At 37.6% G+C, this 72,089-nt stretch overlaps 2 protein-coding genes across 2 annotated transcripts; both read left to right on the top strand.

The window, feature by feature from the left end:
• Window positions 1-3,198: 3,198 nt before the first annotated feature.
• On the top strand, window positions 3,199-11,958 carry LOC150098303 (clotting factor B-like). The gene is made up of 4 exons (XM_090405132.1): window positions 3,199-3,274; window positions 8,863-9,321; window positions 11,307-11,470; window positions 11,788-11,958. The coding sequence occupies exons 1-4, from the start codon at window positions 3,199-3,201 to the stop codon at window positions 11,956-11,958; spliced, it is 870 nt and encodes a 289-aa protein (XP_090261258.1).
• Window positions 11,959-54,789: 42,831 nt separating this feature from the next.
• Window positions 54,790-68,928, top strand: LOC150098302 (clotting factor B-like). Its single transcript, XM_090405127.1, has 5 exons — window positions 54,790-54,890; window positions 55,022-55,261; window positions 65,123-65,379; window positions 67,430-67,593; window positions 68,764-68,928. The coding sequence occupies exons 1-5, from the start codon at window positions 54,790-54,792 to the stop codon at window positions 68,926-68,928; spliced, it is 927 nt and encodes a 308-aa protein (XP_090261253.1).
• The last annotated feature ends 3,161 nt before the right edge of the window (window positions 68,929-72,089 follow it).

Genomic DNA, 72,089 nt, shown 5'->3' with positions numbered 1-72,089 from the left:
TTTCAGTTGACCCGAATAAGCGAATAAAACACCTCTCCTGTCCGCTTCTGGCCAGGCTTTCAACCACACAACTGTTGTACAGTACACTCCAGGCACCACACAAGCAGGCTTTTACGAACAGGATTTTCCACTGCTTCTCTAGTGCAGCCTTCCTGGAAACGAGTAGTATACGATTTACCAGACTTGCTTCTTCAGTTAAGTCTTCTTTACTTAACTGAAGAAGCAAGTCTCTACCAGGAAAAAGTAAGACGAATGGGCCACGTCAAGTGAGTATGATGCCCGCAAGCCATGCATAAATAATGAATACATTGCTACGTGCAATCAGAAGTATTGTACTGTGGCGGTAATTTGTGTGTTGGAGGAGGAAAAATATTTTTTCTGAAGAGATGTATAGTTCGCCCACCATTTCTAGATCCCTTCTTGGCTTTGTGCCAAGAATAGTCGATTCATGCTGAAGGGGAGAAAGAAATGAAGAACGTACGAATTGGTCGCCAACATGCGAAATCACGTGCTTTCTTGTCTGTCGCTGTACTAGTACTAGCTTGATTTTTGTTGTTCTCTTTTTGCATTATTTTTTTATTATTAATTTGTATGATGGATCCAGTACAGTCAACAAGTTCTATTGTTACACGTTTCAGTAGCTCTTGCAAAAGAATATTGAATAATGTGCTGACATTCTGCGAAAAAGAATCGTCAGAAGGCCGTCTTCTTGTTCCCCTTTCTCAAGTCATAAAACGTGCAAGTGCAATTGCGGGCGTATCGGGGTCGACTGTTAAAAGAATTCGTAGGGAATCAAAAGGTGAAGGTAAGCCAAAATTTAAATCTCCTAAAAAAAAAAAAAAAAACCACAGAGTAAAGAAAACCATCGAAACCGTAGCTTTGAATGATTTTGATGTAGACGTTATAAGAAGAGCTATTCACGAATTTTACGTATTCGAGAAAAGAGTGCCAACTATTCTGAACTTGATTCCTGTGCTTAAAGAAAAAATTAATTTTCCTTGGAAAAGAGAAACTTTAAGGAAAATACTTCATGAAATCGGATTTTGTTTTAAAAAGTCCCAGAATAAAAGGAAACTTATCATGGAGCGAAGTGACACTGTTTTATGTAGAACGCAGTATTTGCAGGTATTAACACTCTACGTACATTTTTCCAACTGTTATACAAGCAAAATAGTTACACTTTAAAAACAGCAATGTTCGTAAAAGAAAAGCTAAATTTTCCGACCTGTAATAATAAACAAACTCAGTTTGTTTATTATTACATCCCAGAAGACAGACTGATTACCCTATTATCGGAATGGATTCTCCTTTTTCTGACATGCGCAGTAGTTTCGAGGGACCTCAAATAGGTGGGCGAACTATATTGCGAAGAGTTTTGCTAGGTGCCAAGTAGAAACACTTTTGTGTGCAAAGGCAGACGGAGGATTAAGACGTTTCTGCAACTCCGAATTCCCGATTTAATGCGCATCACTTCAGACACATTTTCAAGGTCGATCCGTTGCTTCATCTTTCAAGAAATGGTCCTCAATTTTAAGGTGCAATTCTGAGAATTATTCCGAAGTGAAAATACATTCAATTCACTTCTTACTTCAAAACGACGTTTCTACAGCAACTCCTGAATGCAGCTTATTTGCACGCGCCTAAACATTGCTCGTGTGTGGCAAAAATGCCTTCAAATAAGTCGATGCTTCACTTACCGAATGTGAAAGGCTGCGTGAAGAAATCTTGGAGGAAACGGATGACCTTATAGCAGCCAATCGCGAGTGTCGCTACTTAAAACTGAAAGTAAAAGTAATCAGTAAAAATAGTGATATAATCACTATTTTTACTGATTGCTTTCCACTCTTTGCCTTTCTCAGTGATGTCTTCGTTAATAGTTCCTCATGCGCCGTAAAATTTCGTTGCAAACTAATTCGGAACTTCGGCTGAAGGCGCACAACTTTCAAAATAATTTCGAATTTTTTTAAAAATAAATGTCTGGCAGACGATTGGTCAAACACTCTTTCCTGCACGATTTCTGGAAAACCAGAAATGTTTTGATTCCGTTGCAATAAGTGTCCTCATTCTCGGGTGTTTTCCGAATTCCCTCCTTTCGTAACCCCCGCTGGGGGTGAAAGGAACTTTCATTAACGTTTACGTCACGTCCAATAGTAATTTCATCAGTTAAGGGGAAATCTGTTCCTCGAGGTTTAGTACTTAAATCGGCTTGAATTCAAACCTGAGTCTCATTTGGAGGAACGACAGGTAGGTCCACTCTATTTTTCTTTTCATTCGTTTCTCAATGTACTTTCATTAATTATCATTATTATTATGATGTGACGCATCCACAGAGGAGGGGCGATTCATTGCAGGAGGGTCTTTGGGATTTGCGGAGGTTCTCTATCCTGCAATAGCACTGCATTGTCCAAAGTGCTACAGACAAACTCCGACAATTCTGAGTGTTCTCTGGTCAGTTTCTCGTAAATGGGAATTTACTAATTGCCTATCCTGCGATGGAAGTTGGACTGATGCTGTTTAAATTATTTTCTATTTAAAGATACCCTTTGAAATTTCCAAGGGAAGTATATTATTTGCATTCAAAAAAAAAAACTTTTCGGGATGAACTGAGTTTTTTAAAATCTTACAAATGACGTTGGGACAACAGCAACTATAATCCCAAAGACCCTCACTAAAAGAATGGCAAGTTGTTTTTCGCCCCTTTTGTTTGTCCCTGACCCTTTCCTGTCTCAAATAACGAACTTTGGGACAGGAAAGCATTCTTAAGTACTCTTGATATTTGAGCAATTTTAAAACAATTTAAGATCATCACATTAACTCATATTTACACGTTTTGTTCCCGCTAATGCTTTTTTCAAACTTTTAATGTATTCAATGTTTTAAACAAGCTTAAAACAACACATATTTTGATACCGCTTAAGGGAGATTCACCTCTTTTAGGAAGGGGATACTTCCCTATCGAAAGCATATCACTACGTAAGACGAAGTCAACTTCACATAATTGATTTAAAAAAGTAACATTTTCAGAATGTACGTGATTCAAGTCATGTTACAGCGCAGTTTGATTTAATAATACAATTGGGAGCGGAGGGGAACTCTTTCTGTGAGGGGTAACCATAAGTTTACCGAATACGTGTAATCAGAATGAATGAAATGGTCTGAGCGTCCATTAACATCCCGATTTCTTTCAGCCGACAGACAATGAAAATCACGTGGAATATTGCCGTGATCGCAGCCCTTGCGACTACCTGCGTGGCTGTACTCGCCCCCGTACCTGGTAAGTCAGTCCTTTAAGAGTCTTCATATGCATAAGACTTAATTAACGCTATTTCGGGTATCTGCAGTCAAATATTAATTCAAGATTTGAGAACTAAATTTGATTTTGTCAAATTTAGTTCTCAAACTGACTGCGAAAAGCACGAAATTTGTTAAAACCAGCGTCACATTCAAATAACAACGAAGATGCTGGCAAATTTCTCCTTAAAGAAACAAAGCAAGGAATGTTATCTACTTCTTCCAATCCCTTCATCGATGATATATTCGCAGTTTTTGCGCTACCAAAACGAAGACAATTTGGTGAAGTCCATTCTTCTTCGCTTCTTAAGTATTCTGCAGTTGAGCAGGTTCTTCTCTTAGTAACAAAAACTTTCCTTCCACTCTCTTCTGTTCTGAGCCTTCTCTTTCAAGGTTGTGTCTCCATTCAGCATGTCATCTAGCATTGTTTTCCTTACTCTGGGTCTTTTTCCGTCTCTTTTTCCTTTGATGGCATCTCCGATGATTCCATTCCCTCTCAGAATATGTCCGATCCAGTTTCCCTTTCTTCTTTTTGTCCTCCTTAACAGACTTCTTTCTTCTTTTACTCTTTTAAGACTTCTTTATTAGTTATTTTATCTCTCCATTTGATTTTTTCCATCCTTCTCCAAATCCACATCTCAGAGATTTCCAAAATCTTAATTTCTTCTTTCTTCAATGTCCACGTTTCAGCTGCATAGAGGGCAACACTCCACACATAACATTTTATTAGTCTTTTCTTTAGGTTTCTATTCATTCTACTTCTGAATAAATTCCATTTTCTATTCAACGCCTCTCTTCCCATCGCTATTCTTGCTTTTATGTCACTTTTACGTCTTCCATCACTGCTAGTAACACTTCCTAGATATTTAAATGTCTTTACTTGATTAAATTTTTCCCCATTTATTCTGATATCCATATTTGCCTCTTTCCTTGCTATTTTCATTACCTTTGTTTTTCTGATATTAATTTTCATTCCATAATCGATACAGGATTCCAGTAATCTGTTCAACAGATGTTATAGTCTTCTTTCAGTGTTTGATAGTAATGCCTTGTCATGTGCGTATCTTATTGCAAATATCTGTCTACCTCCAATCTTTAATCCTTCTTCCGAATTCTCCAGTGCTTCTTTTAACATTGCTTCGGAACACATGTTAAACAAAATTGGTGACAGAGAACAGCCTTGTCTTACTCCTCATCCAATGATATCTGATTCTGTTGTACCATATATGTCTCTCACCATGGCAGTTTATCCCATATATAGTGAAATATATTTAGCCTTCTGTCTTTCCAATCTATGCCAACCTTTTCCATTACTTCCAACATCTTATCCCATTTTACAAAGTCAAAAGCTTTTTCAAAATCTATATAACAGATATTAACTTCTTTATTCACTTCCAGACTTCTTTCGCTTACTATTCTTAACAGCCCAATCGCATCTCTTGTTCCCCTACCCTTCCTGAAACCAAACCGATCTTCTCCAAGAAATTCTTCCACCTTAGATGCAATTCTCCGTGTTAGAATTCTCCTAAGTATTTTTGACGTATGGGATGTATGATGCATTCTTTCCATCTCATTAGGATTTTATCTTCTTCAGTTATGATTTTCCCATTTTTATTTTCTATGCCTCGAATTCCTTTTCTTCTGGGATTCATGCTTCTTGCTTTTTCGTACAAAAGACCATATCTTCCCACTCTCTCATAATTTTCAATTTCTTCGCATTGTTTTTTAAGCAAATCTTCTCTACTTCTTTCTGCATCCCTTCTCAGTTTGTCATTTAGGGTTCTCTATTGTTTCTATACTGAAGTCCATTATTCAACGCAATCTATCTTCATTCCTAAAAGCCGTTGGTCTCGATAAAACGCTTTTGTTTCACGTTTTTACTAATGGATTGAGCTTAAACATCAGTCGACACCGAACGTCTCTCAAATAATTGAACCCGTACATTGTAGTGAAACCATACACAGAAAACGATTTTTAAAAAATACGAATCTAATTTTGATTAGGCCAAATGCAAAAACCCTCTTCCTATTCGGGCATGATGTTGACGGCATAATCGTAACGTTACCCTAAAATAAAGTGGATTTCCTGGCAGCATTCAAGTTCTACATTGACGAAAACAGCAAACCACTCATCGCATTACCAGAAATAGCCAACTTCAGCTTATCAGCGATTCAGAAGGATCGCTAATAACCTGAACAGCAACAAGTCATCAGGAGTTGATGCTGTCCCCTTTTTGTTGCGTTAAAAATTGCGTCCAAGAATTAATACGCATCATGCTGTTTCTTTTCAAAATAGTTCTTTTTCTTTCCTACTTTACTGACATCTATTCTACAATGTGGAAATAAGCTTCTGCTCTATCCATTCCAAAAAATAAAAAAATAAAAATAAATAAATAAAAGTCAACCAACAAACCTTTTGTGCAATTTCACTCACTGCAAAAATCACAGAAATGTTCATAAACACAAACTTTTTTAACAGCCTGGAATTCTTCCAACTAATCAGTGATTACTGATACGGAATCTGCCTGACTCAGTTCGTCACTTAGCTATCACCGGCTATCTTTGACTACAAGCTATGGAAAGGTTTGGAGAAACTCCCGTGGGCCTTTTGACATTTCATTGCTTCCGGCACGAAGTCCTGCTAAGGAAACTCCAGTCACGTGGTCTTCCTTCTGTTGCTTGCAGTTGAGTTTGCTTTTCTATTTGCTCATTTCATGTCGATGGACTCCTCGCCTCAGAGAAAGCTGAAGTATCCAAAGCTTTTGGATGTTTTTTATTATTTAAAGTTTTAGATTATTTAAAGTTCAAAATCTTAATGATCTTCCACAAAAGTGCTTCAAACTCTGACTTCCATGCTATTCGCCAGTGCAGACAAGATAACTTTAAGCGTCTCAAAGCTCTCGTAGGCTTGTCTCATTGCTCTCTTTCTTTTTTGGACTGACTTACGCTTGTAGCTTCCGTGGCACAAACACATCTCAGCCATATCCTCTCCAGCCTCCAAAATACTCTTCTTCGCCTGTGTCCAGAAAAGGACGCACTTCAATTAACTGACCACCTAGTTTCTCTATTTATCTCTCTCTCTCTCTCTCTCTCTCTCTCATGCACGTACACACACACACACATAGAGAGAGAGAGAGAGGGGGGGGGGGACTGTTCCAATCTCTTTTTCCTAGTGCTCTGTTAGGCGTTTGTTTCCATAAGTATTTTTGCTGTGATGTTGTTCCAGTTCAGTGAAGAAGTGAGACACCATCATCTGTCTCTCCCTGATTCATCGAAAGCTATAATAGTACAAACAACTTGCTGCTGAACATCCACTTGCTGTTTAGCTTCCAAACTACTGAAAACAAATTCCGTTCTCTGATCTTCATTTGGAGCATCCTTCCTCATTTTCTCTTTCCTGAAAGCTACGACCTTCAGCTCATCCGGTTTCTTCTTACTCTTTTGAATACACACATAAAAAATGCTACATGTCTTGTGAGTCTGATTAAAAAAAATAATTTCTCCTCCCTCAGAAGTCTTTTTCTTTAACTCTAAATATATTCCTTCCGCCGGAAAGGTGTAATTTTAAGCTCGAAGCTGATTTTTCGACTTATTCCTTACCATTGAGCAACCATCCCAAATTCACTTTATGCTCGCAAATCACTTATAAAAACGCATCACTTACGGAATCATTTATGAAAAAACTATTATTATCGCCTTTCGATTCTGACATTTTTCTGAACTCAGTTAAACACAGCGATCTGCTTATTTAGCACACTTTGGCGTGTAGATGAGGATAATGTGAACATCTTCGTTCTTTCCCCAAACAACACTGCAATATTCCCTTTGCGTTCATTGCTTTTAAGGGCTCACGAGAGATTCCGTTTCCGGTATTAACCTCTGATAAGCATGTGCAGATCCAAAATAGGAAAAACGATACCAAAAATGCCATGCAGGGTTAATTTTGGAGGAATATTGCAAAAAAAAAAAAAAAAAAAAAACGATGATTAAATATGATTGCCTTCCGACAAAGTCTGTTTACAGCGAAATGATCCCGTTTAGGGTTTTGAAAAGAAGATCGTTTTTTAGCAAGAGAGGAGTTGAAGGAAATGTTGTTGAAAGTGACTCATGAGATGTTTTTGTGATTATGTGCATTGATTTGATTGTGTTTGGTGCGTTGGTCTGATGATTGTTCTCTTCGTGTACAGGATGTGGGATTCGAGGGACGAGTTCTCGCAACATCTTAAGATCACGTCGTTCATGGAGAGAATGCCCGGAGAAAACAACAACAACAACAACAGAATTTTCTTGTGAGTATTTCCTGATTTAACTTCCGGTATTATTATGAAATGGAAATTCAAACTAGTGCATTTGTAAATCCAGCATGTTTACTTCATTTTTTTTCATGTTGTTATCGATCTTTTCAGTGAACCGCTTAAAGTAGTCAAATTTCTTTTAACCAGGATCTGAACAAGCTACCCAAAGGCTTCAACTTCACCGCGGAAGAACTAAACTAGTTCAATCAAAGATCGTCGTACATTGAAATTATTTTCATCCTTGAAGGAGAAATTAAAAACAAATAAGGAGTCTTCTTCGGTTGAAGATGCCCACTTCGTTGTTTTTAATTTCCATTTAGATTCACACTTTAGTTCGAAACTCGCTTTTAGCAATAATCAGTGGGTGCTTAACTGGGGGAAAATGATCGCCACTTGAGTTTCAGCAACTGCGGGATCACATTCCAATTTTTTAAAAAAAGGATTGCAGCCAGAAAGATCTCTTTTGTAACTTGCATGATGTTGGGTCTCCAAGAAGAAAGGTTTCATTCCGCTCCTTCACAAGAGGAACTTTTCATGGTGTTTTCCGCAGCCCATTTCAGAGCCGGCAGATCTTTGGAGTGGGGAAATTAATCTATTTCCTCCTGAAGAAACAGATGGAAATTAGCCACTGCATTTGTTACGTGAAGATCGACGCCACGGTGCATTCGGCTCTCGTAAAATCATGAGCATTTTTCTGGCCTGTTTACCTGTATTTAGGTATATTTGGAAACAAATGTCTTCTCCCCTCCCCCCTGTATGAGGCCAACTAACTCACCTTCAGTTAAAAGAGCCCATGAGGTGGCCAAGTGATCTGTAATTATGAAATGGACAGCAATGATGGAAATACTCTGTTGTCGTATTAAGGCCTTGTCGATTCCAGTCGGAGACTCACACTGGAAACTGAGGCGAGTTTCTTGAAGTTTACAATAAGTCGTGAGTAAGATTCTTGCATCACTCTTCCGACAACAACAGAATCGGTGCGTGAAGCGAAGAATCTCTTAAGAGATTGCGTGGAATATCAACGAAATCATTTTACACATTCGCAATTCGGAATTTAATTAGGTTGATTGTCCATCGCACGAATGTGATCAAATAAGTTTTGTTTTCTTTCCAGATGACGAGCAGTTTTACATGGGTGGCATTGAATCAGTCCCTTACTCCTGGCCTTGGATGGTAAGTATCAAAACGTCTTTTTGATAAGGCTTTTCGTTTCGCTTGCGCTGCTTCTGTCCATCCGCATTTCCTCTTCATTTATTTATTTTGCAATTTCTCGTCAGGTCGCGCTAGTCCGAACTACTCGAAGGAGGAATCGCTTCTTTTGCGGAGCCGCTCTGATCAGCTCGAGATACGTCCTAACAGCAGCCCACTGCTTCACTTCGAGAATGTAAGTCTTCTGTTTTCTTGCTGTGCTGTACAGAGTTCTTCTCGAGGAACTTTTGCGTTGGTTGCTGATCTGCTGTTTCTTTTACCACTTTTCAGGAACCCTTCTAACGTTTGGGTGCGTTTGGGAGCTCACAACCGGAGTGAAGGCACGGACTACGCCATCGAAAGCATACAAGTGCACGAAAGGTACAACTCCAGGCTAAACTACTTCGACATCGCGTTGATCCGACTCAGAGAAGAAGTTCCGTACACAGACGACACGAGACCCGTCTGTCTGCCGACGACCCGGATGTCCACGATGAGCTTCGACGGCACGATGGTCTTCGGCACAGGATGGGGAGACACTTACTTTAGTCAGTGACATGGTTTTCCTCAAATGATTAGACTTAATTAAAGAATTCTTAAATTATCAGTTATAAAAGTTATCTTTCCTTCGTTATTAATTAATAGTTAAGGATATGAACTGAAAGTTTTGCATTCAGCAGTGGATAATTTGAAAGGGTTTAAATTAGATGAGGGGAAGATCATCCATATGACCATTCAGAATGCGATATGATGAAGACAGTGCTGCTTTCTAGCTGCGTTTCTCCCTTCCACTTGGTAGGTTGGCAAGAACAGGGAACACTTTTCTACTTTCCTGTGCCTTTCTTATTTATTTTATTTTATTTATTTATTTTTTTTTTTTTGTCAGGCGGTTTACGAGTTTGTTGATCTTCAGTGCAATGAGCCTTTCCCCCTTGACAGTTGACTTTAACCGTGTAGCTTGGAAAAATCGCCCGTGGAACTTGTATTAATTGAGACTTTCATACCAATAACAGCTTCGCAAACACCAGAGTTAAAGTCTGCCGTGCTGTTTCACTGCAGTGTTGAAAATCTTCGGTGGCCATAAACTCGAGTATCGGTGACAACCGAAGGCGAAGAATGACTGCCCACTAATTTCCGAAAGTTGGTTAAGGGTAAGAAAGGTTTTGCCTCCTCTTTTGGGAATAAGAAAACGTTACTGCGTTTTTAATAATAATTAAAAAAGATAACCTAAATGGACAACGTATCGATATGTTGATATCACTCCAATACCGTGGACACGCACAGTAGTAATCAATAAAGTTCTAATGAAAATGAAAGAAAATTGTAAACGATCAGAAAAGAAGAAACTACGACAAATCCATAATAATAATAACGAATAAGGGAAAACGTAAAGAAAAAAAAAGGGACAGATATTGAAGATAAGAGAAAGAAGAAAGCTGAAGTAAGCTGCTGGCTTCTTGTAAGTGACTTCTAAAGAAGAAAAAGAAAGTCTCCACAAACCACCCCTTTATATTTGGTGTTTCGATGGGATCGCGAGATTTTTGTTTTATTTTTTAAATAAAATTTAATTCCTTTGAGTTCTCTTTGGAACAGAAAAAAATTTGGCTACTTTCGGACATAATCTTCTTCCTTTTTAATTCAAAGTGATTTATTCTCTTCACCCCCTGAGGGAGTGAAGCGGGTAAACTCTCCATCCGACTCTGCTCGTTTGTAATCTCTCAACATCTTTTTCATTCAACATCCAATTTTGGCCACTGATTTGGATGTTGGACGAGACGCCCTCTGGTGGTTTTTAAGCAGACGATTTACTTCAGCACTTCTCTAGTGAGAAAAAAAATTATGGTTGCTTGCTTCAAGTACAATTCTCCTCCTTCCTTATCCGGGCTTGGGACAGGCAACGGTGGAGATAATTCATAATAATTAAACAGCTGTTGAAACATACGCTAATAGAAATAAATTTTGCTCTTCATAGTTGTGTATATCGTTAGAGGATTTTAGAATTTTGTTGGGTTCACTGATCAGAGATGGAACTGCCTTCCTTCTCGGCAGTCAGTCTCTTCGATAGTAGATGGCTAATCTAACCTCTGTAACATAAAAACGAGTTCCTTTGACCAGTTCTACACGTGTAAACATTTCCTTAACTGAGCCTTCTATAACAACACTTTCTTTATAAGAATCAGCGTTGTCTTCTTCTTGCATACAACTTTAAAGTGATCGTCTCTTCAGAAGGCGAGTTGAAATAGGAGTTACAGAAGGGGAAGGTTTTGTTTTCCTTGACAATAAAAATGGTTGAGTGAGTGTATATGTGAGAGAGAGAGCATGTGATTTCAGAAGAGAAGAAAAACGATTAACAAACTAAAGCAAACATATGAAATCAGAACCTGTAATGCATCTGAAGAAAGAAACTGAACTGCCATTTGTTACACACCGTATTTTTCTGAAATTGCTGAGTGGGTGCATAGTCACAAGTGCAGTATTATGACATTTTTACAATCTCCTCATTATTCTTCGGTAATATTTCATCTCTCCACAGGTGGCGTGAGCAGCAACGTTCTCCTGGAAGTCACCATCCCAGTGGTTCCAAATAGACGATGCGACAACGCCTATAGGAGCCTGTCTTTGGTTTCGATTCCTCAAGGAATCACTGAAAGCTTCCTCTGTGCTGGACTGGAAGAAGGAGGAGTAGATGCCTGTCAGGTAAGGCTCGTTCGCTTCAGAAAGAAATACCAAACTAAGAAAGTCGATTTTTTTGTGTGGGAATTGGAATGGGGCGAATGATGGAGAAAGTAAGAATCGCATCGTGATCTTTACGAGTATTATTCATTGATGAGGGACATTCATGAGTCCTCACCTCCATTATTGTTCGGAGGAACATTTCCTTATCGTTGAGCTACCTCAGCTGTGTCATCAATCAATTTATGTCCATAATTTTGTTCATTTATGATGATTTAAAAGGAGAAATAGCAGTGAGGAATGTTTCCTATTTTTCTTACATGCTGATTGTTTCTTTGCAGGGAGATTCGGGTGGTCCTTTGGTCATGGAGAGCGGAAACACTTGGACGATAGTTGGAATCGTTTCCTTTGGATTTCAGTGTGGGAACCCTGGTATCCCTGGCGTGTACACCCGAGTGCCCACATTCCTCCGGTGGATAGAAGACAACACCGACCTTCCTATAACAGAATGACCTGAAGAACTCATTCGGACAAGTTGACGTTTGACAATCAAGTACCATTCAACAAATAAAATGTGAGTGTTGTGGCAAAGAAGGCCATTATCATGTGATGGTGCAGCAACTCAAAGAAATATGGTTTTAATGATTCGCTGACTATACTTCATTTGCTTGTAGTTCTAATTAAAGTATTTAGACTGCACTTGTGATATTTTGATGTAGAAACACAAAAATAAAGTTTCTCCGAATTTTTTTTTTTATTTCTGGAAGAGCTGCTCATTTCACATGAAATTACAAACGCAGATTCTTTTCTGTTTTCTGAGATGTTTATATGTTTTCGTTCTGCACTCCGCAAAAATGTGTACGGCGTTTCACCTAGAACACCCGAATATTTTCGGAAACATAATAGACAATCACATTGGACCTCATTTCCAAAATTACAACTACGATCTTTGATATTTCCACTAGGGCATCGTGACATCGCTGTGGAAATTTCAGAGATGAGGATGTCTGAAGACATCCTCATCTCTGAAATCCTCATATCTGTGGCGTCATCAGACATCTCCGAAGGATCGAAATACTGAAATGTAAAAGGAAGCTTGCAAATCGATCGTCTGCACTCAATGATTTTCAATTCTTTTGCAAATTTCTGCTTTGAGATGACTCCAGCGATAGCAAAGGAGATCTTTGTTTGGACGGGAATCTCCGTGGTGTGAATGTCAGTGCCGTTTAGTTGGTCTTTTTTTTTTTCTTTTACCAAAGGTGGATGCTTAGTTTTAATTTTCCTTTCCGATGTAACTTGCAAAGAAGGTCATCCGTAAAAGATTGTATTTTGAGGGGCTTCTTTTGCTTTTTGGAATTCCTGATCAGGGTCTTTCCCTCTCTTTCAATTACGGCCTGTAAGCATGGAAACGTTCTCTCGACGTTCTCTGCTGCTGCTGCCGTGGGTCATTCGCACCAGTTACAGGTTTTATTTAAACCTCGAAGCCCTGTTCGTCCATCTACTTTCTTCCTGTTGTATGCAATCCTATTTTTCTCTTAATTATTAAATCCCAAGCAAATTATCTACTCAAATAAATTCAGAATTCGAAACGTAATTAATATTCTGTAGTGTAAAAAGGAATTGTCCTTGTTTCTTACCAATATTTATGACTCATCTTATGTCAGTTATAAGTGACTATCAACAGAAAGAAACGAATCGCACTCAGAATTATATTTAAAAAAAAAAAAAAAAAACAGTAATGTGCTTCCCGGATCAGGGTCTATGACCTAATCCGGGATATTGCGTAGAATTTCCCGGAAAGGTTCTACGCACGGCACTAAATGCACTTCAGGTTTACTGCACGGGGAAGCAATTCATATTAAATAAATAAATTTGTTCGAACCATTTCGTACGCTTCTGGCCGTCTGTTTCTCGGATTGCTGTCACAGTTAACGCGAACTGTTCTAAAATAACCGTTACTGTGTTCTGAATGTTGAAGTAACTTCCTTCAGGAGGGTTTCTTTATTTGGCAGATGTATTTACCCGCAAAACATCGACAAGAGAAACGAAAGTAAGAAGCCTTCTTCACGTACTAACAACTTCCAAATTGAACAACCACCTTTCGTACTAGAATTCAATTCTAAGAGAAATTCGTTAGTGAAGGGTGATTTGAAGAACGTGCGGTTCATTCCCAGCGTGAAATTTCAAATACGGATATGAATGAAAATTTCGTTGCATTCGGTAGGGGGGGGGGCATCTGAAAGTGCTGTTTTTAAGACATTTATTTTCTTTTTTCACATTTTGCCTGAGCGAAACGGGACCGGACCTACAATCGCAGACGTCTCTGATTTAAAGCCGCATAATAAAACGGATTCACTTCCTCTCCGTACCATAAAAAATATTCTTTCTTTGCATCATAAATACTGTACAGTGACGTAGCTAGAGCTTTTGCCCCCGTGGCGATCCCTGAGTTTGCCGCCCTTCTCAATACACTGACAATCTGAGGCTGAGTCACCACTGGTCAGACTGGTGGGCGTTTTCGCCGCAGCGCCCTGATCGCCGTAAACTCCCAAACGCGCAGCAGTATATGACAGATTTGTTTAAATCTAGACTCTAGACCAGGGGTGGGCCACTTTTTTAAGTGTGCGTGCCAAAATCGCCAAATCTTTAATGCAAAATTTTCTCACGTGCCAACCGAAATTTTGGGGAACAAATTATTATGTTTGGTGTGTTAAGTATCGGGAAGACCTTTTCAAATAATCAAAAATCATACTAGAAGATAAAATCAAAGAATATTGTAAGAATGATTATTGTAAGTCATGTAAGATTGAATGAAAGTAAAAATTAGTGAAGCTATTTTAACTTAAATGTCCTACCCTGTTGAGGTCCGCGCGGTTAACCTAGTGGCTTTGCGCTTCGCAACCATATGCCTGGGGAAGGAGTGTCCTAGGTTCGATTCCCGTCTGTGACGTGAGGAGCTTAAGGATCTTTCTCAGCTATAGCCAAGTTAGCGGCTCTTGGGCGTGGACAGCAAGGTTTTTTCCGTCAGTTTATCTGGTGTTTTTCATCCGGCAAACCGGTCCAAGGACACACACACGAATGACAGTCAGGAATACTGACCCAGCCACAGGTCTGATTCGTCGGCCTATTTCCGGTTCCGGAACCCGGATAAAATATGGGGGGGCTAGATGGTACCGTGAACTCCCGTATAAAGGGGGAACGCTGTATCCTCACACGGAATTTATTTATTTACCCTGTTGATAGCGTGAATATTTTTTATTTGCCTTTAAGTGTAATTCTAGCTGCCACACAATTTAAAGACGCAATTTTTAACATCAGCAAGAGTAAACAATAATTCTAATTTTTTTTTTTTTATAAAGATCAATCAGACACAAGTTTTTTCAGTATGTTACGCTGCACAATCTCATAATCGTTTTACTTGACTAAAGCATAATAAAATAAAATTAAATTAAAGATATAATTTTATTACTTCTTAATCCCTTACGAGTGATACATAAAAATTAGTATAAAGGGGGAACGCTGTATCCTCACACGGAATTTATTTATTTACCCTGTTGATAGCGTGAATATTTTTTATTTGCCTTTAAGTGTAATTCTAGCTGCCACACAATTTAAAGACGCAATTTTTAACATCAGCAAGAGTAAACAATAATTCTAATTTTTTTTTTTTTATAAAGATCAATCAGACACAAGTTTTTTCAGTATGTTACGCTGCACAATCTCATAATCGTTTTACTTGACTAAAGCATAATAAAATAAAATTAAATTAAAGATATAATTTTATTACTTCTTAATCCCTTACGAGTGATACATAAAAATTAGTATAAAGGGGGAACGCTGTATCCTCACACGGAATTTATTTATTTACCCTGTTGATAGCGTGAATATTTTTTATTTGCCTTTAAGTGTAATTCTAGCTGCCACACAATTTAAAGACGCAATTTTTAACATCAGCAAGAGTAAACAATAATTCTAATTTTTTTTTTTTTATAAAGATCAATCAGACACAAGTTTTTTCAGTATGTTACGCTGCACAATCTCATAATCGTTTTACTTGACTAAAGCATAATAAAATAAAATTAAATTAAAGATATAATTTTATTACTTCTTAATCCCTTACGAGTGATACATAAAAATTAGATAAAAATGCTATTTTACCTACCTAATATATTAAACCGAAGTTAATCTTTACCATTCTTGGCAGGAAACATCAAATCAAAACTAGAGGAAGAAAAATCGCGGACATTTTATTTATTTAGCATCAATGAAACTTCTGCTGGTGCTACTGCATCGCTGATGACAGATCATTTATATCAGGTTTATATTTTGTAACCTGTAGAGATGTGCATGCGCTACTAATTTCATCTGTAAGGCTACTCCTGCTACGAGACTTAACAAAGTTCATCACTGAGAACAATGATCCACAAGAGTATGTAGATGAAAAAAATGGATAGTAATGTTGTTGCAAGGGTTTTTAAACATACAAAAGTTTCTGGAATAGTATTCGAAGTTTTTAGTACCTCCTTTTCAGCACTTCTCTCTGTTACTCCCGTCTCTAATAGCTCCTTTTCAATATTTTCCAAGTCAACTCTGAGGTCAACAAATTTCTACCTCCATTTGAGCTACTTTGAAAATCAATCAACTGTATTTCAAAATCATCCACATTTATCCGCGAAAACATCTGCAAGTTTATTTGAATATGTTTTCGTGTCCTGTAGTTTGAGGTTCAAGTCATTTAAATGTTCGTAAAAATCTGCAAAAAACATCACTTTACAAACCCACACGATGTCATACATTTCTTCATACGAGATTTTTTTTTTATTAGCCAAAAAGAGATTTATCTCATCCAGGCATTCAACAAATCGTTTCAGATCAACACCTCGACTAAACCAATGAACATTGTTGTACATTGTTAGTCCTTTGTCCACCGAATCCACCTTATTCAATAGATTCTGAAATTGTCTTTTATTCAAAGCACGTGCAGAAATGTCACTGACATCCTTGGTTACTGTTTGCATCACTTCTTGGCGTTCCTTTAAGCCAGCGTTTGCACATAAATTGTCCTCATCTAGGATGCAATGAAAACCTATCAGTGGATGACCAACATATTTTGAAAAGAGATTTACAAATCCTGCTTCCTTACCAACCATGCTGGGTGCACCATCTGTTTTGACGGATACCACTTTTGAAATACCAGTTTGTCGAATTGATAATTCGTTCCTAACTGCTTTACATATTTCAACCGAACTGATACGCTCGGGTAGTGTTACAAGGTTAATCCTCTCTTCGCATACTTCGCCATCACTGTACATCGGGAAAAGATTGCCAGCTGATGATGTAATGTCTGTGCTCTCATCAACACAAATAAAAAGAACTTGCATGAAGCCAAATCTTTTGTTAATTGCTCTGCTGCTACTAGTTTCATCTGTAAGGCTACTCCTGTTATGAGACTTAAGTATTCCATCCTTAATTGTTTTGCTATTCATGGACAATTCTTTAATGCGCTGAATAATTTTTAAATAATTTTTGACAATCTTTTCTTAAAGATTGTCAAAAATTCTTTTCTTAAAGATTGTCAAAAAGGAAAGGAGCACATTTTAGCCATGCTTCTTTAATATACTCGCCATCACTGAGTGGTTTTCGATTTTGGTCAATAACTTTAGAAACCTCAAAACTAGCAGCAACTAAGTTGGAACTAGGCCTACCTGAAATAAATTTCATCAAAGTATGTTTTTTGTCTTGCTCAGTTCACGAGAAATTAATTCTCTTTGTTGTTGCTCACTTTTATTGCTTAAGTTCTTATGAACAGTTTCAAAATGTCTCTTTTACTGAAGAAGTCTTACAAACAGCTGATTGCAATATAAAATGCATAATGCTTTATTATCTTTCTTAATCGTCTCAAATTGTTCAGTCCAGTATTCTTTAAATTGTCTAATATCCTTTTTATTTGAATGTCTACGTTTCTTTGCTGGCGGTTGTGAAATTCTTCTCAATTTGTAAAGAGCAGGAAGCAAATAAATAAATAAATATAAGGAAGCAATTAAATAATTGCTTTCTCCATACAGCTTTAAACTTTAACGGATTATGGGGTGTAAAATTGGGGACAGAGACATTGACAAAGATTATAATTTGGACTCTGAAAATCTCATCGTAATCACTCTCTGCATATACCAACCAAGTTTAAGCAAACCAAAAATTAGTACAATTATAAGCCGACTTACACGCATGCAAATGAAAGAGAAGGGTACGCATGCAATCTAATCACGTGCAGATAACACTTCGTAATCCTGAATATTGATAATATATTTCACATAGCTTTAAAAATAACTTGCCGTATTTACTCGAATATAACTCGCACCCGTGATTTTACTTTACGAAAAAAGAAATTGAAAAAGAAAAAAAGTTTAAACACGTTTCAGGGCGATAGTAACTCGCTTCCCGTGGTAAACCACACACTCTCCCCAGTAGCCAATAGTGACTGCAGACACTTTTTATTGTATCACAGGCTCCGGACATTACTGGCAGGGGCTCGCGCCAGTAGTGTCCGGCGCCTGTGTGCAAAACTTTAGTTGGCGCCCCGATACCCCTCCCCCCAAATAAAAAATCACTTTATAAAAACGTATCAGCGAGTAAAAATGAAATACGAAACATATTAATTATATGTTTATTGAACAAAAAGCAGAATTTATTTTAAAAAATGTATAAAAAACAATAAACATACAAGAAGGGTACAGAAACAACCAAAATAATTTGGAAAAAAATAAAGTAAATAAATAATAAATAAATACTAAAATAAATAAATAAGAGTAACTTACAAGTGTATAAAATAGGAACATATTAAACATTATTGGGTAAAGAAATATTTAAATAAATATTTAAACAGAAAGAAAAATCACTTAGTGAATTGAGACTTTCTAGCTTTCAATTATGAAAATTCTCGAATAATCTCATGTATATCAAGTTGATCCAAATATCTGAGACTCTATTGATGTAACGGCAAGAGTTGAAAGTCTGTCTTGTACCATTGTGGAGCGCACGTAGTTTTAGATAATTTTAAGTTTAGAAAAGGACCGTTGCGCAGATGCTACAGATACCGGTAAAGAATCTGAAGAATAATTATAAAGTTTGAATAAATTGTAATTAAGTGCTTTGAATAAATATACTAAATTATCTAATATACATATCGTTTTTAAAATTAGAAATAACCGGTTGACTGTGTAAAATTTCTTCGCATAAATCGTCTGCGTCAATGTCTGAATGATTCTCGTGTGTTAATTTTTGTCGTAACGTTTTACAACAAGATAATAAATATTCTTTATTTCGTGAAGTACTTAACAAATGCAAAACCTGAAAGGAATTCGTATGTTCTTTTAATAAAGTAAATCTTTCCTTCAAAGATTGTAATATTTGATTTATTATGCATAGAAAAAAAATTACTTTAAATGAAATTTCAGGATCTACTATATTTTCATGTTCGTAATCAAATTGTGTTGTCTTTTTACGTTGCCTTAAAGTAGTGGTCTACTACTACAATATACAGATTATGCGTCAAATTTTGCTGCAATTAATTTTAGCTTTCTACAATTTCTTTGAAAGTTTCATCAAAGTTTTAAATGATTAAAACTTTGAAAGTTTTAATCATTTAAAAAATGATTTAGATCAGTCAATGCATCTAAAGCAAGTTGGAGATTCATTGATGAAGATTGCAGTATTTTACTGACAAAATTCACTTTATTTAAAATATCATAAATAAAGCAAAGTTTTGCCGCCTTTACTATCCTGGCGCCTGTATGCGTCGCACACATTGCACATACGGCCAGAGCGCCCCTGTCACTGAATAAGGTACAGAGACATTTGCAGTCTGTGTAATATATTTTTCAACAAATAGTGCAATTAGAGGGAACTGGGATAAAAAAAAATAGCACCAACTAATGAATTACATGTCCCCTTCCCACAGAAACTGTGCTATTTACACTCAAGCAAAACCATATGCTGCACTGGAAAACACAGCATCTAACTAAAAACTAGATGTGTGGAAGTCTGTCCTCCCCCAGCTCAAACACCAAGCAACAATAAAAATCAATGGAAAGTGCTAAAACTCGTAAACCTGTTAAAACTAAGAAATATATAGTGAATATTGTTATGGCAGTTTCAGATATTGAATTTGGTTGAAGAAAATTAACATTTCAATTCAAAAATTGTCTGCTCACTTTTATCTTTGACTCGCGCGATCTTTTGTTAATACCCCACCAATCATATGCACGTCTTCATAGCTGCTCTATCTTTACTGGCCTAGTACCAAAGCTGTCTCTTCATTAGTCATCCGTGAGGGATTGTTCGTTAAGTATCTCAAGTCGTAAAATACTGGTAATTTTTGCATGAAATAATGGGAAAGCAGATGGTGCTATTTGAGTAGGATGCACACAAGGAAACTGCTCTCTAGGCAGGAAATAGCAATAGCAATCGTGGTGCGAGATATATGCAGGGATTTTACGAAAAAAACTGAAAACTTTAGTTTCCAAAAATCCGCAAGTATATTATCGCACCACGATTTTTAGCTTTTTATGGGGGGGGTGGGGGAGTGCGAATTATATTCGAGTAAATACGGTATGTTTATGGCAATCTATAGGAAATTTGCTTTTATATCTAATAAGTTAAACATATTAATTGACAATAAATACTTCCAATCCATATTTTAATGACTTGGATTTAATAAAATCCAAATCCAAATCTAAATACACTTTAGAAACGGATACGTTCTTTATGAAATACGAAAAGATATATCAAATGGGGGTAAAGGAGTCACGCCACGCCTGGATGCCTGACGAATGATGCAACAACTGAACTGGACGAGACTCGTACATCAGTATATCGCGGAGATATATCGATGGCTTGGAAATAGGATGTTTGTTTCTAATTTTCTTATTACTTATTATTATTAAAACAGTTGGTAGAGTTTGCTTCTTTATTGCATTTTTATTTGGTATCGCTGTACTTAATAAAATTGTATTCTATTAAGTTAAAATATACAAGTCAGCGAAGATGTTTGAAATGTATTTTTTTATTTATTTTTTTTAAGGTGAGAATTGGGTTCCGTGCCGGAAAAAAGTCGTTGGCGTGAAACGTTTGGCACGCATGCCAAAGATTGACCATCCCTGTTCTAGACTAACCATTGATAAAGAATACAATAAATATGTTTTCGACGGTTTCAATATCTACTAAAATTATATAAATGTGAAATAGATTAAAAAAAAACTAACGATGAATCAGGCATTTTAGCATTTTTTGGGATAAAAACGGAATCATGCTTGTTCATTTTTATACCAGCATCAAAAGGATTAAGCAGAAAACCTAATATAATAGGGAACCGCAGAAATATTATTATGACTGGAACCCTAAAACCCTATCCATGGCCTTAGTTACGCGCAAAAAAAAAAAAAAAAAAAAAAAAAAAAACATTTTCGCGAATGCCTCTGTACTGACTGTGCTGTGCCCGCTGCTGAGACGCAGCCGCCACGGTATAAGCAATAACCAATGAAGCAATCGCCTTCCCACGCGTTTGATTGTTTTATTTTTAAGAATTTGAATTATAGTATGACAGGGAAATGTAACTGTTTTGTTATGTTAATATTTTGTTTATTTTAGTTGTAAGTATAGTCGTGAAAATCTAATTATTAATTAACTAATAAAAATTACTAATTTAACATAAATAAAAGAATCGTCGACAAATAAAATTGTCTCAACGTGAAACCCCAAAATAGGGCCGCCGGGGTCCTACTCCCCTCCCCTCCGCCCTCCCCTAGCAACGCCACTTATACTGTACTTCACGAATACAAAACATTAGCGTTAAGAAGACTCCTTAACCTTTCGTCCGAATGCGCATGCTTGAAGCATTTAATGCCTTGACCCCACCCACTTTCAATCACGTAGGCATCGGCGTTTCTCATTGGTCATGATGTCATGTTCAAGGATTTGGTTACTGAAGTGACACGGGAATTACGGCTGCAATCGGCGTATTATTCTGTCTCAGGCCCACCCCTCCCCCGCTACTCCTTAATCCCCGACATACAAAGGTGGGATGTTTTTATCTTTTCTTCCAATCTCTCCGCAGTCTTTCATGATTTTAGCACAGCCCGTCTTCTGTATCACAACTGCTTTTTCGATTTCAATTTGATAAGCTGATCGATTCAAAACAATAATATCCTCGTTTTGTGAACCCGTCGCTTTTACCTGCAAAACTAAACCGGGTTCAAGAGATTTCGAAACTTCCCACTTTCACAGTTTCCAACACATCATCATCATCACGCTTTTCAAGAATTAAAGCGTAGAGCGGCCTTGGTTTTCTTTTTCCTAATATTAGGTTTGTATTTGAGGGCTTGTTTGGGTAATCTTTCTGTTTTCATTCTTTGAACGTGTTCCATCCATTTATGTTTATATTTTTTAATTTTTTCAATTACTGGTTCTTGGTTTAATTCTTTCATAATTTCTTCGTTTCTTTTGTGATCAAATAGGGTATACTTCGCAGTTTTTCTCATAAACTTCATTTCTGCTGTTGTTAATCTTTGTTTGTCTTTTTGTTTTATTGTCCAGATTTCGCTTCCATACATTAAGACCGGTAGGGCTAATGTATTGTATACTTTTAGTTTGGTTTGTATTTGAACTAGGTTTGGTTTAAATATAGAGTTAATTATGCCTGTCATTTTAAATATTTTGCAAATTTTACGTTTATATGTTTTTCATTTTCATATGTGATCATACATCCTAGGTAGTTAAATGAATTCACCTGTTCTAAGATCTTGTTATCTATTACTATTTTACTTCTTGCTGGATCTTGTCCTTTAAAGGCCATAGTTTTTGATTTTTCTGTTGATATTATCATACCATAATCTTTGGATATCTCATTTAGATTTAAAATAGCTTTCTGTAAGTTATCTTCTTAATTATTATTCAGTCATCAGCAAAAAAGGAGAGTGTTTAAGTTTACAGTAGGAGAAAATTTAATACCTTAGTTTTTATCCCATTTTATTATTATTTCATTTAGGTAAATAAAAAGAGTTGCAGAAAGGGGTCATCCCTGTCGAGCCCTTTGGTTTATCTCTCTCCTATATGATACCTCATAATTTCATCTCATTTGTATTTGATTATTTTCATATATACTTGTGATAGCTTTTAGGATATTATTTGGTATTTGTCTTTCTTTTAATATGTTAAATAATAAGTTTCTTTTAACTTTGTCAAATGCTTTTTCAAAGTCAATAAATGCAATATGTGTTTCTAAACTGTATTCTCTTCTTTTCTCTATTATTAATTTTAGGCAGAAGGCCGGGTCTATACATGATCGTCCTTTCCTAAATTCATTCTGTACCTCTGGAATAAAGCCTTCAAATATTTTATTAGTTTGTTATTTCAAATTCTGCTTTATATTTTGTAACAGGAATTTAGTATACTTATACTTCTATAATTTTCAGGGTCAATTTCTCCTACCTTCTTTAAAGATAGGAATCACAACTGCCTTTTTCCTTCTATTGTGAGGTTACCAGTTGAACAGATTTTATATAAAAATGATAAGATTCTTTCTTTGAGTCTTGTTCCTGCATATTTATATAACTCTGAACCTAGCTTATCATTTTAATGAAATGTTTGTCAGTTATCTTTTTTTAAAATATTTGTCTGTCCACAGTTCTGTGTAGTAATTTAGAAATTCTAATTTCAATTCAGTGTTTAATTTTATGTTTTCTTTGGTATCTGCATTTAGGTGTTTCAAAATCTTATATACATTGGGTCTTATTTTATATAAATCATGTTCTAAATTAGAAACAAATTTATTCCATGATTCTCTATGTCTTTTTCTGACTTCTCTTTTAGCTCTTATTCTTTTATCTATTTCATCTTCTAATCTTTTACTGCTTAACCATTTGTGATAGGCTTCTTTTTGATTATTTCTTTGATTGTATCATCCCAGATCTTCAGTTTTTTCCCTTTTATTGAATTTTTTTGTCTTTCCTAAGCTTTGATTTGCTGTTGCATTTAGTATCATTTTTATATTAAGGCATTCTATTTCTATTTCTTCATTTTGTTTTATTTTATCTAGATATTGGTTAATTATTTGTTCATACAGCCATTGTGCATTTGTGTCATTTAATAATCTAGTTTTATAAACAAATGTTTCAATTTTTCTTTCTGTTCTTGTTACTTGTAGCCATTTAGGTGGTAATTTTAATCTTATTTTAACAAGGAAGTGGTCACTGCTCATTTCATATCCTCTGTGAACTCTAACATCTAATGAAAATTTTGATGTCTTTTCATTTAGCATAAAGTAATCTAATATTGATTTCCATCCTCTTGCTGCCCAAGTATATTTATGTATGTCTTTATGTTTATAGAAGGAATTCATTAATTTTAGGTTATTATAAACTACAAAGTCAATCAATTTTTTACCATTTCTGTTTAGAGTGTGTTCTCCATGTATTCCTATATTATTATTAATTTTCGTGTTTCCAATTCTTGCATTTAAGTCTCCTGCTAAAATTATGTAATAATTTTTATTTATTTTATTATATATGTTTTGTAGCTGATTATAAAAATCAATATTATCCTGCTCTCTTCCTTCTTCTGGGACATATAAACCAATTATTGTTAAATAGCCTCTATCTATTTTTATTCTAGCTTCTATTATTCTTTCATTCCATAATTTATAATATTTTAACTGTTTTGAAAGGGAATTATGAATCCACAACCTTTCTAAATTCCGAAAGCCGTTTGACAGGATATTACATGGATTCCCAATACATAGGTTACATCACCGATATGAAGCTGGTTGTGGATGAGAGTGTGGTTGATGGTGAGATATCAGACAGTAGTTTATGCAGGTGCACGGTGCTGTAAAAGACCTACGACTAGTGGTGTACCACAGGGCTCTGTACTTGGACCACTACTATTTAATTTTTTCATTAATGGTATAGGAAATAATCCGAGAGGAAATGTTCAGTTGTTTGCAGAAGATGCCATACTGGGTAGAGTAATACTCAATGAGGATGACGTTGATATTTTACAGGATGATTTAAATAGAGTGCAGTGTGGGAAAAGGAGAACGAATGCTCATTTAGCGTAGCAAAGTATAAATTTATGCATTTTTGAGTGAAAAGATTATCAGTTGCATACCATATTGATGGAACAATACTCCGGGAGATTGATCAAGCTATGGATTTTGTGAGTGTTAGTTATAGGGAGTTGAGGTTTAGAGGGCGTACTGCAAAAGTGGCTAAAACAACTCATAGGATTACCTGGTTACTGAGGAACACTCTCCTATGCGGAGATAAGCAGGATATTATTCCCCTTTATAAGGCTTTAGTAAAGCTTTATGTGGATTACTGTGCACAGATTTGGTCGCCTGGATTTCTCAGAGGTGTGGATGAGGTGAAACGGATTCAGAAGCGAGAAACACAAATGATGGATTGACTGTGTCACGTTCCACATGAGAGCAATTGAAGATTTGTGGGTTACAGAAGGTAGTTGATCAGAGGATAAGGGGAGATCTGATAGAGACATATACGTTGCTTAGGGGGGTTTACAGGAATGAGGTGGACAATATATTCAGTAGACGAAAAATGTGAGGAAAACTAGAGGAAATTGAACAAAGAGTGTGGTTAGTAAAGCAGGGAGAAATAGATCATTTGCTTGGAGAGTGTTGAATGAGTGTAATCAGTTGCCAACGCAGTTATGTGCGTGTGTGCTTTGTCTGTGAATACTTTCAAGGCAAATCATGACAGACATCGTGCAGATCTTAATAATTTTGGATTAATGTTTTGTTTTTAATAACCGTCCCACAATGAATCCAAGAACTCAATGGAACTTCCTGCATGTAATATAATAAATGTTTTACTTCCTCATTATTCGGTAAATACTTATAATAATCTTATCTAAGAAAGTCACTTCACTCTCACTTGCCTGGTTGACCGAGTGGTTAGCGTATCATGTCTCCAATCTGGAGGTTGCGAGCACGAATCCCTGTGGGCAGTGAGATTTATTATTGTCTTCAAATAATAGGGGAATTGCATCGCCCGGGGCGTTGCAGTCTCAGATGGCAATTTTATCTCAAGCTGATTTAATCCACAAAAGAATTTCTCCAATTTCTTCGTTACTTTCTTTAATGTGTAGTCTTGCACTATCTTTGCAACAGAATAATAACTTTCGCAATCTCTTTACTATGCAGGAATCATTTCCACAATACAAATGTAATGAGCTCAGTAAAAATAATATAACATCTCGATGAGTGTCTAAGTGCGCAATGAATAGAGGATGGCGAATGGAAATATGAATGCAAATTCATTATTAAACTCACATGGAAGATTGCTGTGCCCACCGAATTCTTCGCGGACAGTTCATCACAGGGAGATTGAAATAATATTGTCCGCTAAAAGTAATGTGGCACTGCAATCTTCCATGTAAGTTTAATAGTGAATTTGCATATATATATACATACGAGGGTCTGAAAAGTTCTCGTCCCTAACAATGAAAAAACGAATTTATAATTTCAAAATTATTTTTATTTTTCAAAATAATCTCCCTTAAGACCAATACATTTATTCCAGCACCAGTGCCATCATCCCGTCCCAGTAGTGGTTCTCAGTAAGATCTGCAAAATACCCCTTTACAGCTGCAATCACTTCTTGATTCGAAGAAAAACGCTGACCAGCAAGGAAGAGTTTTAGTTTTGGGAAGAGATAGAAGTTAGAGGGAGCCAAATCTAGGGAATAGGGTGGATGTTCCAACAATTCATAGTGTAGATTCCTTAATTTTTCAATTGCAAAAACAACTTTGTGGGCAGGTGCAGTGTCCTGAAGAAAGATGATTTTTTTGATTCTGCAAAACGGATCTTTTCTCGTCACTTTTTTCGTCTAGTCTGGTTAAAAGATCGGAATCATATTCCCCAGTTATTGTTTTACCCTTTTCAAGGTAATTAATAAGCAAAATACCTTTAGCATCGAAAACATCGATACCATGACCTTTCCTGCTGATGGAACTGACTTTGTCTTCTTTGGGGCTTAAAAACTGGCTTCTGTCCATTGTTTTGACTGGTGTTTGGATTCAGATGTGTAATCGTGAATCCAAGACTCATCCATAGTAAAAAATCGATGCACAAAATCAATTTTATACTTGTTAAAACGCTCCAAGCACTGTTCAGAGATTTTCATGCTAGTGTGGTCTGTGTCTGCTGTGAGAAAGTGTGGCACCCATCTTCCGCAAAGCTTTTTCATTTTCGATTTTTCATGCAAAATATATTCTACACGTTCTTTTGAAATACTTATAGTCTCAGCAATTTCACGCCCTTTGACTCGCCAGTCACCCAATACCATATCCATCCAATACCACTTGATCAATGATTTCTGGTATTGTTACTTTTTTGGACGTCCTTCATATGAATCATCTTTGTGTCTGGTATGGCCACGTTTTATCTCAGCAAGTAGTAGGGTGGCCACTAGTGACAAGATCAAGATAAGATTAGGAATCGTGACATGGTTGGTTGTTCATTTGATGACGTCATTGTGTGTGACGTCATGAGTTTGTAACGTTTGGAATTTCCCTGGGGGCATATGTGTTAGTGACGTCACAATTGTTGTATTAGATATTCTTTCCAATACAAATAAATAAGTTTTTATTCTTATTTCAAATGAAAATTAGCTCAGAAAGAAAGAAAGAAAAAAAATTGTTTACTCTCAAATAAGTATTTATGATCACAGCAAACAAAAAATTCATCATGATTTTCAAAGTTTTGAAATTCATGCAAATATTGTTTTCATCATTTGGTATCATTTAAATGAAGAACGGATCTGGCTGTTAAGTTCGTTAATGTTTTTTGATTTTTCTCTTCCAATGGCGAGCATTATTTGATATATGCATGTTGATTCACTTAATTTTATCTGCAATACCTTTTTACTACAGCAATCTTTTTAAGAGATTTAGTAACATGTTGGTTTAAAATATCTAATATCTCTCTGTAAAATAACCAAATTCTAACAGTATTGTGACTTTTTTCATAGAATCAATCCTGAAATCTTCTCTACTAAAATTCTCACTATTAATTTAATACCCAATTATTCCTTTTACGTCCAAGAGTTGACAGTTTCATGAAATATTTGAGGGCTTGCATGAACAAATAACACTTTTAATCCACTGAGTCAAAAAAAAAAGTCTGTGGTTAGTTTGTGGCATGAAATTTCACAAGGAAAAAAAATGTTATGGTCTTACTTAAATTTGTATGACACATCAAAGACATAATTTGTTCATTTAAATTTACACATTTTATTTGAATGAAATATTATTTACAATTTGTATTTAATGAATCAAACATACAGAAAATAAATAAAGTGAAAAATGCAATCTATTTTTTTTGTTCTTTGATCTTCTCATTGTCAAATTTGCACTGTGGTTCAAAGGTTCTTCCCGATGCGTGTGAAATTGCCATCATGTGGTTTTTGACAATGTGACTCTCATCTGAAAGTTAATTTTCATCTGGTGATCGTTGGGAATTGATTACTGTAGGTAAAATTAAGGGTAGCATATTTATTTTTTGAAACCAATACATATACTTCTGAGAATTATTAAGCTTTCTACCAGCTGAGGTGGATGAAATATCCAGCCCATCATAGCATTCTGCATGGATCAAAACTTCATCAGCATTGTAACTTTCATCATGCCATTACCTCCCCCTGCCGTTAATCCCTTTATGGCTATTTAAAGCCATTTGTGAATTAACTGTTAGTGCCTGACTAACAGTTTGTGTCACCTGTCTTTACACACACTGTTTTACTTGGAATTTTCTTTACTGTCCAAAAATATTTGACTTTTTACCTCTAAAATGATTTATTGTGTTTCTTCCCAAAAACTGAAACGAATTTCACATGTACGAAAATAATCAATCCTCAAATGATCATCGATCAGCCTTTGCAATGAATCTATTTAGTAGTAGCAGATTTGCTGTATTATTCTTCTGTATTATAAATTTATTCTTCAGATCACTGCAACGGAACAGTTGCACTGGTTGTTCCAATATAGAAAGAACTTTTTTTCCGCAAATTTTCAGATGTTTGCATTGAACATATTATGTCACATATAATTTTAAATAATATTTATTGAAATAAATATGACCTTTTGCTTTCTTTCCTAGCAAAATAGCATTATATGGATTATCACATTTCAGTTCTAGAAACGAATTTTTTTTTTGTTTTATGAACAACAAACGATGTTATATTGCATAACTCGGTTTGAGCACTAGGTTTAATCCCTGCTAAAATGATGTTTTAGCAGGGATTCTTCGCCTTTTCTTTTTCTTTTTTTTTGTAGGATGCACATTACTATAATATCCAGTGCGTAACCACTGTAGATATGTTGAAAATATAATATGAAGGATATCATGTACAGAATAATTCAAAATTTATGCTCATTTTGAAGATTTGCTAATGCCTACCCTTCCCCCCACATCCTTATCCTCTCTTGGAATTCAATTACATAACAACTCTAAATTTCTACAGGTTCGAAAATGTTTCCAGACGGTATTCAAAATCTATTACTTCATTTTACCGTTTCGACAAAAGAAATAAGACAATAAGATTGTTGTACCCTGAAGCTTCTAATTCTGCACTATTTCTTTGCAATCTAAAACCAGCTGTTCTACTGTCTGCTGAAATGATTTGAAATTTTAGAAATACTATGCTATATTTTCACCACATAAAATTGTTTATAAGCACACCACACAAAAGAAAGTTCAGTAGTATTATTTTAGTTTGTTTTTCTTAAAATCTAAATATTTTTACTTCTGCTTATGCTTCTGGTTGCTATTTCTGAAGTAATCTACATCTTAGAAATACTTGTAGTAATCCTCTTAGCTGGAGGGGATTAGTAAAAGGTAAAGGCTTAGATTATTACCTTGTAGTAAAGGCTTAGATTACTCTCAGTGCTATTGAGGAAGAAAATTCAGAACGCTTAGCTAGAAGGGACACTAAAGTGCCTCAAGTTATAGTGTAAGATACATCAAGAATGTCGTGTTTCGTTTTCAATTGTTGATTAGTAGACATCCTAACATAGAAAAAATACAGATATTTCTTTCACAGGCTGATACAGTATTCATGCTGAAATAGGTTCTTAATTTATAATGATCAGTTTCATTTTTATTATCGAAAAATTATAAATTATTGCATATAATTATCTTGAAAAAGAGGACTTGAATTATTTTTAAAGAAAAGGAGCATATACTTCACATAATCTTATTTTTTGGGGGAGGGCAGGAAGATTATATCGAAGACTTATTCAATTTGCAGATATTTCAGAGAATTTATTTTATAAATCGTTCACAAGACAACTGTTATGAACGTAAATCACTTGAAGAACATGCCCATTCGTTTTATTATAAATAGTAGCAAAGGTTTAGCTACTTCAATAATGCCACATATCTAAACTAGAAGAAAATGTCGTTATATCTGCTGATGTTAGAACTCTTACGTAAATAATTTTTCTGGCATGAATTCTCTGTCAGCTATAATGTAATCAACCTACAGATTTTTGTCCTCTTGTATTCTACCATCTTCCATCTACCATCTACTATGCGCAGTGATTTCTTCTTTGTACTACAAGAAAAAAATCAGATAGCACAAGAAAAATATGGAGTATTTTCTTTTTCATTGGGTGAATTTACAATGTTCTCACTTTGTGTTTTGAAAAGAAAGTACAAATTATTTTTTTCTTACTATTTTCGCCATTATAACATTTGATACTATAGGAGTGACATTTTACCATTTTCTCCCACACGAGAAAAAGAAATATGACAATAATGTTGTTGATTCTGTCGAAATTTTTAATACAAAACTTTGTAATTTAAATATATATATATAAGCAAAAGTATTGCTTATTATAAAATTGCAGCATAATATCTGAACTAGCAGAAAATATATATATATCAATTTAAATTGTAACCGTTAATTTTATTTTGTAATGACCAATTATACAGGGAAACTAAGAAGATGAAAGTGCAAAGAACAGTAGATTACAATATAAAGAAAAAAAATTTAGTGATATGTTTAACACGTTCATTGCCAAGCTGAAAATTGGAATTTCGTGTGGTGGCCAAATTTTTTTATTTAGTTAGCGACGTCCACGCGATAACACGTGATCGGCCGTCTGGTGAGCGCTCGCATCGCGCGATATCGCGTGATTGGCAATTAACGTGTTAAAGAATTTCATTATTCTCTATAAAGCAAAGTCGCTCGAGCATGTCCTTCAGGAAATCTGTGAAGTATTCTTCGAATCATGATTTTGAAAAAAAGTATAACATAATCTCGAATGTGGGCAGCCGATTTTTTCAAATAATATTTCAAATAATTATCGTGAATTCATTTCTTCAAGAACAAAGAAAATGTTTTGTGATGTCACTTCCAACTGATACTGATAACTTTGGAGGGAAAAATAGTAATAGGTGGTGGAAGTGAAAGGGTAGTCAAGAGGATGACATGGGTCTTCCCTGCAATGCTTCTCTTCACCCAACCTTTTCCCCCCTCCTCCAGAAGATATCTGTTCAGCCTGGTGAGATGAGCAAGCTCATCATTTGTGGATATCTTTTAGTGATGTCACCCCCAACTGATACTGATAACTTTGGAGGAAAAAAAACGTGTTTTTTTCGCATCATTTATTATGTTAGAAGATACGTACATTGTGATGTATTTATCCAGGACTACTTGGGAAAAGTTATGTAGGAAGAGGTCTGATATCCTCGGCTACTTGCAAAGAAGAGTTGACTACGAAATGGACCACAGTGATTGTTATGTTCTGAAATGCCAAGATGGGGAACTAATATTTGATGATACAGGAACTGATGGAAGTAAAGTTTTTTCTGTTAGTTGTGAAGAAGCTGAGAGATTTTCACCAAAAATGTATGACATCGATATTCATTTACTATTTTTGGAAACTGAATTACCATCTATTCGTATCATGCGGAAAATTATCACTAATGATTTAAATTCATCAATGGTAAAATTAGACTTTCAAGATTTTATCCAATTCGATAAAGATTCTTTATTTTGGGACATTTACGAACCTTTTACAAAAAATGTTTGTGTATATTTGGTGACAAAAGAATACAAAGAATGTTTAGGGAGGTATGGCGTCATTTCCAGACTGAAACAATATCAAACGTATGGAAGTGTGGTTACCATGGTATCTGATTTAAAAACTCTTTTGCATGACCAGCTATTTTGATGTAATGTAACCAAGAAACAGTGAGTAACAAAAATTTTATTCATTGAACTCTTTGGAAAATGTGAAGAGTCTAAACTAAATATTGTGAAATATTTTTAGGTAATTACATGTTTCGAATTTTTCTCTGTGAATATACTTGTAAATAGTATTTCAGCAAAATAAAATGTGCATTTGTAAACTTAAATGAACAAAGATGTGTGTTTTTCCACAGGGAATTTTTACTCAGTTATTCTGATTAGATCTTGATATTTAAATCCACAACTTTATATCTTAATGCAATTCTGTTTGATTATTTTAAAAAAATCACAACTGTGAAATTAATGCCAGGAACGGGGAAAAAGGTTGAAATCTGATATCCATGTATTGATTATTTTAGAAATTGTCTAATGCTACCTATTGACATTATTTGAGGTATCTGAAAACAATTCGTTCCCATAATCGAAAATCCGAACTGTTAGAATTTTGTTGTTTTACAGAGGAGAGCAGATAATTAACCCAAAAACGTGATGTAAACTCTTAAAATATAGAAAAAATGTTAGTACTCTCCAGATAACACATATACAAATTTTACCTTTCTACACACAAAGTAAGATAAAAACACACCAACAGTATATCCAACAGCATGTGAAAACATGTCTTTGAGTGTCTGCACAAAAGGTTCGTTTTTGAAGGAACACACAGGGTAGGGCATATAGGAAGGGTAAACAGTACTATAAGCAAAAAGCATAGAGTCGAATGACTATGGACTTAAGGTAATCGTTCATCCACTGCAGCTGCTGTTTTGTGTTTGGTAATGTAAAAATAATGGGTGAACCACAAAATTCTTTGAAAGTTTCTTTGTGAAAAGTTCTAATTCTTTACAATTTTGCAGAAAGTTAACATAAAATATAAGATTAGAGGTAATAATCGATGAAATAATAATAATAATAATAATAATAATAATCGATGAAATAATAATAATAATAATAATAATAATAATAATAATAATAATAATAATAATAATAATAATAAATAACTATTTATTTGTGGTGCCATAAGAAGTAACCTAAGAAGAAGAATAAAGGAAAACGAATAGGAAAAATCGACAGTGGGTGAAAAATACGAATTTTCAGTTATCATTGGGATAATCAATTGTCAATTTTCTTTCAATATGACTTCAAACTTTTTTCCTAAAGAAATTTGTATTTCTGATGGACTTATTGTAAGATATTCACTGACAAACTCACCTTGTAGTTGAAAAGAATTACCTGTAAGAGTTAAAAAACAGAATTCTTGGTTAATAAAATATAACCATCAGCTGAAGTGGGAAATTGGTTCACTATCTCTGGACAAACTAAGAAATTGGATGATAGAATCAACATGCAAGTATCGAATATTACTTGCAAATATCTTCATCTGATAACAACACACACCCACGTCACGATTCTTTATCTTATCTTGATCTTGTCAGAAGTGCACCACCAATCACAACACAAATCCTTATCTCTACCATAACCCATAATTTCATATGCGAACCAAAACACAAGAACTGATGTCACTTACACATATGTCCCCAGGGAAATTCCAAACATTACAGACTCATGACATCAGACACAATGACGTCATCAAATGAACAACCAATCACGTCACGATTCCTTATCTTATCTTGATCTTGATCTTGTCACTAATGACCACCCTACTACTTCGGCATGCCACTTCTTAATTGTCCAAAACGAAGGAGAAGAATGCCCATAAAGATTTATAAATTTCGAATGAATTTCGTTTGGCGTTAAACTTTTTTTTACAAAGAATTTTATAATTGCACGATACTCAATTTTATCCATTTCAAGGGATACAGACAACACTTTGGCTTCAGACAGCTGTATAAAAGAAACTACTTGATAGAATGACGCAATTTCACGTGGATGCTTATGACAGATGTACTAATTTAGAAATCAAAATCTTGCAGATAGTATTGCCATCTATTGTCGAGGTCGAGAACTTTTTAGACCACCCATGTAAATATGTATATTAATCATAAGAAGAATGTAATGGATCTTGCATAATTGTCATATTGCCAGCATTATGCTGAAAAATATAATTTGAACTGTGCACAGCACCCTTAATCACTTTATGGACTCCTGTTGACTTATTTTGAAGCTGCGCTAAGGAAAAAAATTGGAAGAGGTCTTAAGGAAGAGTATGTTTTGCGTGATGAGTAAGGTGACGACTAACTCAAAGAACCAGTTGAGGTAGCATTTTTATTGACCTTCCCAAATGTGGTGTACAGTGAAGATTTACCACATAAATGTGAACCGCTGTTGTTATCATTTAATTTTCCACGATTAAAAATGCTGAAAAAAAAAAAAAAGAAAAGCCAGAGACAAAGTCTGCGATGGTTTATTTTTCTTGATCTGGGTTTGACCGTGAATTCTATGAAAGAAGAAAAGAATAAAAGATGCCCGCTATTATTCTGTTTTCTCTTTCACGTGAATCTCTTTTCTGATATCGTAAAAGCGATTCAAGTAAATAAAGGATGACAGATGGATGTATGTGGTTGGATAGGAAGAAACAGCGAGGGAGTGCTGAAGTGGAAAGAGGACGAATGTGGAAATAATCTTCGAAATATGTTCTGCGCATCCCAGGCGACATTCGAACCCACGTCTTTGCAACTAAAGGGCATCGTGAATACTGGAGGGAGTGCCCCCCCCCCCATAAGACCACACTGCCCTTTAGCGATTACTCCCAATTTCTGAACGAAGCAATTCCTTTCAGCGAGTTGAATGCGACCTTTAAATACTGCACTTGGTTATCAAAATAAACGAAAGTAAACACACACACACACACACACACACACCTAATGGTCTTTGCGTTGCAATTAATTAATTGATATTTCATTGCAGTTCACAAAATGTGATTTTTCTGTAAATTAAAATACGAAAGAAAAAATGAATTAAAAGTTTGTTTAATTAAATTTCACACAAACAAAAAGGGGTTGTTTATGCCAAGAAACGACGTTACTTTGATCTTACTGATCAAATGAGATTATGTTTCCTCTCTCTTCCAGACGAGGATTTTCTCCACGACTTCCAGATCGCGGTGGGCAACAACTCCATTTCGGCTGCCCAGAAGCTCTTCCGGGGCAATCCGATCTGCAACGTCTGGGAAGGGATCGGCTTCGGCAAGAAGAACAGGACGTTCCCCTGCAGAGGCGGTCCGATCGTGGGCAGGTTCGTGGCCATCCAGGCGGTTAAGAGAGCTCGGGGCGACTGCTGCAGCGGGAACATGATGACCCTTTGCGAGGTGTACGTCACCAGAGAGAGCGTGTGACGCAAGAAAACTGCAGGACAGGGTAAGCATAGCAAGCACGTGATTGCACAACGAGCCAATTAAATGATTTGTTAGATCCCTTCCACCTGTGTTTTGTCTTTTCTGCAAACTTAACCAACAATTCTTCCAAACGGATAAAATCACCAAAAGAGAATCGGGACTCGACGTTGTTTCATAGAAGAACTTTTTTTCCCTTTTTTTTTAAGTTTAATTCCGTCTACGAAAAGTTGTAAACCTGTAGTACGTTATGGTCTTGAGGGCAAGAAGGATTTACTACTGAAAGCTGCTCGGGAAACCAAACGTGGAATTCTTTCGAGCCACTGAGAGCCTCAAAATAAGCAGAACTGTGGGCTCACGCCGGACAAAGAAATTACTGAACCCCTATCTAAAGACATTCAGGTAAGGAAACAGTAATACTGAAGGAATTTAGGTCGGAGAGCAGAGCAGATACGCTGACCATCCACGGCAAACAGAAGCAGGCCTGGTTACAATCAGACGGCTGCTGACAATCCATGATGAGGCTGATTGCATGCAGAGGATGTTGACTTCGCATAAAATTGCGTCAGCATCCCGTAATATAAACAAGTTATGGGGTAATCATGTATTCTGAGCTCCCACTCATGAAACCTACATAAAGGTCGAAAGCAGTCTGAGTAGTGTTCCTTATTTTGATTCGATGTACACCGACAGACTGTCTCAGGACCACACTTCTCTCTCTTCTGTTCCGTCTAAGACGGGTTGAATCTTCTCTTGAGCAGGATCTTCCAGTCTTCTCTATTCCTTGTTGTTCTAAAAAGTTCCTTATATGTTCTGCATCCCGAGATGTTCTTAACTAATTTCATCTAGTAATTCTTGGTTTTCTTTTTTCAGTTGGAAAAGTATTGATTAGGACGTTAGGAAGTCTGTCTGCGTCAATGCGTCCAGTGTGTCCAAACCATCTCAGTTGTTGTTTTCTAATTTCTTCTATTATTGTCTTTTTATACAATAGTTCTTGTCTGACTGTGATGTTTGTTTTCTTTTCTATCCAACTTGTTCTGATTATTTTTCTTAAGCATTCCATTTCAAATGCCAGCGGTTTTTTCTCCTCACGTTTCTTAATTGTCCACTCCTTAGATGACTCTTGGTATAATTATTGATTCATATAATTTGATTTTGGCTTCCTTAGATATCTTGTTTGTTTTCAAATTACAGAAAATTACAGATTTTCTGTAATTTTCCCATGGTGGTCCATCCTATCACTATTCTGTGTTTGATTGTTTTGAGTTGATCTATTGTATCTGTTAGTTTTGATCCAAGGTATGTATATGAAGTTGTCTACTTGTTCTATTTGTTCTCCGTTTAGGGTGGCTGAGATGGTAGTTCCGTTCTACCCTATTTTCATCACTTTTGTCTTTTGTATATTTATTGTCGTGTCACATGTTTTACAGGTTTCGTTTAGCTTGTTGCCCAACTTTTGTAGTTCATTTGGGGTTCTTGCAAGAAGGAAGATCATCCGCATCTACCTTTTATGGTGTCAGGGTTTTATTCTTGCAACCGTAACCTTCCCGAGGATGGGGTGGTCAGCCCTATGCCTCCTGGTGTGTGTGTGTGTGTGTGTGTGTGTGTGTGTGTGTGTGTGTGTGTGTGTGTGTGTGTGTGTGTGTGTGTGTGTGTGTGCGCGCGCGCGCGCGTTTGTGTGTGTGTGTGTGTGTGTGTGTGGATGAGCGTGTTTACGGGACCGGGTGTGCCTGTACGCTTCTTAAACAAGCAATGTCGGTTATTTTTTCACTGATTAAACACCTGGATATCCCACCTTTTGAGAAACGAGCCAGCTCTCCTGTTTTCAAAATCGTGGCTCCAGCCAGACGGGCACCAACAATAAGTCCTTTATCGAACTCCGAAAGATTTTTTTTTCTCATTGCAATCAATACTACTGACGACTACTAGTGCACGTGACCAAGTATTTTGCATACACGCTGTGTAAATGACGTTTACTTGCATCTGCTTGAAAGTTCTTAATTCAGTGGTGAGTATGTGTAGTAAAAACTGTCGATCTCAAGAGGGGGAATACAAAGAGTCGGTTACTTTGAAAGCAAAAGTTTTTTCATTAAATTCCGAATCTTTCAGAGAATTTTGACCGATTGGGAATGAAAAGAATTTTAGTCGAATTTTGAGTATTTGGAAATTTTTAATGCGATGATAGTGAAGTAAAAGGGAGGGACTTCCCTCCAGAAACAAGCAAATGTACCCCCCCAAAAAAAAAACACATACCGGATTAACAACCAATAATCGCCAGCATTCAAGCTTTTAGTTTCCTTTTCATTCTCTTCTTCCTTTCTCAATCCTCCTCTTCTACCTTTTATGGTGTCAGGATTTTATTCTTGCAACCGTAACCGTCTCGAGGATGGGGGTGGTCAGCCCTATGCCTCCTGGTGTGTGTGTGGATGCGCGTGTTCACGGGACCGCGTGTGCCTGTTCAGTGGGGACGAAAAAACCCGACTTACCGGGTGGAAAAACGTCCATACCCCCGTATGAGACCTACTAACTCCCCTTCGGTCGAAAGAGGCCAGATAAAGGTTCCTCACGTAGCTGACAAGAGTCAAACCCAGGTGTTTCCGACCGAAGGACTTCGTCTATAACGACTTTGCTACGGAGACTCTTTTCCTTTCATTATTCACAAAAATAAGAATAAAAAGAACAATCACAGTCGTTTTGTGTCTTGGAGTTTGCGCAGCTTTTCTGCGCATTTCTCAAAATATGTTTGAATGCGATTAACTAGTTTGATTTTGCGCACAGCTTCAGCGAACACCGACATCTTTTTCATGTGGTTCTCACCCACAAAGGGGTTACTAGTAAAGCTATAGTGTATTTGCGCCGTGGGCTAAGGGTGGGATGAGGAAAGTTTTTTCCAATTTTATCGATTTTATATACATTTTTGAATTTTTTTATTTTAAGAATAGTGCGGAACCCTACTGTGGAGACGAAACGTGGAACTTTTCAAGCCACTTCAAGACTCTAATAAGCAAGAGGATGGTCTCACATAGCGATGAAATTCACGTCCCACCTAAAAACAATCCTAAACATCCATGGTCACGTCGGGATTTGAACCCGCGACCTGTTGGTTGGAGAGCAGGTACGCAAACCACTCGGCCAACCAACCCGACTCAGAGACAACTGTTGCGAAGAGAAATACATGCAGAGCGGATTGTTGTACGAGGAATGATTTTGTGAAGTAGACACTATAAATAAATGAATAAAACAAAAAAAAAACCAGCTCAAATGTCTCTCTAGCGGGATTGGGTAACGTATAAACAAAACACTCAAAGAAATTATCAAAATTAAATGGATATTAAATCCAACATCTTTTCAAAGCCGAAAACAGAAACTATGCGGAGTTTGACCAGAGAGCTAACTGGAATACACCGTCGCCATACTAAGAGTTACCCTCGCCGAAACCTTACAGGAAAGCATGGCCGCTAAAAGCGTCCGTATATTGCCTTCTATTGGTTCATTATAAGGTTTCACTAGTCTGACCGCTGTTTCAAACCCATTGATTTTCGTCAGAGACACTGTTTAAGTAAAAGTCTCATTCTAAAAATTAGGCGATCCCCCAGACCACTCAAAACGAGTGACCTAAAGATCGTCCAACTCAGCGTTGGTCCCACTCAGTGCAGGCTCACCCTACCACCGAGCAGAACCGCTCATATTCCAGAGAAAAGCATCCACCGACAAGTCCCCTCACGGGCCACGCCGGAAAACACTCTCCCAGGAGACTCAAAATGCTCTCTCAAAGCAAACCCCAGAAATCTAATGCCCCCTCACCGCGAACCAGATTCGGAAAAAATCTAAAAGAGCAAAAACCCTCTGTGCTGAGGAACTCGAAGCGTAGAGGTTTTTCGTAAGCTACTCTCGGTCGTGGCGTAAAGTATTTACTAAAATACTTTACGCCCCGACCTTAATTCTAGTAAATCAAAGAAATTCCTCTGTAGTACCAAAGTAAGAGTAAGCTTCTTATTACTTCTTACTTCGGTATTTAAAAAATACATCAAGTACCTGACATCCTCTTGGAAGAAGTTAATTCCTTCCCTAACAGATATGAAGATCTAGGAGTGTGCCAAAAACCTTCATCCATTTTTGGTAACAAAATTCCAACAGATACAAAAAACCTCAGTGGGGGAACCATAGTCACAGCCATGGAACTCCTTACTCCACTCTCCCTTCTTGGAAGTCTGTCTTAATTGCAGAAGATGCTTTCTCTGCACCAAATTGTCACCGGGTTTTGCTATTTGATGGATTCCTTAGAGTCCAGCCTCATCAACAGACATCACCTACTTTTATTTAAAGTTGAAAAAAGTTGTAGATAATTGAAGAAATGGTGAGAGTGTTCGCTCTCCAGTCATCAGGCCGTAGGATCGAATGCCATTCTTCCCACGAATGTTTCTGAATAGGAAGTGGGAGAGGAATTTCTTTCTTCATCTTGTATGAGACCATCGCCCCACCTTGTTTGAGGACCTGCAATGACTTGCAATGTTCAGAGCAGGATTTCTGTATTATCTTTCCCGTAGTCCACTCACTACAGACTTGCAGCCTTTCGTGGTGGGACTCGCACTGAAAAACCATTTAATTTTGTTCATCACTGGTCGTTGAAATTATACAAAGATTTAGTATTCCGAACGTATTGTGAAAGTCTTTTCCCAATCTGATGGAGATCTTGATGGTGTGTTCCATTTTTTGAAGTGAGACCTATAACGTACAGCACACTTTTCTAGGCCTTCTGAATTACAGTACAAATTTACAATAAACTACCCTCATGAGTATGTTGAACAACAGTATGTCGCACTCTAAATAACTGCCGTGGTGTCATCAAATAGTTAGTAGAAATGTTTTGATTGGGTTCGGTTTGATTAATGATTTAACGAGGGGCGGCTCCTGCATAGGCACTGCGGAACTGCAGCACCCCAATTTTTCTCGATATATAAATATATTTATTAATTTATTTATATTTGCTTGTAATATTTAATTTTATCATCAATAATAAAATAATAAAAAATCCATCTTGTAGCACTTAGGAGGGCGCTAGCACACTATGTTTACCACAGTGTCATATTGCTACGCTCGCAAGCATATGCACGTCATAGTGAGATACGAGCTATTAGCGTAATGCGGCACTGTCCGCAGCGCAGTTCCACTGTGGTTTATATGCAGTTTGCGGCAGTAGTAGAGTGCTCGTAGTGCTTATCGTGTTTATTTCGTCTCATTAAATATTTGGACATTACAATTAAAGGCATAACAGTCGTTATAGTTTTTATTTTAGAACAATATTGACAATTATGACCTCAGAAATGCAACCTCAAGAAATAAGTTCTGTGACTGTAAGTGAACTACAAAAACTTAAATTTTCGCAGTTAACTCTCGCTGAAAAGTGTCTATTAAAATAAGAGGCCGTCCTGTACCCGACATTCAAATATCTCAGTCAGGAATGAGCAATGATAAGAAGTACGTTAGAAGTTTTAATACAGAGTGGTAAAAAAGAAAAGTTGGCGATGTGGTTGTGAAGTGAAAAATGCACGATTTTGTTTTCCGTGTTTGTTGTTTGGAGGTGATACGAAATGGACAGAGGATGGTTTTGTAATATAAATAAAATAAAAGAAAAAACTGAAAAACATGAAATACCAATAAAACATATTGAAAATGCAGTTTCTTTATTGCTTTTAGGAACTGTGGATTTTAAACAAAAACTTAGTGAGGCCCACAGCATTTCAATTAATGAGCGCAGCAAAAAGGTTGCTATAAACCGTGAATTTTTATCCAAGATAATTGACTGCATGTTATTTTGTGGAAATTTTGAAATTCCTTTACGTGGACATGACGAAAAAGATGATTTGGCAAATCCAAGTCTATTTAGAGGATTAGTGAATTTTGCGTCTAAATTAGATTCAGATTTACGAAACCATTTAGAAACTAGCACAGTCTTTAAAGGTGTTTCTGACACTATTCAGAATGAGATACTCGATTGTGTTTTTCAAATATACCAAAATGAAGAAAATTAGGATATTGAGGAAGCTTCATTTGTAGCTGTCATGGCTGACGACACAAGGGATGTTTCAGAACACTCTCGAATGGGTTGTTTTTCGGTTCTTAGTGAATGAAGAAATATTTGAACGCTTTTGGGGATTCTTTATTCCAGAGAATCAAATGCAGATGGCTTATCCAAATGTATTCTAGAGCAGTTAGATCCTTCAAGATAATAGGCAAAAAGTAATAGCTGAGACATTTGATGGTGCAAATGTCATCAGGGTAAAAAAAGGGGCGTTCAAGCAAAAGTTAAAGAATTTTATAATAATGCACATTTCCCTCAATGTTATGCTCACCAACTGAATCTTATAACGAAAAATGCAGCGAGTGTTACGCGGAACTCAAGAATTTTTTTCTCCAATATTATGTTATATCAACGTGTGACAATTCTTCATAAGCATATAAACGCCGCCATTCCGAGCCCATCTATTACAAGATGGAACTTTAACATACGCACTGTGAACAAAGTTTACGAAAATTTGCAACCGTTAAAAACTGCCTTACTGAAATTCTGTCAACATCAAATGCAGATCAAACTATTTCAGAAGCCACAGGAGTTTTACACTATATAAATAATGAAAAATTCATGTTCTGGTTGAGCTTTTTCATCAGATAATGCCTCATATTGAAGTAATTTACAATCAAATGTAATCTCGGGAAATTGATGTATTCGAAGTACATGAATACATAGCAAGATTTTAGAATGCTATTTTGGCAATAAGAAATTCAAAGTACTGTGAGAATCTTTCAAAGACACTCACCGCTGAATCAAAGGAAGTATGCGACTGCACATGTGTTGATATGGAGGAAAGGTATTCTTTCGCTAAACATTTATTAGCTGCTAAATTATTTAACAAGGATAAATTGGCTATTTAAATATAAAGAGCCAATAGGCTTCATTTCGGCGATATAAACATTATTCAAATTAAGGGGATATTAAATCCCCACCTTTGCAACGAGTTGCCCGAGATTGTACTGCGTACTAGGACTACTTGCATTCAGCTCACGCTAGTATTCGCCGATACTTTTATAGTTTACTCTATTAGGCATGAAACTCTCTGATTCCAATCTTTGAGTTTCTTATTCGGTTTTAAAACAATGTGGGATTTAATATCCCCTTAATTTAAATAATGTTTATATCGCCGAAATGAAGCCTATTGGCTCTTTATATTTAAGTAACTTAATGGTTGCACCTGGTTGACAACTCGTATCGCAGAGTATATAAGTTCTTTTCGCTATACCCTTTGGTATCTTTTGGTCTAGCTACTCACTGATGAAGCCTCAAAAAAAGGCTGAAACTGGTGGGGGCTATTATGAGTTCGCTCTCTTAAGGTTTTTGCCTTAAGGGAGCAATTTGAGTCTCCGGGGGAAGTGTTCTCCTGCACGGCCCGCTGAGGGGCTTTGTCGGTGAATGCTTTTCTTCGGAATATGAGCGGTTCTGCTCGGTGGTGGCGTGTGGGTGAAAGGTCATCACTGAGTGGAGCTAACGCTGAGATGGACGGTCTTTCGCCCACGATTGAGTGGCCTAGGGATCGTCCGAATTTTTAGAGACGGCTTTACTTATTCATAAGGCTGAAACCGGTCTGGGTGGGTAGTGACCTCCCTCCATAATGTAATAACAGCATACATTTCCTAGGAAATGTGTTTTTACATTATAGAAAATACCAAGAATAGCGATCAGAACTTTCTCCACCTTTGCAACGAGTTGCCCAAGATTGTACTCCGTTCTAGGACTACTTACATTCAGCTCACGCTAGTATTCGCCGATACTTTTATAGTTTTTTATACTATATTCGGCGTGAAACTCTCTGATTCCAATCTTTGAGTTTCTTATTCAGATTTAAAACGATGTGGGATTTAATATCCCCTTAATTTGGATAAATTAGCTAATTTTAAGAATAAATTGCCTACAGAAGAAATAAAATTGACCATTGAAGCATATCCCCATGATCAGCAAAGAAAAACTTGAAACTGAACTTCGAGTATTCTACAGTAGACCCGACCTGCATGATTATTGTAAATTAATTGACTTGTTACAATTTATAACAGAAAATAATTTAGATTGTGTTATTAGTGAAATTACGGTGTCGATAAAAATTCTCTTGACAATTCCCATGATTACATCAGAGCCTGGACGCTGTTTTTCAACATTAAAGAGAATATAAAAACATTTCTGAAGAGACCATCAATAAGGACAGGTTAAATGCACTTGCGATGATTTCAACGGAGAAGAATTCATCTCCGTTGAAATCCATTGAAACACGAACTGAAATTCTTCGACAGTCACACAAACATCAAGGAAAACGTTATTGACCTTTTCGCTAGAAACAAAACAAGAAGAATGGATTTTATTTTGAAGTAATTTTGAATTATACCAAACTGTATAATTTCATCGATAATAAACAATATTTTTTCATTTTTATTTTTTTTTTAATTTTTACCATAATTTTGATATTTTATCCAAACACGTATACTTAAAGCGTGTATGTATATTTCGAAAGTTGCAGCACCCGCACGTTTTCAAGCCAGGAGCCCCCACTGGATTTAACAATAAAAAGAAAAACCTCTGAAAGAATTCCTCAACTTTTAATTGTCTCTCACGCAATAAAAGTTTTGTGTGCGTTACTACATCCTTGATGAGAGATGACAATAAAATTGCTGTCCCTGATTACCGCGTTGAGATTTACACCCGTCTGTACTTTATCTCTCATGAGGAGGAGGGGTGAACGAAGAAAGTAGTAGGTAGAAATAATCGTAGAAAGATAGTAAGAGAAACTCATAAAAGACAATAACAGAACTCGTTCTAGTTTTATTTAAAAAAGCAGTTCTCGTCACGATCTGAATTGAGATGAACAATCTCTCGGAAATCCTTCGTAGCAAGAAGAAAGTCCCTTAAGGTTCCATTGCTTTAACTCCTATTGTCAGCGTTGTAGTGGGGTTTTTATCATTTCATTTCTTTTAAACCCTTTAATCGGAAAAACAAAGTTACACGTAATGAAACATTAAAAGATGTTTCATTACGTGTAACTCCATTTGGACTCCATTTGCAACAGAGAATAAATCATCCGTTCCTTCGTGTGTGTGTTTAAAAAGAAAGATGACTCACATCAAAGTGAGTTTATTCGTTCGCTCCCGTCCGATCATTGACCCCTTCAGACCATAGTGTATTGCGTAACCGAATTTGCTTAAACCCGTGTTTTACCAACTGCCCAGAAGACTCTCCTTCCGTTTCACGTTCTCGCGTATCCCACACGGAAATTAGAGAGCGCAAACAAGTCGATCGTCGGGATTCCTCTCATCGCACGTGCATACGAAATCTATCGTTGTTTTGAAAATAATTTAACAAAAAAGGTCTCCGATCGATCTCTTTTTAGGTTCCTAGAAAACAAGTCTTAAAATTATTAAATCACAACGAAAGAGTCTTCTTATTGTTTATGTGATTTCTTCTACCACTGATGTCACCTTCATATCCTGTCACGAATATTAAGATGCATTCCTGCAACCTTCTTAGTGCTGACTAAGAACGAAAAGCTCAATACGAAGAAAAGAAAGGGAAAATTACATTCACAAATCTGGGAAAAGTTACACCTAGGTAAGAAATATGAATGTACACGTATGAGAGAGAGAGAGAGAGAGAGAGAGAGAGATAAGTATGGTTGATAACAGGAATGAATTCTGTCTAACGACAGAGAATCTTCATGTGAAAGCTGCAGTTCACTGAGGATCGACATTACGCGTTTTTTCTCAAATATTATTATGGATGCGAAAACCACAGGAATGAGGGATGAGAGAAGCCTGTGGTCCATTGTTTTTGCTGGTGCTCTGTGCCTACAATAAAAACAGAAGTTGGAGGAACACTGGCAGAATTAAGAAGTCAATTAGAAATGAGAAGTACAAGTAAAACATAGCGGAGGTGGTTGGAATGAAGAAAGGGTGGATTAAACCAGTTCGGAAAGAATTAATTAAAAATATGAAGATTTGAACTTTTAAAAACTTGAAATTCTGTGCGATAAATATCTGCTATTGAGGCCGAAAATTAAAGTTCAAAAGAGTATAGCATGGCCGTCATTGCCGTACTGTGCTGAGATTGGAGAATGATGGCAGGCATGCAGCAGAAGGATATGCGGTAAGAAAATGAAAGATCTAATCAGAAACTGGAGGATACGTTTAACAGTTTAAAGTGTCGGAGGTCTTAAAGAAGACTCAACCAGCAAGACGGCACGGGAATGGACAGGTGTTGACAGGAGAAGAATGATATGCGGCTGCCACAGAAGAAGAGGAAGGGAGGTCTACTCTGAAGTGGAAGGACGGCGTAAACGAAGATATGAAAGAGAAGATGAAGTCGTTGTGATGATAGTAACAAAACGGACCGTGTCAAGAAGAGAGACTGCAATGGCGACTCTCCCTAAATAAGAACTTAATAACACTCTACGAAAAATCTATTTGAAAAAGAACTTCGATAATTATAGAATCACTTCGAAAGATCACTTGAATCGCTTTCTGCTGTAGTAGTAGTAATAGTAATAATAATAATAATCTGACACCAAATGAAGGTAACTCAATGCTCCCATGACAAGAGCATTTGCCGTTTTTAGTAATGATGGACGCTTTCGCTATTTTTATTTATTCATTTATTTCGATGTTCTGCGTTTTAGTGCAGTTTACATTTTACGTCACCTGATGTTCTATAGAACTAGGTAGAAGCTCGTGACCAAAGTGGGTTCTTCCTGAAACACACCTTTCAGGCTATTTCAGTTGAATGCTTTTAAATCATCAAAGTTCTGACGTCAGTTTCCGATGAAAGGTCATTCATATTCAAATTAAACTGCTTTTCTGTTACGTCATCCGTTTTGCGGATTTCTACGAAAGGAGGAACGCCATTTTGTCATCCCTTCAACGAGGATGCTTTGCCGAATGGAAATCCTCCATCAATACGAAAGAAGCTTCGGAAGAACAAAATTGAAATCACCCTCGTCGATGCTCTTCAAACAATCTGACTTCTTTCAGAATGGAGAAGAATTGACGACGAAAGGCCAATGCCTGTCGATAGGTCATCGGTCGTTATTTTGCTGCTATACAAAACACCGTTTCTGAAAAGCATCCTAGGGGATTTGCTATCGGTGAGATGCAAACAGCGGTTGCAAGTGGGGGTCATCTTATTTTTGAATGCTCACGATCAGGTGTCGCACGTGCAGTCGTGGCATTTTTCAAACACAGTCGAACCCGAGTAATGCACGCAGGAACGTCAACAACGTTGAGGTGGTTTGCTTCGGAGAAGTTGTGAATTCCGATCTGTTGGGTGCTAATCGTGTGTGAGGGACTGGTTGTAACTGTGTCGGCACGTCGTGAGCTAAATGACGTCGCATAGAACTGTTATAATAATCGGAATACTCCTGCATATCACTGCTGATACTCAGAGGTGGCCCTTTGATGCTAAGAAGTGGCATCAAATAAATAAAAACAATACTAATAACAGGACGTGTCATGACGGTCGCTTAATCAGTTACAAAGTAGAGGGAAGCTCAAATTTATTTTGACAATTTCTGATTAAAATTTGCGCGGATTTCACTGGGAACAGGGCAGAGAAGAAATAAGCCGACATTATACCCACTGTATTATTAGTAATCCCCCCCCCTCCCTCAAAACTCGTATTGGGAGCGCTGTTACTGTTTGTTGCCAGCACGAACACCGTTTCAAGCGATCTGTTGCAAAATGAACATGACACTACTGCACCCTGTCGGTGTTGGATGTCCCATTTCCTTGTTCCTTTGGGTTTTTACTTTGAGCGACACAGGTTAAAGGTTAAATGTCTCTACTGCGATGACCTTCGATGACATCAAAGCAAATGAAAGTCGCACCCGAACAAGTGCAAAAATCTGATAAACAAAGAACTTTCGTCATAAAACACGTGTTGATGTCCACAGTTGAGACGAAGGGTTGACTCCCCCCCCCCCCTTTTTGAAATCAATGAAGGCAGACGTTCTCTGCAAACTCAAAAACCTTTGGACTGCAGAAAAGTGTAAAATGCATTAACGAAAGAAAAATTAAGTTCAGAAATAATCGGAAAAAAGAAAAGGCTCAATTTATGATTATCAGCATAAATTTAGGCTGTTAATAATATATATCTTTAATAGATATAAATTTTAATAAATGATTAAATAAAGATGTAAACTGAATATCAATAAATAAATAAATGCAAAACACTTCAGAATGGCGACTGATGTTCAGAAAGGCATTGTTTTCTCCTTCATCTTTCTCGTCTCTTGAGATCGACCAAATTTCGACTAAAATTTGCAAAACTAAATCCACATAGAAGTTGCATGTTTTTTTTTTCTTTATTTACCGGACAGAGAAGAAAGGAAATCTTAAAGACTCTGCTGTGGATCCCTTCGTTCAAATAATTTCAAACACTACTTCTTTCTTCAGTTGCTTGACCCACTTCATTTAAGTTCGACCTCATGCATATGTAAAGCGCGACTAAATACCGAAGTGCGGAACAATTTGTCGCCTGACTGACCAACGGGGTAGCATCTCCAATTGCCAATGAAGAAACTGCAGCTTCGAATCCCACCACACATATTTGTGATGTCTTTAGGGAGGGAATGAATTTCAATGCCTGGTTGGAGACCACCCTGATCGACTGGAGTGATCTGAAAACTTCCATCGATTGGTTTATCAATTGCCTCACCGTTAGCCCATGCGCTGTATTAATATGTGCTTTAGGACATATTAATACCTTTCGTCGGTGGATATCAGCGTAAAGAAGAGGATATTGTTTGAATGGCTGAGATTGGAACTTACTTTCTCTCTGACATTCTAAGAGCCTCAAGCCAGCAACAACGATCCCACCAATCAATAAAAACGATGTTAGCCAAGAAAAAATACTGCCAGTCTTGTGCTTCCTGAGTATTTTGTTCGCTTTTTTTATATCAGATAGTTTTATGAATTGCTTTTCATTATAAACACAATCTGACCCTAGAATCAGCATCATTTCGTGCATATTTCGCCTCACTTTGCTCTTGTAAATTTCTTAATTCATTCCGTTGTCGTAAGAACTGACATGTGTTTCATCTCGGATTTTCTTTGCTTATTATGACGCTATTTTTATTTGTTTGGTTTATCTTCATTTCTTATTGGTAGAAGGGGATGAAGAATTTCTCGCCTCTTGGTGTAAGTTTCTACGTTCAGGTTTCTTGTTCGCAGAGTTTATGCATCATTTCTTTTCTTTTCTTTTGTTTCGTGGTTTATATGAAGAATCTCATCGATGTCTACACATTCGTTCTCTCTTTCTAAGAACTGCGGTAACCAATAGACGAATACATACGCCACTCAATCAGAACCCTTTATGCAGATGTACGTAAACATCACTCACGCAGCGAATATTCGGAACAGTTGGTCGCAATCAGCTATTTAAGAATGCTGCTGATTGGTCATCGTCAACGGTGTGATCACAGTTCGCAGAACTACAGAAGTTCTTTCGGAGTTCAATAAAGGGCTTATTACGGGTGTCCGTCCCGTTTGAACCAGGATTTCGAAAACAGCTGAGCTGACTGGTTTCTCTAACGGTGAGATATACAGCATGTTCAATCAGTGGGAAAATAACCCACTTTGCTTGTCTATAAAGCGTAACTGTGGTCCTAAGATAATCTGTCAAGAACGAGATTGCCTCATCTGAGAAGATTGTACGGACAAACAGAACTTCCTGTGTGTATCAAGTGACTGAGGCATTTAATGAAGTCCGTTCTTGATTCATGTGTCACCAAACTATGGTGACACATGAATCAAATTATGCGCAGGGAGTTAAAGAGGATTAGGTTTAGCTGTCGCGTGCCTATACGGAAACCATTGATTTCTGGAAAGTTAAGGACTTGTATGTGCATCTAAGTGAAAATACTTTCAATAAGTGCATTTATTAACATTTTCAAAAACCTTACTTATTAACAGTTAGCATCTGTATTAATTCGTTCAATACAAAATTAACTTCGATTTAAAATAAACTGTATTTTTCTAATTACATTAGACACGTGGGTTGAAAGTTAAATTGCAGTAACTTGACAATCCCGAGTTAATTTTAACGTTCACTTCCCGATCAAAGCAGTTTGAATTCCCGTCTTTCTTGCAGGGGAAGTTCACAAATTAAAAATTACGTTTTCGGTTTTTCTCGTATTTGGATGAGGTTTACTTCAAGGGAACCGATTTGTAACTTTGCAGGAAGGGAAAGGAAGTGCCAGTAATATTTTCACTTCACTGATGGAAAATTTGCAGGAAAAACAAATCAACAGACAGGTGGGAAGGTCTTCCTGTTCCGTTGTTGTGCCATCACACTGGCGAGCATCTTTCCTCTTGGATGTTACAAAGGTGAGGCAATGTGAGATGGTTTTCAAACAGAATTAGAATATCTTCGCCTTCGATTTGGAACTGCAAATATGAAGAGAACGTGTTTCTGCTTGCATTTAAAACTACGAATGCACCCAAAGTGGTTCCCCTCACGTGAAATTTTGTTCTCATGAGAACTGGTTAGAAAAGAGGCCTCACGTGACCGCACGATCAGCCTCAGCAGAAAATCACCTCGTGCATAGCTTTGGCGCTTTCAGTCTTCTTACACACACACACACACACACACACACAGACAAGGCTAACTAGCGGAGTGTTTGTGTATGTTTCTCGCTTGTTGCGTCCGTGTCATCCCTCCGTTTATTGAGGACACGTGACAAAAAGCCATTTCACATCTGACGGAAATTCCAGGTCTCGTGACAGAAACTTCGGTTCGCAGTGCTTCACTCTTAAAGTGCTTCTCGCACGTGCAATCACAGCAGAAATCCATCGTTGCTGGGCGAGAGAACGAAAGAGAGAGAGCTTTGCACACTGCTGACAGGTGAGTCGGATATATAATTTACTTGCGTTAACAGAATGTGTTCTGATGTGTATGTGTGTGTGTGTGTGTGTGTGTGTGTGTGTGTGTCGGGATAATATTTCTAAAATGTAAAGTGCCTGCGTAACTGGGTCTGAAAGATGTGTGTTGCTTTTGGTCTCGAGAAATATTCAGGATGTCTTCTCTTAACTGGTCTTGTGTGGATGATTTCGGGAAGGAAAATTCAGCAGAGGCGTACCTAGAGGAGGACGTAGAGGCTGCAATTTGAACCTTTTTGAACTTTTGCAGTTAATTCTAAAATACAGGCACGAGAACTCATTTCCAAAGATTGTAATACTACTGCGCATTTTCTTCACAATTGCTGTAAGTGTTGCTAGTTGTGAGAGGAGTTTTTTTCCAAATAAAATTGATTAAGAATTACCTACATTACTATGAAATAGACTTCGCCAATGTCATCGAATTTTGCTAAAAGAAAAGCAAGAAAAACAACATTTTAGAATGTTGAAATTAAAGGTTTACTTCAAAAATAAACATAATGTTTTAATTTATTTCCCTATACGTCGTTTTGACTTTCTGTAGGTTTTTCGACCCTCTCAATACACCAAAAAGGTGTATTGAGAGGGTCGGTAAACTCAGGGACCGCCCCGGGCGACAAAAGCTCTAGCTACACCACTGAAATTCAGTATTACATTCGCAAAACACAAATATTGCCGAAAATACGCAGACAAAAGTAAAAGTTTTAGCTATTTAGGCTGCCTATCCAGATCTCGACTTGGTATTTTGGTTTCCACTTCTCCTAGATCCAGTTTCGGTGGACGACGATTAATATTTGTGATCGCGTGTCTGCAACTGAGTGCTAATATTACCATTGAACTACACAAGGGAAATGGATACACCATGATACTTTTGGATTTTGCTAAGGCTTTTGACAGAATACAGCATGGCAGACTGCTGCATAAATTGGAGAAAATGGATTTGGGTTATACAATATTAGCATGGATAAGAGAATAGATGACTGACAGATATCAAAAAGTGGTATACGGGAAATGTGAGTCTGCACGGTCTCACTTCCTGCTCTCCTTCGAGTGCTGTCTATTGTTGGATGTCCAGAACCCTTTCTTTCCCATGTTATGGAGCTATACTTGGGTAGCTCCATCACTATCACTACAGGATCCCGTGTAACTTCGATTCCCGCAGTGCGGGGTGTTCGCCAGGATGATCCTCTATCTCCCCTTTTCTTTAACTGCTTCATAGAAGAGTCTCTTCACTCTCTTCCTAGCCATATAGGCTACTCTCAGGCGCTTCTTCCTTTAATGCTATGGCCTTTGCGGACGATCTTATTCTCGTAGCCTCTACTAAGATAGGCTTGCAGGAACTTCTTGACCGGGCATTTGACTTATTTTGTATTAATGTAGAGAAGTCATGCTCTTTAGCTCTTGTCTCCTCTGGTCGTGACAAGAAGCTTAAGGTCGAAACTAAAGAGTTTTCCCTGCACCGGAGGCCGTTGCATGCTTTCACCATCCTGGAAGAGTGGAGATACCTCGGAATCATGTTCACCCCAAAGGAAAGGTCTTCTGTCCGTTCTATTCTAGAAGCTGGAGTTGCTTCTTTGAGGAATGCTCCTCTCAAGCCCCAGCAAAGACTGTTTCTCCTTTCCTACTATCTCCTACCTCGCTTTTACCACAAGTTGGTGCTTGGTAGGACATATATCTAGTATTTTACCGAATGGACAGGGCTATCCGTTCAGCCGTGAGATAATTTCTCCAACTATGACACTCCTACTGCATATTTCCATGCGAGGGTGAAGGATGGTGGGATTGGGGGTTCCATCACTTAGATGGCTGATCCCACTCCTGCGGCTACCAAGAATCGTGCAGTTAGAACTATCTTCTTGCCCCATCTGCAGAGAGGCTTTCTATAGCCCATTAATACAAGAAGACAAGGCGGGCTAAAGGCTGATCCCATTATCAAGGTACTTAATTGAGTCAGCACCCCAGAACTCAAGAGATGGGCATCTCTGTTGCACTGTTCTGTAGATGGTGCTCCTTGAAAAGAGTCATATCTGGTGCCTCCCCAGCATGATTGGGTAAGGGATGGCATCAGACTCCTCCCTGGGTTCGATTATATTGACCTGATCAGGACGAGGATCAGTGCCCTGCCTACTCGAACCCGAGCAGCTCGATGGGGTTGTGACGACTACAACTGTAAGGCTGGCTGCCACTACAGTGAGACATTGTCTCATATAGCCCAGTGTTGCTTCCGAACCCATGTGGTCCGCGTGAGGAGACATGATGCCGTGGTCTCCATTCTGAACAAACGTTTTAAGAACAAATGTTGGGAGACCGCGGTGGAACCACATTACAGGACCTCCGCGGGTTTGCGTAAGGCAGACTTAGTGATTAAAAGAGATGGTGACGTTTCGGTAGTTGATGCCCAGGTGGTGGGAACAGGGCATCCACTAGCCTACAACCATAATAATAAGGTAAACTATTATAAAAATAACCAGGATCTAGTTAGTAAGATACGGGAGAAGTATAGAGCAACTCCGATGTTTACCAGCTCCAACATCTCTTTACATGGAGTATTGAGCAAAGACAGCTATAAAGAATTATAACACTTGGGTTACGCAGAAGGATATAAAAGTTCTTTCCTTGAGGGCCCTACAGGGCACACTGGTGGCATGCCGTTGCCACCAGAGAATAACTACAATGATAACTAGAACAGGCATAGGGTGAAACACTTTTAAAGGCTTAGGCCTATATCAAGTCTGGACGTGATGCAAGTGTAAGAGTAGTACTGCCAATACCCAGTACAAAGATTTAAAAAAAAAAAAAAAAAGTGGTGTAATACAAGGATCAGTGCTCGGTCCACTGTATTCAATTTGCGCATTAATGATATTGGGAAGGATTTGACAAGCGACATACAGCTATTTGTTGATGATGCAAAGATAGGTAGGGTAATCAGGAATGCTGCTGATATGCAATCTTTGCAGAATGATTTGAATAGGCTGGAATTGTGGGCATGGGAAAATGGGTGTCAATTCAATGTCAGTAAATGTAAAATCATTCACTTCAACGTGATTAGATATCCAATGTCGTATTATATTGGTGGGATTAGGCTAGAAGAAACTGATGAAGCTAGGGATCTTGGAGTATTAATAGATAGGAAGTTGAAGTTCAGGGGCTGTGTGGCAAAGATTGCAAATACAACTCGAAAGATGATTGCAATGCTCAAACAAATGTTGACATGTAAAGATAAGAATGTTATTTTGTCTCTTTACAAGGCCTTCATAAGACCTCACTTTGAATATTGTGTGCAAGTCTGTTCTCCTGGTTTCCATTGTGATTCTGATGTGTTGGAGAGAGTACAAAAAGTGTTAAAAATGATATCAGGATTGTGGAATATTGATTATGAAGACAGATTGAGAATTTGTAGACTGCAGTACTAGCAAACAGAAGAAAGAGGGGGCGATATGATTGAGACTAACAAACTTCTGTAAGTTCAAACAGGATTTCTATTGATGGAATTTTTCATTTTATACAGGGTGGGGAAAGGACGGGAGGCTAGAATGAATGCCGCTAAGAAGGCTACAAGGGCAAGATTTTTCTCTCAGAGGGTTGTGCGTGATTGGAATGGAATGTCATTAGATGATTTGAATGCAAGCAGTGTGAATGAATTCAAGAATAAGTATGATAGCTGGTGCGTGTAGTATGTGGTCTCTCTGGATGAGTCTCTGACTCCCTGGAGGTCTCCCTTAGTTATAATAATAATAATAATAATAATAATAATAATAATAATAATAATAATAATAATAAAATCTGCACTCATTGCATCAAGAGCTGTATTTTACTCGTCCTCTTTTCCATTAGCTTCTGGTTCTAAGGGCATTTTGCTAAACCCGACCAATTCTCGCTGCTATTAAACAGTTCCGTGTTGGTCAAATGGATAGCGTCTCTGATCTGTAACCAACACTTTGGGATCATAATTCCATTTTTTTTTCCAGTTTATCATGAGTGAACAATATTAGTGACTTTGAGTTAAAATTGCATTAAGATAACCGATTATTCAGGGGTCAAACACATATATTTTGCTACTGAACGATGCGATGGATGGTTACAAACTTGTTGGTGGTTAGCAGCTACGTTTTTGAATGCTGCCGTCAGCAATCGCTTATTCGACTTTCGCTGAAACTTTCGAGTCAATCGACGCGCAATAATTGTTTTACTTAAATCAAAACTTTGAAGGTATTTCTAATACCTCCTTCCGTTCTGCCTTTCTCCTGTCATTCGAAATAAAGAGACATCCAAGGATCACACCTGACAGACTTATACGAAGTCTGTCAGATCTGAATTTTGAAGCGCACTTTCTTGTGGAGAAGATTCTTGGATATCTGGCACGAGCAGACAAGGATATTGTGAGAATGTCGTAAGAGTGTTATTTAGAGGTTTTATGAGACTGCTTCCATTTTCAGAGCGATCCTGTCCTAACTTTCCCCTTCAAATTACTATGAGTGCACATTCAATGGCGGAATGTTAATATCCATCTTTGGATTGTTGTCTTCCTCTACTTTATTTGCGAGCAGACATCAAAGAAGCCACTCTGAACAAGCCTGCAGTTCCTTGCTCTGATTTGGGAGAATGGAAGGTGCGCATAAAGGATGCCGTTTTTGTTATCAATCAAAAAATGAAAGCTGCTGCTTAAGTTAGACGCATCATTAACTGATTGAGGCTAACCATCCTAATTAAGAAAAGTGCAATCTCATTTTGAAAAATGATTCGCTTCTGACGTAGCTTGCAAACATCATCCCAAAAGCTATAAAAATGTTTTGATTACAAAGTCTTTGCAGTGACTGTCGAAACTCATGTTAAATTTTCGTTTTAGAGATGAACCCCACGTGGATGCTTTTACTGACCTCAGCAGTAACGACCTCCTGCTGCTTAGCGACCGTCCTTGTTCCACCCGGTATGTCACACTTTCTTTCTTTCTTTTTTTTTTTTTTTTGTTGTTTTGCTGTATTCGTGTCAGTAAAAACGAAACATTGCACCAAATCTGTTATTTAGATTATTCTTTTTTCTTTTTTAATTTATTTGTAGAGTAAAAGTTGTTCTGCATTTTTCAGGTTCACGAGGCAAACTTCCATTACAGGACAAAGATTCACACGGACCTTGTACTACCGTCAATGGTTCAGCCGGAGTATGTAAAATGGTCACAGAGTGTTCCGGATGGACACCGAACTGCGGAGTCCCCTTGCAACTGGCACGGAAATATTCCTTTCGTGTGCTGTGCATCCGTTTCTTCACGCTTGATTTCGGCGCCAAATTTGAGGCTCGCAGGTAAGCATGAATCTTGCTCAAGAGTACGAATCCTTTCTTTTAGTGTTGCACAGTGATCAGCATTCATTTTAGAAATTATGGACTTTACAACCGTGATATTAATAACCATTTTAATTTCCTGACGTTTCGACCTTCATATTGAAATATATACAAGGACAAGCTGAGTTACATTTCACACAGCATGCTAAATGATTTGATGAACGGTTATTCGACAGGCACGACCTCTAGTGAAATTAAAATATAAAAATTACAGCTAAAATTTAAAAAAAAATAATATTTAGGAACTACATCGAAGCTAAATTCTATTTAAGATAAGAGAAACATTCTTTTTTATAGATAGTTTCCTTATAGTTACAATTATGTCCTATTTTTAACATGACAAGTGTTATATTAGATTTAAGATTCTGGATTATCTACAGTCCTGTTTATAGTTAGCTCCTAGGAAGGAAGGTTCCGTGGGTCGAATATGTGCCTTCCATATGCTTGGGATTTTTAGACCATCATGATTGTGATGAACCAGTTTGTTTGCATTGCATCAATTCTATGAAAAGTGTTCAGTTTCGGCTCATGCCCTGAACACTTTACATAAAATTGACTGGAAAAGCACCAGTTGTTTACATAACCAAAACGTGATGTGAATGCAAATTTAAGGAAGCCTGTGAGATTCTTATCAACTACCCCAATCTGAACAATCATGATGGTCTAAAAATCCCAAGCATATGGAACACACATATTCGACCCACGGAACCTTCCTTCCTAGGAGCTAACTATAAACAGGACTGTAGATAATCCAGAATCTTAAATCTAATATAACACTGGTCATGTTAGAAACAGGACATCATTGTTACTGTAAGAAAAAGAACGTCGGGATATTAAAACAGTTATTTATAAAGGTTGTAAATTCCATAATTTCTAAAATGAATTAAGATCACAAAGTTTTTTTTTTTGAAGAATTCTTTTGTTTTTAACCGGAGCTTAGATCCATCTCAGGATTCTTTGCTAAGTAACTCATTCTGTAAATCTTTTTCGATGATTACAATGGCGATGCCTTGTCGTGTGTTGCATTTCATCGCAAGTCAGCTCTGAGTAGCATTTTCCACTTGGGAATCATTTGAACCGAGCTGTCTATTCAATGAAAAACTAATTTCAGAACTATCTGTTCTTTCTCTTTAGATATTACGTATTACAAGTTCTAACGTTGTGTATGCTGTTAATCGCTCCCAGTTTGTTTCAAGGCAAATATTTTCATTTTGTGCAAGCGTAGAACTAAACGATGTGATTTTAATCACTGATGTCAAATGCAAACGCCTCTCGTTCTGTGTGTGAGTGTGTGTGTATGTGTGAGTACGAGAGAAAGAGAGAGAAGAGAAAGAAAATGAGAGAGAGAGAGAGAGAGAGAGAGAGAGAGGGAAGGAAAGAGAGAGAGAGAGAGAGAGAGAGAGAGAGAGAGAGAGTGATCCCTCAGCTGATTACTGGTTATATTCTCTTTTGTAGATTGTGGAATTCGGCGATTAATTATGGACGTAGGAGTGAAGCGTACTGGTGAGTAGACCTGGATTGCCAGTTTTGTTATGCGTATATTTCGGATTGCATTTCCATTATTGACATATCGTACACTTTAAAGTATACTAAAGAAAACAGCTGTAATAGAAAGATAAATAAAAGTTTAGGTCTACACTGAACACTTTTATATTTCCATTTTTACGGAAACGAAATGAATATTTTAGGAACCCTCCTGGCCCAGAAGAATTCGATGATGTTCTTGGGTATGAAACACCTGAGTTCGTACCCGTTTTAGCTCACGATTTGTTAGGGATTTTTAGCTGCAATCGTGTTGGCGGTTTTATGTAGAGGTGTTAGGGTATTCTTACCCGTCTACCTCTATGTAAAACGCCGTCCCCTGGACGGCGTTTTACATAGAGGTAGACGGGAATTGTGACTAGAAAACCAAAGAAACGATGCCTTTATTGGTTTTCATCAGGGCTTTAAAATCCTGTCAGTACGCTGAAGGTAATATTTAGCGATGCATGATATAATAAAAGAATCCAGAGCTCCCTGTTTGCTGTTTCGGGTACAAAAACGCGAACATGAATACAAACGCTTGTCTTGGTGTTCCGCTTAGCGGGTGGGATAAGATTATTAATTTTGCTATATTTGGGAAATCTGCTTCCGAGAGAGAGAGAATATCGCCACTTCTCAGGGACTAATCTCACTCATCCCCGGTAAACAGTGGTTTCTTTTATCCTCGTTCTTGTTATTTATAAGAGCATGACTGCTTGCGAATGCTCTCTTCCTTCTTCTGTATGTCATCTGCATAATCCAACCCACAGTTTAGTTGATGAAAGTGCACTTCACGCCTCTTCCCATACGGCAATCCCTCTGTTATTACACAAGACGCCAAAGTTTCCAGAATACCAAACCCTTATGCAATCTTATTTGTGATCGCCACTCCATTCTTCAACGGGATTCTCAGCAATTGATAATTTCAGTGCAAGTAAAACGCATTCCTGTTTCATTTCCGCAAAACATCTCCTGTTGTTACTTTTGACGTCACCAAATTTCTGTGCAGACAGATTGCTTTGCATTCTTTGCATTTTCAACAAACACCCTCCTAAGCACCGCACAGACTGTTAGAAATTTCTCTTTGATATTCTTCCATGCGTAAAATGATGGATTTAGCAGTTTGGCCGTAGTATGGTTTGCCACAATCACACAAAATCTTGTAGACTCCTGGATACTGAGTAGGGATATGTTTCACTTTAGGTCTACTTAGTATGGAGCGAAGTTTTGGAAACGTAGTGAAGCAAGTTCTAATGTTGAATTTCTGGATCATTTTTGCCAGTTTCGGGGAGAGAGAGAGTTGATGTATGGTAACGAAATGAAACTTCTTGGTGGAGAAGAATCTTCAAGAGCAGTTGAATGGTGGACAGAGAGAAATTTATTAATCTTTTTAAGAGAGAATCCATTGTTAAAGAAAGACTTTTTAAGAAAATTGAGTTCATATTCAATTTCTGTTTCATCTGTTAATAAAGATCTGGCTCGATGTGCCAGAGTTGAAATAATACCAAACTTTTATGGAGGGTAGTGATGGGAAGAAGCATGTAGGTATCTGTCTGTGTGAGTGGGTTTTCTAAAAATGGAGATTTTGATGTTCTCACCGCATCTCGTAAGTTTTAAGTCCAGAAAGGGATGACAGTCGTCGGATTCCAGTTCACAGGTGAAATTGATTTTCTGAGGAAACTTGTTGAGGTGGTCCAGGAAAAGGTTGCGGTTGTTGATACCGTGTTCCCAGATGAGAAATACATCGTCAATGTAACGATACCAAACTTTAGGTTTAAGAGGTGAGGAATTAATAGCTTTTTCTTCAAAATCTTGAAGAAATATGTCAGCAAGAATCGGAGAAAGCGGGTTGCCCATAGCTAAACCTCAGTTTTGTTTATAAATCTTGTTATCGTATTTGAAGTATCCTGAGTTCACACAGTGAGAAAGTAAGGAGAAAAATGTCTTGGATAGTTTCCTCTGGAGAAGGTCTAGAACTTCTTGCGTAGGGACATTCGTGAAGAGGGGAAACAATATCGAAACTTGCCATTAAATCGGATGTGTTGAGTTTGATGTCTTTTATTTTGGAGACAAAATCAGCTGAATTTTTTATATGAGAAAAGGAAGTCCCACAAAGGTTTTTTAAAAAGGATGTCTTTGTTAGATTTAAAATTAAAATTTAGATTTAAAAAGGATATCTTTGTTAAGAATAGTTCTTTGGGTATTGAAGTAGGATCTATAAAAAATTGAGACCTTTGGCAAGTACACTTTCTTCTGCCGTTGAAAGTGGATGGGAAGAATTATTAATTACAACTTTTTTTAAATAGGCAGAATTAAGATTGGAAGTGTGACGATCCTGCATACATTTTAGAGAGTTGAATTTTCTGATGAGAATAATTTTGTTAGAGTTCTGGATATTAGAAGCTATTAGAGTGCAGAAATCTTTTAAATTGTTCCAAGATGAAGAGTCTAGAGAAGTAGATAAACGGATTTCAAGAGCGTTCTTCTTAGAAAAATAAGCAGCTAGACTACGTTTTGTATCAAAAATCCGATCCGATAAAAGCTCTAGTTTAGCTCTGTGGAAAATTCTTTGAGCTCTGTCGGTTGTAATGGATTCTTTAAAATTAAGAAATCGAGGAATCATAGAATGGAACTTACATCTTTTGAGAAATACTATTGAGAAATATCCATGTGTGCTATGATGAACTGGAAAGAAGAATAATTGAATCTAAAGAAATATCGCTTGATTCGTCTCATATTAATAACAGCCTTAGCTACAATATTTCTGATGCGCACGTTGCCACTGTCCAATACTGGCGCACTAATACCAGCTCACGCACGTAATCAACTTCAGTTGGAACTCTAGCAGGCATTCTTTTTTTAAATGTATTTGTTTTATACTAGATCTGTTAATGTATTTTTTCATGTGTCTGTTATTTTTTATTTTATTCTTTGCCTGTGATACCTGAAGAAGTTGTATTTCAACGAAACTAGTCGTATCTTAACAATAAATTTGTCATTCTCGGTATAAAGTCATTTAATTTCCTTATATATATATATATATATATATATATATATGCCATAGTCAACAATACAGTTCAGCATCACTCTTAGTTACCTTTCAGTTAAAGTGTTTCTTCATAGGCGATATAGAACAGGATACCAGTTGAATTCCACTCTTCTATGAATTTCGCGACAGTTCTTGTAGAAGAACAGTCAGTTCTTCCCAAACTTATGGATGTCAAGGGCCCCCTTTGGAAAAATTTAAAGATTTCACGGTCCCCATCGAAACAAAAAATTCTAATACAAACATATATTATTGTAATATTTACTGTATTTATATTCGATAAGAAAGATGCATAGCTAGCGTATTTCTTTTCCACTCATCGCCCGCACTTGTGTACAGCAGCAATGAAACTTTAGCTTAAAGCAAGAAAAACTTGGCCCTTTAAAATGAGCGCAAGGTTTTGCGTTTGTAAGCTTTTTTGTGCTTCTTATCAATACCTTTCGAATTAAACTTATATGAATAAGCAGATATTTACTAATATTCATTAAGCGCCGAAATATGCAGGAAGCAAAATTTGTGAACCAACACCAATGTGTGATTTTTTCCTTTAAAATATAAAAAATAACAGAAGAGAAATAATAAATAATAAAAATTGAATACGTTTCTTTTAAGATAAAAAATATCTATTTAGTCTTAAAACATTTTAAATTTCTTTTCATTATTTCACGACCCCCTCAACAGAATTAACGGTCCACATTTCGGAAGCGCTGCTGTAGATGACGGCCTTGGCGCAGATGAAGAGAAAATTACATATTCTGTATCTGTTCTCTGCTGTATAAACTAAATTGCGGTGGTCTTTTTGGCTGTGTGTGTGTGTGTGTGTGTGTGTGTGTGTGTGTGTGTGTGTGTGTGTGTGTGTGTGTGTGTGTGTGTGTGTGTGTGTGTGTGTGTGTGTGTGTGTGTGTGTGTGTGTGTGTGTGTGTGTGTGTGTGTGTGTGTGTGTGTGTGTGTGTGTGTGTGTGTGTGTGTGTGTGTGTGTGTGTGTGTGTGTGTGTGTAGTTCAAGTACTAGAGGCAGTATTCAGGGCATAGGTGATCATCGCTTTTTTTGAAGGAGAGGTTAGATGTGTGTGTCAAAGTTCCTGAAACTTCGCAGAAGAGACACAGATTCGATTCTCTAAGTTGAAATTTGTACGATTTGGCAAGATGTTATGCCATAGCCTCTACTGTATGTCGTAATCTGGTTTGGTACACCTCGATTTATATGCAAATCCCACTGAAAACTGAGTAGGGGTTAGCAGGTTTGTAGATGAGAGGGATAAGGATGAATATAGAAGGACGAAGTTGGAGGCCCTGACATGAGGCAGTGGTATATTTTCTTGTAGTTGGAAGGAAGAATTGGAAGAGAGTCTTCAGATGATACAAGATGAAAGGCGGGCTCCCCACAGTTTCTAGAAGGAATACAGATTCCCTGAGGTGAAGCAATATCTGGGAAGGCTTTTTATAATAGCAGCTTGCATCTGTTGATGTTGCTTTTCTTATTTTGGGTTTTTAAGTGGTAGGCATGTGAATGTTTTCCACATTAGGATCTGGATAAGGAGGTCGCATATGCTTCTGATTACTGCCCAGTTCCATGTAGGGAAAACAAAAGGCTGGCCAGTACTTAAGCACTGTTTTCTGTTCGAAAACAGCGCTTAACTGACTCTGTTGATCCTGTCAGTGTGTGATGAAGTTCTGTATTTTTCCACTGCTGTAGAGAATCTCTGTAAAAATGAGGTAACTTAGGAGGTGATGGCGCAGAACTGGCCATTCAGAGGATTGGGGAAAGTGTAAAAATTCTGGTGGATGATTTAATAATCGAAGCTGGTTACATAATTATGATTAGACTGAAGTGTCTTTAGGAGAAAGATTATCCTGAAGGATCTAATCTTCTTTTCAAGGTAAATCAGGCCTTGACCTTCTTTGTTGAGTGGCTTGTAGAGTACAGAATAAGTTGTCCAGGTAGAATTGTTCCAAAGGAAACGTTTACTTGCCTGTTGAATGTGATGGAGAAAGTGTTCAAGCGGTGCCAGTACTTTGAGGGTATTCCATCGCACAGTGGCAGCCATCTGGTTGATTATTAGGACTCGTCTTCTAAGTGGAGATATTGAACGAATGCTGTTCCATTTTACTAGAATCTGTTTAAATCTGTCGTGCTGTGTCGCCCAGTACAATGTGTTATATATTTTGGTGTTGCCAAGGTGTACCCAAAGTATGTTCGCATACAATCGGCGAGTCATTTCTAGCCTTCCATCTGCTTGACCACAAGCCAGTGGTTTTCGCAGAGTTTAATTTGGCCCCTGAGGCTTGTGGATATAACCTGAGTGCTTCATCGATTACTGCCATTACGGATTATTACGGTGACGTCATCAACATATGCTGATTGGTTATTTTTTGATGTGGTTGTGTTACGCTGGTTCGTTCGGAGATCACGGTGTCGTATATTCTTTTTTAAGAAAGGTTCCATGGCTAGTGTGTATAATTGTCTAGAGTAGCGCTTCCGAAACTGTGGGCCGCGGCTCCATTGGTGGCCGTCAGTTTTGTTGAGGGAAGGGCCGTGAAATAATGAAAACAAATGTAAAATGCTTTAAGACAAAGTAGATATTTTTTATTTTATTTTGCTTCCTGCGTATTTCGGCGTTTAATGAATTTAGTAAATATCTCCTTATTCATATGAGATTAATTTCAAAGGTATTGATAAGAAGCACAAAAAAGCTTTCAAACACAAAATGTTGCACTCCTTTAAAACGGTCAAGTTTTTCGTGCTTTAAATTAGTGTTTCATTGCTAATGTACGCAAGTGAGGGCGATGAGCGGGAGAGAAATACGCTTCTTGTGTATGTTTTGTATTGAATATAAATACAATAAATATTATAATAATACATGTCTGTGTTAGGATTTTTTTTCGATGGGTTTTCTTTCAGTCTTTCGTGAATAGCGTGAAGGGATGTCCCTGTAGAGCTGTATGTATTCTTGTAGTGTTGTAGGATTTTATAAGTGATTTTACTTGGATCGTCTGTGTTGCTTCCATCTTGTAGTCTAATAGCAAAGATGCAGTTTGCTGCCTTTTTTTTTTTTCCAAAAACAAAAGAGTTTTTGAGTGTATCCGAAAGATTTATGTGTGTATACCGTGAGTTAAGAGTAGGGCACTTTTGCCGATAATTCTAGGTGTCTTTGCACGGCTTGGGTGGGGGCTGAATGATATTCAGGGCTTTCTTCTGGGAGATACTGGAGCTGTTCTTCAAGTTATCGGATGCTGAGGTTCCTCTTTTGATTTTTCTGGTGACTGTAGATCTTCGTGAAGGATTATATTCCTGATGAGGCCACCATGTTTTCATTGGTTCTGTATTTCCTTTCGAGTGAGTGAATTTAGTTATTAAAGTCTGAGTGTTTATTATCTGAATCTTTCAGGAGGGTATTGTTGAGGATCCAATCGGCACTTTCTCATTTGGATGCTCCCAAAGATAATGAAAGTTGCAGCTTGACGAAGCAATGAGTTCATTATAGTTTACCAGTTGGCGTCGGTTACTTCTCGCGTGGCCATTACAGGCCAGGGGCCTCATTAGTTACTGGGAGAATGCAGTCAGGGAAGATGATTCTTGCAGAAAGGGGGATCTAAGATTTGGGGGTTATTGAACAGAGCGAACGCGGTAGATGAGAAAACTGGAAGCACACAAGACAAATTTGGATCTTTAAAAATGGAGAAGACGCGTGGTTAGAATGGAAATGTGCGCAGATGTCGCGAAAATACTCTCGGATAAGAAAAGCTGTCAAAGAAAGAGCAATGAATGATTGCATTAGCGAGTGCTGGGGAAGCAGGACTTTGCGTTCTGTTTGATGAAGAATAAAGATGGCATGGAAATTTCTTGAGGAACTTAATCTCAAGGATGATTGATTGTTAAAATGTTTTCGAATGTTTCCTTTTTTTTTTTTTTTAAATCCAGAAAAGGTAGAGAGAATTTATGCCCTTTACGGTGAAATGCGCTCGCAAAGACGCGATATTTCTCACCCCCGTATTATTATCCCATATCGTACTACATTTACGAAACCGCCTTCGAAGAACAAACGTCACAGTTCGTATCAATTCCTTACGGTTTGCTTGCTGGAGTTTAATTTCCAGATGAAATGCTTCAAATATGAGTGCAAGTCTCTCAACATCTCGACAACACTCCAATATCGAATTAAATTCACGAAACATGGTGAACACAATGTTTAACATGGTCAGCGTTGATATACAAATCAGTTGAGGTCTCAAGGCGATGCCACTTTAAGCATATCAGAGAATCCCCGACCAACTGGTACCTTTTCACTCAAGTCAAAAGAAGACGTGAAATTATTCTTCAGAAGAGAGAGAGAGAGAGAGAGAGAGAGGTTGTGGATGGAAAGGAAACCACGCTTCATTCATCCCTGGCCTTGGAGGGTACGTGTTTGTATGCAGAGTTTAATTTCCCAGATCATCTGAGCGGCATCGGAGAGTGAAGTGGGCTCTATTTTTACCGTTCGGTGCGATCAGGGACGAATAACAGTGGCATTGTATTTGAATGATTTTAATTATGAACAATAAAATCTGTTTCTTAGATACGTTTAGTGATATTTGGGTAACATAAAGAGTCGAAAACGTACTGAAATTGTAATGAATTTGTTGCAGATGAAAACTTGACGATATCGATTCCCCGTGATGACAAAGACGGTGGCGTCCGGATAATAATTGGAGGCGGCATAGAAGCAGACCCTTTTACTCTTGGCCATGGATGGTACGTATGTTTAATGGGAACTAGGTGAATAAGCGAAAAGAGAGAGAGAAAGAGAGAGAGAGAGAAAGAGAGAGAGAGAGAAAGAGAGAGAGAGAGAAAGAGAGAGAGAGAGAGAGAAAGAGAGAGAGAGAGAGAGAGAAAGTGTGTGATGCGAGAAACATGATAGAAATCAATAAATAAAAAGAGAAACCAATCTTGTCATTTTATTGAGTTTTTTTTTTTAATCTCAAACTTATCAAAGCAACGCGCCACAAAATAACGCATTTCAATGAATTCAATAAAATTTCTCTGCGTTTGTTTTTCAGGCAACTCTCATGAGGAGGCGAGGCACTCGATATCACTTCCAGTGTGGGGCGACTCTCATCAATCCCAACTACGTTCTCACAGCCGCACACTGCTTTCCTAGTAGACCCAGTCTGTGAGTATTCATTTCCTTCTTGTTACGGTTTTTATTCCGAATAGAAACATAATTGAACGAAGGAACAAAATCCTCTTCTCAATGTTCCTACTTCTCTACTGTCCAGGAATCCTTCGAGGTTCGTGGTCCGATTAGGAGCCCACAGAGTCGATGAGGGCACGGACTACGCCGTTCAGAGCATCAAGATACATGAAAGGTACGACGCGAGCCAAAACTACTTCGATATTGCGGTGATCCGTCTCAGAGAAAGCGTTCCCTACTCGGAGAGGATGAGACACGTTTGTCTGCAGACCCCAGAAATGTCTACAAGAAATATTGAGGACAGCCCCGTCACAGTCACTGGATGGGGAGACACTTTTTTCAGTAAGTACAGGAAAGCTGAATATGATAACTAGACCGGGGGGGGGTGTAAATTATTCTGTTTTCAGATAATGTGAGGTTCGGTCTGAGATGGTGCTAATGGGAATTCAATGCGAAAACACTTCACATTAGCGCAGTCTGCCTTTTCCAAAGAATCCTCTATTAGATTTTCCCAGATATCTTTCTATTTCACTGTTAAATTACACTTCGGTATTACTGTAATGCAACAATTCTGGTTATAATTTTTTATCCACATCGGGTGCTGCGCTATTTGTAAAATGTGTCTTTATAATTTATGTCTCTAATTTAATTGTTCCTTAATTAATGTATGTTTTTAATTCACCTATGCCGATTTTTGTCCCCCTCCCATTTTCTTCCTTTCCTTAATCCTAAATTGCAAGTATGAACGCTCTAATTTCAATTGACGCCAGCAGTAGGTCTGCGACTTATTCAGTCCCTTAAACCCTTCAGCCTGCAAATTTATTTGTTTTTTGACTGCACCAGCCAGATTGAATTTCCGGAAGTGAAGGATTGAAGTCTTGGAACATCGACAATGCAAGAGCTTGTAACTCTAACAGAAACTTGTCTTCATCCTGCTTAATACTTAAGCTAGTCGTGGCAATTTTCCATCAGCACACAGGTTCGGGTTCGTAAAAGTTCGTAATTTTTTTCGAGATCGTACATTGGTAAGACTCAGATCAGCGTGTTGCTTAACAAGTTACATATTTTAACCGCCCTATCCAAAAAAAATTGTAAGTACATGTTAGACAAGTAATTGGTTATGGCTTCCCTTCATAGTTTACCTAAATTTTGATTGTCACTCTACATTGCAATACTCTACATTACTATATTATGCAAGTTGCATTAAGCGAAAGCTCCGTTAGAACACCTCCTACCTTTGTCCTGATTAGGATGCTTCTTGTTCTCACTTGAACGCTATTCATTCATCTTTAGTGGTGGCTCGAGCGATATGTTTCCTTTTCTTTTCCTCTGCAGTCGACAACTGGATGGTTTTTCTTACGAATAAATTCCTGGGGAGACTTGGATGATATCCTCTCTTGATACCTTTCCATCTGTTCCCGACCACAGGTGCTGGTGGTCGCGGAGAAACACGGCAACTGTGGACAGAGGCGTAGCTAGCAGGAGACGGAGGGGGCCCTCCGCCCCGGAAGCACTTTAAACCTTTTTGAAATTTTGCAGTTAATTCTAAAATACAGGCTCGAGAACTCATTTCCAAATATTGTAATACTACTGCGAATTTTCCTCACAACTGCTGTAAGTGTTGCTAGTTGTGAGGAGTTTTTCTAAATAAAATAGATTACGAATTACCTACATTACAATGAAATAGACTTCGCCAATGTCATTGACGATCTTGCTAACAGAAAAGAAAGGAAAATAACATTTTACAATGTTGAAATTAAAGTTTTACTTCAAAAATAAACATAGTGTTTTAATTTATTTTCTATACGTCGTTTTGACTTTTTGTGGTATTTTTGCTGTGTATTGAGAGGGGCGGCAAACTCAGGGATCGCCCCGGGCAGCAAAAGCTCTAGCTACACCACTCACTTTGGAGGTTCACGGAACACTCGGGAGCTCTCGTAAACCCTAATGAAAGAGTGGACCGTTGAAGCACGAGTGAACGTCTCCTCCGCAAATTTCACGCTATCCTCAGGCGTGCTGAATTCACTTTCGCGTCCTTTTTTACGAGCTGTTTGTTCCTCATGTTTTTTCAACTTTTGCAAATCCTTGCGACCTTTTCCTTCAGGGTGTTTCTTTTGTTTTCTCCTAATCTGGGCAACTTAACTGGCGACTCATTCCAAAGAATAATCCTTCTCCTTAGTTATCAACACAGTAGTTTTTACAGATGACATTAAATCATACATATTATACAAAAATAGAATTGCTTTCTCATTTACATTTCACATCACTTTGCATTATAATTTATGTAATATTCTGATTTGAGACCCTTGTAAAATCGAGCTCGGTAAGTTAGAACAATTTATCGCGCGAGATTTTACATTACGATACTTCTGACTACTTTATCTCTTTTCAGGTGGCTATAGTAGCGATGTCCTTCGGGAAGCCATACTTCCAGTGGTTCCCAACAGAGAGTGCAACACTTCCTACAGTCGGCGATCGATGACTTCGTTCCCTCAAGGGATCACCGATGACCTCCTCTGTGCAGGACTGTCCGAAGGAGGAAGGGATGCCTGCCAGGTAAAGTACGGGCGGGAACTGTTTTCGTTCAATTCGGCCATTAGTTTAAAGGACTGTGAAGTGTTAATGAAAGAACCGAATTCCGCCAATCCTCTTTTTGCAAGCCACTATCGTTTGTCGAAAGCGAAATTCAGTGCTACGAACCGAAAGTGCAAAAACGGTTGCTTCGACTTCTTATTTCTTTATTTAGTTATTTATTTTGAAAGCTGTACTAGTTGTTCATCTACTTCAATTATGATTGTGATTAATTTTTATTTATTTTTACGTTCATAGCTTAAGGAGCTTAAGGAAGTAAATGCAGGAAACAAAATCGGCAAGTTCAATAAAACAAAATAAATCAATCTTCGAAAACCTTTTATTCCCCAGAGAGAAGCCTTTTATCTAACTTTTAAAGAGCAGCGCGAAGCCATTCTGCACCGTTAGCCATCACAGTTAGCTGGTTCAAGGCTACCAATGATTTTGGGACCTTGACAGGAAAGTACCGCAGAAACCCAGCACGCGTGATTTACGGAGATTAATAAGTAGACGTCAAATTCTTCATTGGACTTGTTTAAAGGTTTTTATGAGTGGGATAAACGATATGAAAAAACTTAGAACCGCTACTTAAAAGTTTTAACAGGGGAGAATCTACTGTGATATCATAAGGCTCACTCCAGGACACTGCTTAACTAAACTCAATAACTGAAGAAAAAAAAAAAAAACTGGAGAAAATCAACAAAGAAAGAGTGAGACTATGAAAATAAGAAAAAAACGGAGAAAACATCAACCGCATTCTCCTTGAACAACTCAGAAAACAAGTTACACGTTTCAACTGTTTCTAAATCAGCTAAAACGCATAAATTGTAACACCAAATAAAGAAATAAATCTTGCAAACATAATACTTCATGACCCATTATATTTTAGGGCTTCCCCCCGCCTCCCTTTCAAAAAATTTAAAACATTATTTGTTTTAGATACCGTAAAGGAGTGTCAGTCTATTTTATGATCCAAGCAGTCATATTTTCTTCTAAAACAGTCCAACCGGAATCAGAGAGTATCTCACATTCACGTGCATATCATGTGGACGCCAAATTCAGATAACAAAGTAAAAGCTGAATGTAATGTTTTGTTTCCTTCTGAATTTCGTTTTATCACCACTTTAATTGAGTTCGTTTTTATGTCCTTTGCAGGGAGATTCCGGCGGTCCTTTGGTGATGTTTGATGGTGGTGGATGGACTTTGGTCGGCATCGTTTCCTTTGGGTTCAGATGTGCCGAGCCTGGATTTCCGGGAGTGTACACCAGAGTATCGGAGTTTCTCAAATGGATTGAAGAAAATACCACCGGCTTACAATAAACATTCCATTGTAATTTGATGCAGCGGTGAAGATGATTTCAGAAAACAAAATGTACAACCGCAGCGTTTTGCCTTCATACGAGCAAAGACTTTCTGATGTTTCGAAATAATGAATCCATTTAACTTATTAACGTCTTCAAGTGTAATAACTCAAAAAAATAAATAAATAAAGTATTTTATTTATTGACAGACATTTCTGTTTTACTTCTCGTTGTTTTCTTTGCCAGACTAATCAGCAACAAATTCTGAAGTTTCTCCGTCATTTCCTTCAGCCACAATTGCATCTCTGCCCAGCACTGCTCACGGCGTACATCATTCCGGCGTCATATGGATCCTCTTGGACTACATTAAATAGCAGACGATAGAAGTTCTGCTTTTCTTCTGAACAGTTTCTGCTACTTTAACAAGAAACACAACAAATAAATATTCCCAACACTCAACAACACGTCCATGATTATTAACTGTATTTCACGTAAAGTAGGGGTAGCCGAATAGGCTTTGCGGAGTGTGAGTTCAGAGATTGTGGACTGCGAACACCCAACAGTATTCGGCAGCCTCGTGAGCTCAGTCATGAAGAGAGTTGCTGTTTGGTTGGAAAGATCGAGGTGCGGATTCCATCGATGACTCGAAGTATTTATAAGGATTTCTGAAGTTTTGAAAATGTCTAAAAGTAGTTAACAAAGGCAGTGAAAGACTTCGAAAAGAATATAAAATACAAATATTAGAATTGCCGCAAAATGTTGGAGAGGATATTGAAATCCTTATTAATGGAGGGAAGAGCACTTAAAAAGAAATCAAAAATGATAATGGTGACATGTAAAATGAAGATAAGGATATCTTAGCCTGGAGTCATTTATTTACGTGTAAATGAATAAAATGAGATGTGCAAAGGCAGCTGGAGTAGATGATGTCATCATTATTATCAATAGAAGTGACCTCCAGAGAGTCAGAGGCTCATTGAGAGAGGCTGTATTATTCTCTACAGCTGTCGTAACTCTTCTGGAATTCATACACTCTACTTGCAAAAGCAACATCCAATGGCAATCCATTCCAATCATGCACCACCCTATGAGAGAATAATCGAGCACTCACCTCAGTTCTTGGCGGCCTTCAATCTCAGCTTCCAAGGATGCTCTCTCGTCCTTTCCCCACCCTCCATAAATTGAAAAACTCCATCAATTGAAATCCCGTATGACCCTTTCAGAAGTTTGTAAGTTACCCCTCATATCACCCCTCTTTCTCCTGTTTGTTTTCTAGTGTCTGCAGCCTACAAATTCTCAATCTGTCTTCATAATTAGTATTCCACAATCCTGATATCATTTTTAACACTCTCCTTTTCACACTCTCTCCAATATATCAGAATCACAACGGAAACCAGGAGACCAGACCTGCGCACAATAGTCCCAGTGAGGTCTTATCAAGGCCTTGTAAAGAGGCAAAATGACAATATTGTCTTTATATATGAACGTTCGTTTCAGCATTGCAGTTATCTTTTGAATTGTATTTACAATCTTTGCTACATGACACCTGAACTTCAACTTCCTATGTACTAACACTCCAAGATCGCTAGCTTCATCAGTTTGTTCAAGCATAACCCCAACAATATAATTAGACATTGGATATCTAATCATGCCGAAGTGAATGACTTTACATTTACTGACATTCAACTGACACCCGGTTTCCCATGCCCACAATTTCAGCCTATTCGAATCATTCTGCAAGTGCTGCATATCAGCACCATTACTGATTACCGTACCTATGTTTTCATTATTAGCAAATAGCTGCGTGTCACATGTCAAATTCTTCACAATACCATGAATGTGCAAACTGAATAACAGTGGACCAAGCACTGATCCTTGTGGTATACCACTGGTTATTATTATTTTTTTTATTAATCTTTGTACTGGTTATGGATAGTACTACCCTTATATCACGTCCAGACATCTCGTCCAGACTTTAAAATGGCCTGAGCCTTTACAAGTGTTTTACCTTATGCCTGTTCTAGTTATCATTGTAGTCATTCTCTGGTGGCAACGCCATGCCACCAGTGTGCCCTGTAGGGCCCTCAAGGAAAGAACTTTTATATCCTTCTGCGTAAGCCCAAGCTGTTTTAAGTCCTTCTAGCTATTTGCACTCCATACGCTATGTAAAGAGATGGTGGCTCTGGTAAACCTCGGAGTTGCCCAATGCGCCTCCCGTATCTTACTAAGTAGATATTAGTTATTCTTGTAATAGTCTACCTTATTAATATGGCTATAAGCTAGTGGGCGCCTTGTTCCCACCACCTGGGCATCAACTAGCTAAACGTCACCATCTCTTTTAATCACTAAGTCTGGCTTACGCAAACCCGCGGAGGTCCTGTAATGTGGTTCCACCGCGGTCTCTCAACCTTTGTTCTTAAAACCTTTGTTCAGGATGGAGACCACGGCGTCATGTCGCTGCACGCGGACCTCATATGTACCGAAGCAACACAGGCTCTATGAGACAATGTCTCACTGTAGTGGCAGCCAGCACTACAATTGGAGTCGTCACAACCCCATCGAGCTGTGCGAGTTCGAGTAGGCAGGGCACTGATCCTCGTCCTGATAAGGTCGATATACTCGAACCCAGGGAGGAGTCTGGTGCTATCTCTTACCCAATGATGCTGAGAATTCACCAGATATGACTCTTTTAAAGGAGCACCATCTACAGAACAGTGCAACAGAGATGCCCATCTCTTGAGTTCTGGGGTGCTGACTCGATTAAAGTACCTTGATATTGGGACCAGCCTGTAACCTTCCCAAAGTCTTCTTGTATTAATGGGCTATAGAAAGCCTCTCTGCAGATAGGGGAAGAAGATAGTTCTAACTGCGCGATTCTTGGTAGCCGCAGGTGTGGGATCAGCCATCTAAGTGCTGGAACCCCAAGCCCGCCGTCCTTCACCCTCGCCTGGAAATAAGCAGTAGGGATGTGAGGCGGCAGTCGGAGCCATTATCTCACAGCTGAATGGATAGCTCTGTCCATTCGGGACAGTACCGAGATACATGTCATACCAAGCACCAACTTGTGGTAAAAGCGAGGTAGGAGATAGTGGGAAAGGAAAAACAGTCTTTGCTGGGGATTGAGAGGAGCTTTCCTCAAAGAAGCGATTCCAGCTTCTAGGATAGAACGGACAGAAGATC

Source organism: Typopeltis vanoorti, chromosome 15 (assembly GCF_054136105.1).
Source record: "Typopeltis vanoorti isolate ZY-2024b chromosome 15, IOZ_Tvanoo_1.0, whole genome shotgun sequence".
Lineage (NCBI taxonomy): Eukaryota > Metazoa > Arthropoda > Arachnida > Uropygi > Thelyphonidae > Typopeltis > Typopeltis vanoorti.
This window is presented reverse-complemented; position numbering and strand designations above follow the sequence as displayed.

What these genes read in the sequence shown, in the direction of transcription:
- LOC150098302 (XM_090405127.1), top strand. Translation starts at nt 54,790, where the DNA reads ATGTTAAATTTTCGTTTTAGAGATGAACCCCACGTGGATGCTTTTACT. An exon ending in GACCGTCCTTGTTCCACCCG is followed by an intron (nt 54,891 to 55,021) that starts GTATGTCACACT and finishes ATTTATTTGTAG; the next exon opens with AGTAAAAGTTGTTCTGCATT. An exon ending in GAGGAAGGGATGCCTGCCAG is followed by an intron (nt 67,594 to 68,763) that starts GTAAAGTACGGG and finishes TGTCCTTTGCAG; the next exon opens with GGAGATTCCGGCGGTCCTTT.
- LOC150098303 (XM_090405132.1), top strand. Translation starts at nt 3,199, where the DNA reads ATGAAAATCACGTGGAATATTGCCGTGATCGCAGCCCTTGCGACTACC. An exon ending in TGTACTCGCCCCCGTACCTG is followed by an intron (nt 3,275 to 8,862) that starts GTAAGTCAGTCC and finishes ATTTCTCGTCAG; the next exon opens with GTCGCGCTAGTCCGAACTAC. An exon ending in ATGGGGAGACACTTACTTTA is followed by an intron (nt 9,322 to 11,306) that starts GTCAGTGACATG and finishes ATCTCTCCACAG; the next exon opens with GTGGCGTGAGCAGCAACGTT.